The 72,089-nt window shown below is 33.8% G+C and overlaps 1 protein-coding gene and 1 long non-coding RNA gene across 3 annotated transcripts; both read right to left on the minus strand.

Moving 5' to 3' along the window:
- Positions 1–7,971: 7,971 nt before the first annotated feature.
- On the minus strand, positions 7,972–14,738 carry LOC138698874 (uncharacterized). Its single transcript, XM_069825078.1, has 2 exons — positions 14,601–14,738; positions 7,972–10,379 (listed from the first exon to the last, which is right to left on the minus strand). Exons 1-2 carry the CDS (start codon positions 14,658–14,660, stop codon positions 9,963–9,965), a joined length of 477 nt encoding a protein of 158 aa, XP_069681179.1. The 5' UTR covers positions 14,661–14,738; the 3' UTR covers positions 7,972–9,962.
- A 10,522-nt stretch (positions 14,739–25,260) lies between these two features.
- On the minus strand, positions 25,261–57,151 carry LOC138698232 (uncharacterized). 2 transcript variants are annotated; one of them, XR_011331778.1, is made up of 4 exons: positions 57,078–57,151; positions 38,264–38,395; positions 37,485–38,170; positions 25,261–27,922 (listed from the first exon to the last, which is right to left on the minus strand). It is a non-coding gene; the product is annotated as an uncharacterized lncRNA (long non-coding RNA). The 2 variants fall into 2 exon arrangements; XR_011331777.1 differs by lacking the exon at positions 25,261–27,922 and having other exon boundaries at positions 30,033–38,170.
- Positions 57,152–72,089: the final 14,938 nt, after the last annotated feature.

The raw sequence follows: 72,089 nt of genomic DNA on the forward strand, positions 1-72,089 counted from the left end.
ATACTGTTTCACTCATAACGAGCTGCTGCTTACTGATGACTCGAGCGAACTTTTGTACGTCTTGCAAGATCCGCGTACAGACTGCAGCTAGAACAGAGTTCGTTCTGCCTGACTGAGGTTATGTGACAATTTGAGAGCACGATTTGCCCATCCATGCACAATACGTTCTTCCATTCTGTGACTTTCTTAAAAATATTTTGCAAGATTAATGCAAGCATTGATACTATTATCTGTGCATTTCGAACTGCCGGCTCAACATCAAGCAATGGTCTGCATTTGCGAATGTGCTTACCCCAATCCTGGACATTCTCTTCAACTAAAGTCAGCTGGGGCGGCTATCCTTCAGTTCACAGTTTAAAGTTCAATGATACGTTTGAATGTGACCTTGATCCGCCAGTTCTAAATGCACAGATAATAGTTTTCTAGCAACTTAACATAATTTATAGTTCACAACATTGTCATGTTCAGGATAATTTTCGGAGTAACATACATATTTTACTCATTCATAATTTTATGCCCAAGGACAAGTTCTTCACTACAAACCCAGCATTCTCCAATCTTCCCTCTTTTCCGCCTTCCTCTTAGTTCCTACGTACGATCCATATATCTTAATATTGTTCATCATCTGATTTCTTCTGCTCCAAAATTTTCTCCAGTTCACAGTTTCTTCCAGTGGATCCTTCAGTAGGCGGTTTCTTCTTAGCCAGTTACCCAGCAAACTACTAAATGCTTAACAGACAAACTGCTTCGCATGTAGTTAATTTTGCTGGAGAAAAATTACTGTTCAATAGGTAAACCCTAGTGGAATCAAACGTAGCAACTATACTGTTTCAAGGAAGTTGTTTTGCGGACACGCAATGCAAAAAAAGCGTTAAGCATTTGACCGCTATTCAGCCATGCTACTTGACAATAATGTCACAATAATCACTAGGGCCGTGACATCGATTTATTTGTATTAGTTTGAAGGTGAACATAAGACGCCGGACAGAATGTAGTCGACGTTTCAAGTACAGGTAGCGACAGCGAATTTGACACACGCCTAAGCAAGCACGTTCCGTGTTTTGAATACGATTATTGCGTATTATGAAATCAAGACAATACAATCATTCTGTATCATTTTATATAAGAGTTAATATCGGAACGGTCTAAAATGCTGGTGAGGTTGAAAAATCATACTTAAATTGTCACAAATGTGGTAAAACATAAGTCTGAAAAGATTTTTTTTTTTTTTTTTTTAAGAGTTTTGCATTACAGTTTTAGAATGCCGAAAACGTAGGCTATATGGAGTACAATTTTGTTTTCCCTATATTTAACTGTTACATTAATTTATTTATCACACCAATTCCGTACCTTACTTTCCTTGCATGTCGTTCTCCTGGTTTCTGTATCTGCTGCAATAAACAACAACATTCATTTCCAAAGTTTCAAATGACAATGACCGCCGAGTGTCGGATAGTATAACCTTGTATGCGGGAAAACTGCGTTCAACATCGGCCGAAACCAAGGGCGCATATGTAAAATATTTCACATCATCCATTTCTACATCAAGTTTATAACAATCGCACTTGTCATCTGACAAAACTCTTGCAATTTTGCATAATGAATTGAAACCACTGGTTATCGTATTACTGTGTTTATTTTCGCACACACTTTTTGGGTTATATCATATGCCATGTACGTTCTCGGCATTCCAAAACTGTAATGCAAAACTCTAAATATAAAAAAAAAAAACCTCTTATCAAACTCATTTTTTTTACCACATTGTGACAATTTAAGTATTATTTCCAACAATTATTCTCAACCTCAACAGCATTTTAGATCTTCCGAATAATAACCCTTATATACAATGACTGTATTGTCTTGATTTTATAATACGCAATAATCGTATAAAAAACACGGAACGTGCTTGCTTAGGTATGTGTCAAATTCGCTTCCGCTGCCTGTAGGCCTACTTGAAACACGTCGATTACATTCTGTTCGGCGTCGTATATTCACCTTCAAACTCATACAAATATACCGACGTCACTGTCCTAATAATCACAATTCACTTCTTTAAAATGTTTCAGTTGTCTATGGCTTAATGCATATGATTTAAGCATGATACTGCAACTAACTGCACAATCACAAGAATTACATGTTAGTGAGGCTACAAGCGTTGTAGCTCATAATGCCTCAGCATGGAAAAGGCATTGGAGGTTGAGGAATTGATCAGATTTTGAACTACTCGTATATTATTGTTATTGTCCAGAGAATTGCCTCAGTGACTTAGTTTACCAATAAAACTATTCCGGAAAGCTATCATTATTTTGAGCTCAGTCTATTAACACACACTATCACTTTTTACATTCAATCCCAAACTTTACTGCAGTTCTGACTGCAACTTCTTACATATTCTCTTCAGTAGTAGACTATAGATGAGGAAGCGAGACCTGGCATGTGAGCTGATCGCTAGGAGAAAGAATGAGCTATCAGAAGAAGAGTTTGTTTCATGTTGATTAATATTATACGACTCTACTGACACGAAAGTTCATCTCAGACTAAAATCTATCTTCCCCCTCCAGGAGCTGTAGTAGTAGTAGTAGTAGTAGTAGTAGTAGTAGTAGTAGTAGTAGTAGTAGCAGCAGCAGCAGCAGTAGTAGTAGTAGCAGCAGTAGCACTAGTATCATTAGCAGGAGCAGCAGCAGAAGTAGTAGTAGTATTGGTAGCAGTAGTAGTAGTAGTAGTAGTAGCAGGGGCAGCAGTAGCAGTAGTAGTAGTAGTAGTAGTAGGGGCAGCGGTAGCAGTAGCAGTAGTAGCAGTAATACTAGTATCATTAGCAGCAGCAGAAGTAGTAGTAGTAGTAGTAGTAGTAGTAGTAGCAGCAGTAGGGGCAGCAGTAGTAGTAGGGGCAACGGTAGCAGTAACAGCAGTAGTACTAGTATCATTAGCAGGAACAGCAGCAGCAGTAGTAGTAGTAGTAGCAGCAGGGGCAGTAGTAGTAGTAGTAGTAGCAGTAGTAGCAGCAGTAGTAGTAGTAGTAGGGGCAGCGGTAGCTGTAGTAGCAGTAGCAGCAGTAGTAGTCTACTAGTATCATTAGCAGGAGCAACAGCAGCAGAACTAGTAGTAGTAGTAGTAGTAGCAGTAGTAGTAGTAGTAGTAGTAGTACTAGTAGCAGGGGCAGCAGTAGCAGTAGTAGTAGTAGTAGTAGCAGGGGCAGCAGTAGCAGCAGTAGCAGCAGTAGTAGTGGCATCGGTAGCAGTAGTAGCAATAACAGCAGTAGTACTAGTATCATTAGCAGGAGCAGCAGTAGTAGTAGTAGTAGCAGCAGCAGTAGTAGTACTAGTATCATTAGCAGGGGCAGCAGTAGCAGCAGTAGTACTAATATCATTAGCAAGAGCAGCAGCAGTAGTAATAGTAGTAGTAGCAGCAGGGGCAGCAGTAGTAGCAGTAGCAGCACTAGTATCATTAGCAGCAGCAGCAGTGGCAGCAGTAGTAGCAGTAGCAGCAGTAGTACTAGTATCATTAGCAGGAGCAGCAGCAGTAGTAGTGGCAGCAGTAGCAGCAGCAGCAGCAGTAGTAGTAGTAGTAGTAGTAGGGGCAGCGGCAGTAGTAGCAGTAACAGCAGTAATACTAGTATCATTAGCAGGAGCAGCAGCAGTAATAGTAGTAGTAGTAGTAGTAGTAGAAGTAGTAGTAGCAGCAGGTGCAGCAGTAATAGTAGTAGGCCTAGTAGTAGTAATAGTAGGCCTAGTAGTAGTAGTAGTAGGGGCAGCGGTAGCAGTAGCAGTAGTAGCAGTAACAGCAGTAGTACTAGTATCATTAGCAGGAGCAGCAGCAGCAGTAGTAGTAGTAGTAGTAGTAGTAGTAGTAGTAGTAGGGGCAGCGGTAGTAGTAGCAGTAACAGCAGTAATACTAGTATCATTAGCAGGAGCAGCAGCAGTAATAGTAGTAGTAGTAGTAGTAGTAGTAGTAGAAGTAGTAGTAGCAGCAGGTGCAGCAGTAGTAGTAGTAGTAATAGTAGGACTAGTAGTAGTAGTAGGGGCAGCGGTAGCAGTAGCAGTAGTAGCAGTAACAGCAGTAGTACTAGTATCATTAGCAGGAGCAGCAGCAGTAGTAGTAGTAGTAATAGTAGTAGCAGCAGCACCAGGAGCAGCAGCAGTAATAGCAGCAGCACCACTAGTGCTAAGGGTAATGGTGGTGGTAGTTGTAATAGTACGGGTAGTAGTAGCAGCAGCAGCAGTGGTGGTAGTGATACTGGTAAGGTGGTAGTAGTAGTAATAGCAGCAACAATAGCAGTAGTAGAAGCAGCAGTAGCAACAGCAGTAGTAATAGTAGTAGTAGTAATAGTAGTTATTTCTTATATTTGTTATTAACTAATTATTTTTGTCTATTTTGTCTATTATTTATGTACGTAAGTCCGAGCACGAATGTTTGCTCATTCGGGTAACTTAGTTTGTATCATAATATGTAAACTAAAATTTTGAATAAACTTTGAATTCTTTTGTAACATTTTTCGTCAAAACTTTAATACATTTGTAACTGTACAACGCGACAATCTAACACACTTAAAATAAGGTATTAAATCAGGGCAAATTTTTTCACTATCTACTGTTCATTACACACTATTTAATGAGCTTGACCTCAGAAAATATCTAGAATGTTCTACTATCACTTTTTAAATCTTAAAACTGGCATAAACTATGGCTGCTCTACTCCCAGCTCTCATTATGAGAAGACCCGCCGCTGGGTGTTTTTGTTTTTAAACAGCACACGGAACTAAGTTTGTTGATGGTGATACGCAAAGCGACAGAAAGCAAGTCAGCTTTCAATGAGCTGTCCAAGTCTGGAGTATAATTATTGCAGAAGGAGAACTATGTTTTAGTTAAACTCGTATAAATTTTATTTCATGTACACATGTTCAATACATTTTATTCAGATTTGCATGCATTAATCAATACCCGATGTTCATGCGTTTATCCGGTTTGTACCAGTAAGAGTTAATGAAAAATATTGTCTAAATAATAGAACTATCAGTAATATAAACCTAATAATTCTTAAATGAAAATATATTTCCTTTAAATTTTTGCAGTCATTCAACCATAGCCTACACACTCAAAAAAGATTTGTATGTTATTGACATAATTAATAATTATTATATTGGTTAAAATCTCTTATTACTAGAGCCCGGATGTTTGGCAAAATGCCTTTTTTTACTGGGTGGAAATAAATATGAATGCCTTTTTTTTTTGTCATTTTAAAGCAATTATTCTTGTTTATTTGCAATTTTCTAATTAATTATAATGTAGGCCTAATGTGTATGAAATTTAAATATTTGAAACAATGACTAACTTTACTAACAATAGTAAATAATAGGAATTTATTTCGGTGCTTAATCTGTTAATAATCGTGCTTTAATACTATTGGTGTAATATGAATAATGATGACAATCCAGAGTTACAAATATATTGTCATGTCTTCACGATACCAGCAATCAGCTTAATAATTTTAATTATTAAGCTCGTTCGCATAGAAGTTGTAACGTAGTGTTTTCAATTGTTTGCATTCATATTTTCAAATATTACTGTTACAATTTTGTGCTACACGTGTTTATTATTGTAGGAGAAAGAAATTTGAGTGAGGAACAATCAGTTTTTGTCGGGTGACAGAAGGTATAAGATCGGTTAGCTAAAATGCCTAAATTCAATAAACCATTGAAAAGTAAACTTCATGCTTACGTTAGTGAATTTGGTGCTCATGTGTTTTCAACCGATGGAACAGTTTTGTTATATAAGATTTTGTGAAAAGACAGTCACGAAAAAAGTATTTTTAGAAGTCAACATACGTCATCTACAAAGTAAATATGAGAGTTATGTCGATATAATTTAAATTTATTGCTAAAATATATTATGCCTTTTTAAAATTTATAATGCGTTTTTTAAAGATTATTGTGCCTTTTTTACGTTTTATTGCCATTTTTGACTGCCTATTTTAACTGTTATAAATGACTAAACATCCCGGCTCTACTTATTACGTTATTTGCGACATCTTTAACTTAAATATTTTTTTAGCTTTATGGTTTTCACATTTTTACAATTTTGAAGCATTTTAAGTAAAATATATTCCTAACTCGAAGCAGACATGTAGGCCTAAGCAGGCAGCGAAAATTGTTGACCGACGAAACAGGTTTGCTGTTCCTTTTCTTACGAGTTTGTTTACTTGCACGTGAGTAGTCATGGTCAGTAGTGGAGAGGGATAGATAGAGACCACAGATTTTCGCATAATGACCTGAAGTATTAATTTCTAGTAATATGCAAATTGCAAATTTGAGCAAATTAATTAACAGTTTCAGTTTGGACTTAAAGACTAAAGTATAACATTTATTTAAGCATGTCAGTAAACTAATGATTTAAAAAATTGAAAAAATACTAGTTACATGATAGATATTCATTATTTGTAAATTTAAATGAATTATTCAATCCAGCAAACATTGTACAGATAAATGTTGATAATGCCAATGTACACAGAAAAGGTTAAAACAATGAGTTATTGAAGGATATGAAAAGTACTGATTACGGTGTGGCATTTGTTACTTTGAAAGAATTACTTTTGAAACAATCTTCCAACACTTTCCGTGTTAATTTAATTTTGGTTTATTTAACAACACTCGCAACTGCCGGTGTGCCGGAATTTTGTCCCGCAGGAGTTCTTTTACATGCCAGTAAATCTACTGACATGAGCCTGCCGCATTTATGCACACTTAAATGCCATCGACCTGGGCCGGGATCGAACCCGCAATCTCGAGCACAGAAGGCCAGCGCTATACCGACTACGCTACCTAGGCCGAACTTTCAATCTTAAAGTTGATTGAAGTTGATGTGATTGAGGCATTACGAAGTCTCATGTTGAATTACCTTGAATTTACATCTGCTATGGTGAAATGTGTCTGTGCGCCTTGTGCATCTGTTGACGCAGAAAGATTTTTCTTAAAGTATAATTTTTGTTAGTGACAGTAGGCGCAGAATGAAAGAAAATAATATTGTGCTATGCTTTCGTTCCAAACATAGAAACAGCACATGTTACATTATACAAATAACGGTTTTTCTCTCAGCTTTATGAAGTTGTGTTTCATTTTAATATATGTAATAAATTGATGTATGTAATCATCATTATTTTGACGCCTAATATGTAATATAGTGTTATTTTTTCAAGTAAAAGTCCTTTTCCAATTTACACGAAATTATTTAATTAGGGATAAAAAGCGATATATAATATTTTTATCACAATTTTTTCGAAATTGAATGCGAAATTTTGTGGTCTATAGCACATGATGTAAGTTGCTCGTCGACTGCAACACAAAGCAAGTAAACAATGAACAACTCCGGTGAGTGACGTCGTCGTAGGAATAACTAAGGCACATATTTCAACGGGGCACGACCGACACCGCCTTCTATTGTACATAGTAGAGGAACTCTAGAACACAGTTAACCTGACATCACCTTCTTCTCTCCCATCGGGCACTATGTTTCGCTACCTGTTAATGAGATACAGTGGGGAAAAATGGCGACCGCAACTGGTCTATATCCTCATAAAATTTTTACTGTGCGCTCGGGGAAATTTATTTCGTATTGACAACACTTAGCCATTACAAGATCTGAGATAAGAAACACATGATTTCCCAATTTTCAGATGTTTGTTTAGTGGTGAGTTAACTACTCTTGTTACACTTTTCACTTGCAACTCTGGTAAATAAAGAAACAAACGTTATAGAAATACTCAGATTAGAGGGCTAGATAAATTAACAATTCTGTGGTTCAGTTACCTGATAAAAAGTAATACATACAAATACACGGAGAATGAAAGGAAAAATTCTGGAGAATTAGGTCATTAAGGTATTGTAAAGAAAAAAAAATTAAATAAGACAGAAATTTATAGTTATGTGGTTTGTATCTGGAGGTGACATTTTTTGTCCATTTATAACCTACCTTACTCAAAACAAATTCATAAAACATATATTTTTTTTTAATCATAATCCAGTTATCCTAACTAAAATAAAATATTTACTACACTAAATTCATTTGATTCAGTTATTGACAGTTAGTAGAGTCAAAATTAGACTTGCTGTATATAAGTAAGCTTTATATTAAGTAATTAAACCAATATTGGAAACTCACTATGAAAATAAGGTTTTCTTAAATGACAGCTTTCATCATATTTATAAGTTACTTCTGTTATTTTTTTCTGTTAGAATTAAATTATGTTTTCTAAATAATCGTTCAAAATGTAGGCCTACACTATTGGTTGGAGCCTCAATACATTTTGACTCATTGTAACATATTGGTCATCACACATTCACCGTTAATTTTTTTTATTATTAATGTTGCAAACGTATCTGAAAAGTCTGTATTCATATTAAGAATAGTTTTGACTTTTATAAAGTAACTATGCATTAAATTGTTATTTAAATAATAAAAAAATATTTTAAATGTTACCTTGACAGTGAGAGTACAGTTAGGGAGTGGAGAAAATAGTCTTATTCATGTAGTTAAACAGTGATAAAAGGTAAATTTTATTCAAGAATTATTTGAAATGTTTAAAATGTTCTCGAGTAAATTCCATCCATCTGCGGCTTAGCATTATGCTGCATTGATTGAGGTCTTCATTTAAATGCTGCTCAGAAATTATGTTCTGTTTGTGTAATAGTACCGTTATAGTGCTGGCCTTAATCTTCTGAAAGTTTGCAGCAATGTAGATAAGAAAATGTATTCAAAATTGCATAAAGAACAACTATTTAAATTATTTAAGCCTAATTATAAAAGCTAAATTTTTAATGTGCATAAAGGTTTCTTTTAAAGTTTATATCGTATTATATGTAAAAAAAAAATAATTTTTAGATCATCGATCCTACATACGCTTTGAACAGTCCAAAGCACAACCTTTGTATGTTGATAAAGAAAAAAAATATATATACGAGTCAACAATACCTTACTTCCGTAACAAATACAACGTCCAGAGTATCACAGTGACAGGTCTGCTGTTGGGGTTCCGAGGAACAGTCCCTAAATTTTTTGTCACGTGGAAAAGGAAATATAAACTAGGCAAAGATATTCAAGACGAAATTTCCCAAAACATAATTAAATACTCAGTTGCCATCTTAAAAAATCATCTATATGGTAAACACTCCACATAAATGTTTAATTATTTTGTGATTGAAAATCTGTAGGCCTATTTTTATCTTAAATTTGTATCTATATATTTTTTTCATGTCCCCATTCATGTACAACCATTATTGTAAATTATGTGTTATTCTGTATTTATAGGCAAGTCTTGGAAGGTCAGATAGTAAATAAATATTTAATTTTTAGCTGATGGCGCACTTTGTAGCAGATTCTAAACTAATAAAAATAAACGTACTTAAATACAGTAGAGCATCGATTATCCGAATACCAATTAACCGAAAATCGGCTAAGTTAACCGAAAGCGTTCCAGTCGGCAAATTCAAATTTGGGCGCGCGTCATGTAGAAATTTCGCTAGCGCTGTTTGCGAGATTTAGCGGCAGACAGAGTCTCAACTCTGGGGGGGAAAAAAAACTTCTTTTCCTAAACTGTAGGCTTACTTTAATGGCCATTTTGAACTTGTCAAACTAAGCTAGTTAGTTCTCTGTTATCTGTAAGACGTGTGATACAAAATATATACTGTATTACAATTTTGTGTTTAATATCAGCGTTTCTTTGCTTCATACTGCTCCTATGATCGGTTATCCGAAAAATCAGTTATCCGAACACCGCCCGTCCCCAATTGTTTCGGATAATCGATGCTCTACTGTACAGATATTTTGAAAGGGCTTCGCCTTTATTTATATTTCTATCCATAATATAACATCTGTGAACTTATCTGTGTCATATTTTGACATATGAGTATCGCTAAGTCATTGTGATTGCATAATTTAATAACAATTTCATGCAATTTGGGAATCTGTTACGCATTAAACATCGAGATTTTCCACCTGACAAATAACATCCTTGACTGCGCTCTTGAGAAGGTTCATAGCGACCAGCAACTGGCGGTGAGCCGCCTCTTGTGGCAGGGAGCATTTCACTATCTGTTGGATAACTTCCTGCATGTTGGCGACATCGGCTCTCGTCTGATGGGGCATGTCTTGCACGGACACTGCCATCACAGAGAGGATCCTGTATGCCTTTTCGAGGTCCTCTGATGACTGTTGCAAGTTCCTGCCCGCATTGTTGAGCTGCGAATAGGTAGTCTTGAACTGAGTTAGAAGGGGCTGGATCTGTCTTCTAGCGGCATCCCCTTCGTCTGCTGGGGAAATTAGTTGCGGAGACCAAGACAGACGCTCAAAAGTATCTCCGATCTCGCGTTGTTGGTTCTCGTTCCGATCAACCTGTTAGTGAAAGACGTTTATGACTCAATCCTACGAGTACACCTGCATCATTTTACGCCCAGCTAATAAATGGAGCAAGAGTAACACCGAGCAGTGGTAAGGTCTGGTGGACGTCAAGTAGGACTTACTCACACAGAGTTCCACCGAATATTAAATTAAACAATTATTGAAGCGTTGGCCCGAATAACGCTCTATGTTACAGTACGTTTTTTTAGTCCTGACAGTCGCCGACAATTTGTGCTTGTTTCAGGCGAGTCCATTAAGTTACGCGAAGGGATGTTCAGGTTAGTCTGTCGCCTGCATTCGAAGCGATCGGATGTCACGCAAGCGTTATAGCGTTGTGTTTCCAGTACAGTTATGCTGCACTTCATTTCTTTACCGAGCGCTCGCCCTTATCTCTACTCCTTAGCTCTCCCCACTACTCCTATTACTTCCCCTTTTCGCGTCGCTGAACTGTCTGGACTAAATAATCAGTCTGTACAATCTGCTAACTGTGCAGGAGGAACAAAAATGTAACATCGTAATTCCGCTCATAAATTCACTATCGGACGGGCAACATAGACCGTTATTCCATCAATAAGTTTTGTACACTGAGCGAAGTATACGATTGTATGTTATTGAAAGTCATATTACACATAAGTTAATAGAAGTTTGTAGCATTTTAACTCCACAGAAATGCTACTTGGGAATAAAGATAATAAACAGTTTTATACGATCAGAATATTATGAAATATATAAAATCAATAAAAAGGTTAAACTACACTATTATTAGAAAATAACTGCAGTATTGAGATGTAGGGACACCATTAAATTAATGAAAGTTGTAACAAATGAATAAAGAATATACTGCAAAAATAACAGACAGGAACTTACATTATTTTGGGGACCTTTCGCACTAACGTTGTATACTCAAGACCACTATCTGTCAGCAACTTTTGTGACACATCTTTCCACTTATTAATATTAATTTATTTGAGTACTTTTTTGTTTTTAGATTTATTTAACCCGTCAATATCTACTGTAGAAATCGTCATTGTCTTGCAGTCGTCCATTTTACGTAATAGATCAACCGAAACATGACACACAGAGTTCAAGATGCCAGTATTCGTAAAGAGTACAAATTCCCGTGCAATAACTCCCAATACGATGTAAGCAATTGGATACCGTACGCTAGACGTGACTAGTGACATAGACCGTTGTTCCAACCAAGAAATTGATGGTTGTAACTCGTGTAGAAGCGCCTCTGATAGATACTGAAAAACAATTTTTGTGACAGCTGTGTAAGACTATACAGGACATTATTCCATTAAAAACTCGATTTTGAAAAGTAACATAGACCGTTATTCGGCCCAACGCTTCAATTCTTCATGCATATGTTACGTCGAATGTATGAGAGTGCCTATTTCGTAAAACAGGCAAAAAGAAATGTTCATTTCAAGAAATCAACACAACAATTGCCCAATTTATGAAATTGCCAATTTGTAAGTTTTTTTTGTCTATTTTATGAAACAGGCAAACTGAAAAACGAATGATTCTCCCTAATGTTGGATTGAGTGCTAAGAATAAGATAACATGAGGTAAATAATTACAAAATAAAAGTTATTATATGAAATTAACTAATAATATTGTTTAATTAAGAACACAGTATGAAAAAATGTTAAGAGTGAGGTAATTTATGTCACAATATAGGATTTGAACATAGAAAATTATAAACTAATAATTTCCCGAGAGTTTCAAAAACATAGAAGTTTCAAACAAAATTTGAAGAATACCTTATGAATATTGTATGTTAAACTATTATTATTATTATTATTATTATTATTATTATTATTATTATTTATTATTACCATTACTACTATGTTTTATTGTTATTTTTATGAAATCATGAATTAAGAAAATTAATTCCCATCACTACAACTCGAAGGAAGTTCCGAAAGTATGGTTTCATACTATTTGAACTTTTAAAGTGATATGACATGCTGAATTGCAAATGGAAGTTAACCATGTTTGAAACACTAGCATTTCTTGGTTTTACAGTCCTTTTTGCAGGAACATCTCATTCTTGGCCACTGCCAACAGAAGATAACCCCACAAAATGTCTCAGTTTCTATATTTTCTGGGATGTCTTTTTCTGTCAGTTTTGAACAAAAATAAGCTCTTTGGTTTATTCAGGCGTGATCATATCGTGTCTGCTGCAATTTTGAGGTTTTTTGAGTTATTTAGATAGGCTACTTTTTTTCTTGTGTGTGTCGTGCATAACGGGATCAAAGATTTACTATAAACGATACACAGAAACGCAATTCTTTCATAAGTAGCTGTAAAACTGTAGCACAAATATTATCCGCTAGAACGAGACTTTGTGCCAGTCGTACAGTTGCTTATTTCATGAAATATGTAAGAACAAAAATGCTAGATTCATTAATTCACCAATGACTATGTTTCTTTCAAATATCTGGAACACAGTTACATTATTCATGAAAAAATCCAATATTTTGCCCATTACGTGAAATAGGTATTTTAAAGATTTCGGTGTACCACAACCCCTATTAACATTTCAATTGATCACTTGATTGTTGCTACTCTTGGAAAGGCATTAATACAAAGTGAATGAAAAGTGATGTTCAATAATTTTATATAAAGGTAGAAAGTACAAAGGAAAAAACTTCCAGTACACATTGATCCGCAAATGAACCGTTCTCGAGATAATGCATATTTTCTATTAATTGTACACTACTGACTGTGCGAGCACTAGTACCGAAGAAGGCTGTGATCAGACGCTACCACTAATATGTGCCAAATACAGTAAACCCACGGTGCCATAAATAATTACGAATATGAATATTAAAATGATTATTTGTAGAAGACTGTATTTTGTCAAACTATCTCCTCAGAAAACCCTACCTAATCTTCTTGTTAACAGTAGGGTCCTATCTTTCACTCACCTATATTCTCATCAAATCCTACTCAATTTTGTTATTAACATTGGGTCCTATCTTGTCACTAATCTACACCTTAATCAATCCCTACCTAACTTTGTGATAACAGTGGGTCCTATTTTGTCACTAATCTATGCCCTCATATAATCCTAACTTTGTCATTAATAGTGAGATCTTAACTTTCACTAATCTGTTTTCTCATCAAACTATAGCTAACTTAGTGGTTAACAGTGGGATCTTGTCACTAATCTGTGTTCTCATAAAGCCCTAGCTAACTTTCTGATTAACAGTGGGGTCTTACCTTGTCACTAATCTATGTCCTCATCTAACCCTACCTAATTTTTTGTTTCACAGTAGGTCATATTTTGTCACTAATCTATATCCTCAAAAACTAAGTCACTAATCTATGTCATGAAAACTTAGATAACTTTATGATTATAACGGTTGGTCCTATTTTGTCACTAATCTATGTCCCCATATAACCCTAACTTTGTCATTAACAGCGAGGTTCTAGCTCTCACTAATCCACGTCCTCATCAAACCATAGCTAACTTAGTGGTTAATAGTGTGATCCTATCTTGTCACTAATCTGTCTTCTCATCAAACCCTAGCTAATTGTGTGATTAACAATGGCGTCCTACCTTATCACTAATCTATTTCCTAATCTAATCCTACCTAACTTTGTGATTAACAGTAGGTCATAATGTTTTGTCACTAATCTATGTCATCAAAACCTAGGTCACTATTCTATGTCATCAAAACTTAGCTAACTTTATGATTAACAGTGGGGTCCTAACTTGGCATTAATCTATGTCCTCATCAAACCCTACCTAAACTTGTTATTAACAGGAGAGTATTATCTTTCACTAATCTGTTTTCTCGCAGCTTGATATTGACATTTTGTAGATGTTGTATGATAATCAATAATGTAGAAATTATAATTCACGAAAGCATTTATAATAAACAAAATGGGAATGTAAAAAAAATTATTCATATATAAACCTGAAAAGGTGAATGTTACTTATGTCCCACCCACTATAGGAGACATAGGCCAGTTTTACACTAATCCTAAACATCTTGACTGGATAATAAAAGCCTAAACTAACCTAACCTAAGTGCATCGATGTCTATTCCAAAATCGGCGGAAGTCGCTCAACGCTCGTTTAACCACTATTCGTTCAGTGGGCGGTGGATACTCTACATTAACCAAAACCTTTTCTCGTAATATGGAAATTAAAATGAAATCCTACTGCTTACACCTTTTATCTATACTCTTATCACGCACCTCATTTTCTTGATGTAAATTGCTTTTCACTGCTCCCATTTCTCTGCTGTACTCCGGCATTGCCTAGTAGGCCTACTTCTTTCGAATAATGAATTCGTTTACAAAGTAAAACATTTCCTCTGTCGCAGGAGATCACGGCTGCCAACATTGTAACATTAATTAAATGTAAAAAGAAATGTCCTTTTGTTTAAAGGAAAGGATCAAGTAGATAAATAAATTTGAATAAAATATGATTTAATGGAACATGTGAAAATACTTTTAACTATTTCGGATTATAAATATGTGATAGAAAAATAAACTTTATACTTATTTACAGACAGCTTCTTATGCCACAATAAAATAAAAATTTAAAAGGTAACAGAGAATTTGAAGAAAAAGCCCTAAGATTTTGTGCAACGTCCATACAGGAACTAGAGTAATGAAATTACATAGAATAAGTACATATATTTTGCTAGTTCTTTATTACAGGTTGTACAGTACCTCATTGTTTTCGTTCGTTATTATTAGAGAGTGAAATTTTAGATGTAAAACATGGGAATCATACTAACATACGTACACCGACGTTCAGAGATATCTGACCCTGTTAATCGATAATTTGTTGGTGTAATGTGGATTCTTTAGTTATTACTTCTATGAATAGATGGCGAAGATAATAGTCACTGTTGCCAATCCTACATTTAATGTACTCGCATTATAGAATTCAAGTTTTCACCCGATTGTAAAACAACACTAGGTTTAGCTTGAAACCGTTGATATTGGCAATTATGATAATAATTTATGCTTAATCTACATAATCATTTTCTCTGACACTTTTTTAACCGCCTCAATAATGGTGGCACCTATTGAGAATTAACTTAGTAGAATTCTTTCAAAGTTTGTCAATTTTTTTATATCTTTGGTTCTGACTTATTTCGTGGTTGGAAAGTTCGCTTACACAATTATAAAATCGTAGGTCGGATACCTTTGAACGTCAGTGTACAGCGATGTGAATAATATTCAAGTTAGGCTTATCATTTATATTCTGTTATCGTTTTTAGTAGGTTATTTTACGACGCTTTATCAACATCTTAGATTATTTAGCGTCTAAATGATACGAAGGTAATAATGCCGGTAAATTGAGTCCGAAAGTTACCCAACATTTGCTCATATTGGGTTGAGGGAAAAACTCGGGAAAAAACCTCAACCAGGTAACTTTCCCCGACCGGGAATCAAACCCGGGCCACCTGGTTTCGCGGCAAGACTCGCTAACCGTTACTCCACAGGTGTGGACTTCTGTTACAGTTCTTTAGAGATATAATATTCAAGTTATCATTTATATTCTATTACCGTTCTTTAGCGTTATAAATAATATTTCAGGTATCATTTATATTCTGTTCTCGTTCTTTAGCGATATAAATAATAGGCCTGCCTATTCAAGTTACCGTTCTTATCCTGTTATCGTTCTTTAGCGATATAAATAATATTCAAATTATCATTTTCAAGTTATCATTTATTGTATTCTGTCATAGTTCTTTTGTCATATAAATAATATTGAAGTTTAATTTATATTCTGTTATCGTTCTTTAGCAATTTAAATAATAGAAATTTAATCTTAGGTTTTGAACAATAGGTCTACAGCTGCATAACACAAGTGTTAGTTTTTTCCTTCTTGTTTTATTATGTTATACTATCCTGTAACACAATAAAATGAAAAGGGTTGACGAGGATTTAAACCTGAGATGTTGACGTCCAAATTTCGACGTCCTTCCGACTGAGCTACGGGGTCACAAGTAAAAATGCATATACGAAAAAATTGGTCCATTCCCCCTCCAAGACATCCTGATGATTTGTGGAAGCTCATTTAGATTGTCTGGGATACCGTGACTGAGAACAGTTGCTATTTGGAAACATTAGTCGATTCCATGCCCATTCGACTGCAAGATGTAATCAAGATGGGAGGAAGATGGAGTAAATATTGACTCGTGGCTTTTTTGTTTGTTTGTTTGTTTTTTTTTTTAACTTTTAATTGTTTGAATTTTCTAATGCAGACGCCAGTAAGTTTTTTTTTTTTTTATACAACGAAAGATATTTTTGTTGAGAAAACAGTATAATCTTTCTTTCTTTCTTTCTTTCTTTCTTTCTTTCTTTCTTTCTTTCTTTCTTTCTTTCAATTTGCAGCCATAATGTCATAATAAATAATGATGAAGTCATGGCATAGGCTAATACATTCATGAACCTGATGTTAAGTACTACAACATTCATAAAAGAGACAAGACAGGAGCAATTATATTTTCTCTCTCTCTCTTAAAAAAAAAAAAAAAAAAAAAAAAAAAACATAAAAGTCTATAGGTTGTGTTCGAAAGCACAATCTCATGAATACCAGCTACCACTACGCTAGAATAGTAAAATGCAGAACACTTCAATTATAACTGTAACTATCAGGCCACGTGGTCCAACAATATGTAACATAGCCTGTCTCCGAATTGTAGCGGAGATACTCGAAGGCATTTTAGCTTCTAGAGAGCGGTCACTTTTTCTTTTGACAGCTGTATGTATAATATTTGGGCTTATGTTTATCGTTACTTGTTTTGTACAATTAAACTTCAGAACTTTTATCATGCTTTGTACTTAAAATCGAACTGCTTCATAGAAACTAACCTCTCCATTCTGTATAAAACTTCAGTTCTCAAAGCGTTTGTAAGATGAATCAATAACTGATGTAGGCTTAATCTTACTTCTTCTTTCATCGATCTTGTTGGACCGCCGGAAGGTCATGTATGATACCCTCTGTTAATAACAGTTGTTTTAGAAGGTAAAGTCATCCTCATTACAGGGCATGGAGATTCACAAGGTAGCAGAAGGATAAGGTTCCAACCTTTATATACAATCGATATTAATGGCATTATGGATGTCAGCTTTACGTGCCTGTCGCTTTACCCCCAAAAGGAAATTTGCTGATTTCTATTAGAGACGGGATCGTATTGCGCCAGGAAGAATTAGATCAATGGAGGAAATCCAAATACCCCATCGGGAATTGGACCTGCGATATTTCGGCTAAAACAGCTCAGTATGATGTTAAACTATGAAGAAATGTGGAGAATTCTCAGTCTGAGTCGCCGTGATGAGGCGTTTTTAGGTGAGCTGTTTTAGTCAACATTTTCTGAACAATCTTAAACGATTGACTACATATTTTAAACACATCATATGTGATTAATATTGTATCACAATTATGGTCAATGAAGACTTAACCTATACGTCAATTAACATTATGTATGTCACTTCAATATTTTATGTCAAGCACACAAGGTTATTATAGTGCTAAATGTAGGTATTTTAAACATTCATCTAGCTTTAATTAATGTTTGTTAAATTACAACTGAAGATTTCGCTATACAGGTCGAGGATATTCCATAGTCTTCCAACATCGTACTGAACAGTACATTGAACAATTTTTTAAACGAATTCAATTGAATTTATATTTCAAACACATTCCATGTGCTTTAATGTTCGTATCGCAAAATGATCTATGGAAGATTTAATCTATACGTCACTTTATGTCAAGCACACATGGTTATAAGTGTTCAAATGCGTTTAAAACTCACCTAGTTTTTAAATATTGTATGCTAAAAATATCACCTGAAGATAACCTCTATGCAGGTCGAAAATATTTGTGATAACTTTTACCAATTGTACTTTTCAATGTAACAGAATTTGCTGTCATTGATAACTGATAAGTGATTGACTGAATAAAATCTTGATTTTAATATAATTACAGATATTATTCTGTAGGACAAATTAATAAAATCTTTAATCTTCTCATAGCTAGCAGTTCATATTTCTGTACAGATTACTGTGCACGTAACTGCGGAATCCCGGCCAAACAAGGCACTCATCTGATTGCGCCCCTTGTATAATGGCAGTTGACTTGGATATAAAACTCAACATAAGTTTATATGCCTAGCTTGGAGTCAGGCCACAAAGGGAAACGTTGAAGGAGGAGAGTTCGGTCCGGTGCTGTGGATTGAATTCGGCGTAGCTCAGTGGTCAGAGCGCTTGGCACGTAGGGCCAATGCCCCAGGTTCGATCCCCGGCGCCGGAACGAATTTTTCTCCTCAAATATTAATTGTCAATATTATTCTCTAGGATAAATTAATAAAATCTTTAAAATTCGTGAATATTTTAGGCATTTTAAGAACATAAAGTAGAATAATGTGGGCAACAAAAATGTTAAAATTATAAAGGATTGTATGAAAGAAACGAATATATATAAAGTATAAAAGACAACTATTTTTTTCATGCAGTTATTACAAACAGTCTAAAACAGGGATGCTCAACATTATGAATACTGCGGGCCATTATTAAATTTTTTTTTTTTTTGGAGAGCCGCAGACATCCTCAAATAATAAATACAATTTACATTAATGTCTTACTAATTAGTGATTACTGTAATTTATAGTAATTAATAATACAAGTCTATTCCAATATATATATTTTTTTAAATTTTAAGTTTTAAACTTTACTATCAGACCGCAGCAAACATAGTGGCGGGCCGCGGGTTGTGTACCGCTGGTCTAAAAGAAGATTAATTGAAATGTTTATAGATGTATGCTTAGTCAATAGTCCGAAAACTGATTGGAACCTCATAAGTGACGCCAATAAAGAATCACGCATGAGGCAACTAAGCTAGGAGATAATAGGCCTATAATAGGGTGGCCACTTCCTTTCCCCCTCTATTACATACATCGTGGACTAGTAACATATTTCGCTAATCAAACTTAAGACGTAAGTTACAACAATCGAGTCGCCAAGAATCAAACTGCACTCTCTCCAAATTATGAAATATGGGATTAAGATAAATGTTTCAGTGCAGAATTTTGCAGGGAATGTTATAAACTATTCGTTTGGAGTCAAACTGGAATTTATTTACCTTAACTTTAGTAGTAAAATCACCGTTCGGAGTCTAACTGCACTAGCTTTTCGTCTTTTCTAACAAATCATATTTTTAGATGAAGTAGTTTGATTCCAGGCAACTCAATTGTTCTTCCTCTGATACATATCATCAGGGAACGGATTTATATGGACTAAAAATATATGAAATATGTAAATATATATGTAGTTATTTTTACCAAAATATGGAATTAAATATGGATTTTTACCAAAATATGGAATTAAATATGGACTTAAAATTATAAAAAAATGACTATGTACGTTAAATATTGGTACATTTTAATCAAACTAAACAAAAAATATAATGGACGTACCTTATCTTCCAATGTAGTTTCAACAAAACACAATTTTTATTGTCTGTTACCATAACAATAGGTTACAAACATTTCTTTCAAGTGCTGAAAAGTGAATCTTCTTCTATTGTCTCTGAGGATAGATTTATACTGACTAAAAGAGCGTTCGACGTCACAAGAAGTAACTGGTACATAATTCAATTTCACAATGTCTGCTGGGGATAAGTCCAAGTTAATCTTCACTGTTGATTCACCACTCATCACAGCAACAACCTTTTGTAGTTCTTCATATCCAGGGTTTTTTGAAAGTACAGTGTCCACCTTAGCTCTTACTGCATCTGCAACTTTACCTCTACCACGATTCAGTTGTTCCACAGTACTATTTATAATTTCAAAACTTTCAGATAGTGAAAGGTGCCTATTTTGGAGACTTTTGAGCGTTTTTATGATTCATGAAAATGTATGCTGAATGTGAGCTAAGTCATTCTTCACACTTATGTCACAGGTAACTGTTTTCGCAGTATCAATTGAGACTGCATCTTCAGAGTCCAATGCAAGGAGAACATTGTTAATAGAGTCTATATGTTCGGCATAATATTCAACTGCTTCTAGCCATGTACCCCATCTAGTTAAAATTGGCTTTGGTGGCAATGGAATTTCAGGGTACATTTCTTTCAACACGTTAACTCTACTGGGAGCTTTGAGAAATACTTTTTTCACTGATGAAATCAACAAATCTACTTTAGGGAAATTGTCTCTGACCACTTCTGCCACACGATGAAATGCATGCGCCACACAAGTAAAATGAGTCAATTTAGGATATACAACAGATAATGCTTGTCCAGCTTTGACCATATAAGGGGCAGCATCGCTAATAAAGAATAACACATTATCGTACATAATACCCTTTGGCCACAGGATACCCATAGCTTCGTTGAACAGTTTAACTATAGTTTTGTTATTGCACTTTTCTAGAACATCACAATGTAAAAGAATTCGTTCAGAATATTGTTCACTTAACAAACCGATAACTACATTACCAACAAGTCTACCTTCTTTGTCGGGAGTCTCATCAATGGAAACCCAAATTGAACTATCTTTAATTTCATCTCTTATCTTCTGTATTGTCTCATCGTAGATGGATGGAGCATACGTCTTCCTAAGTGTTGACTCATCCGGGATTGTATGTTGAGTATATTTTTCAAGGAATTCCCTGAAGACCTTATTCTTTAGTTTGTAGAGAGGAATATCAGCAGAGATGAGAGAACGGCACAGGTCGATGTTAAACTCAGATCTTACATTCGATGTTGTTGGTTGTGTTAAAAACAATTGTCTCTGCTTGGAATTTAGTTGTTTGTTGGCCTGATGTTTACTAGTTGTAATGTGTTGTTGCACCAGGAACTTTTGTGTAGATGATACTGCACACTGACACAAATTACAAAATAATATTTTATTGTCAGTTGATAAACCATCTTCTTTAAATTCTGAAATGTAACTTGTTAGTTTTGATTTTAAATTGACTGAATGACGTACTTTTGGCATATTTACCGTCTTTATAGTATGATTTACAAAACTGAACCTATGTGTACTCTGACTGGCATTTAACTGTTGAGCTGCACAACTGAAGTCTGTTAAAAATTTTAAATTAAATTAATACAGTTTTGTAACTTACTTTCCCATTGTTGATAGGACTGCTAATTTTCAAATAACTCTGATGTTAAAGGGATTACTGAACATGTGTTTAAATCTCTATTGTTGAAATGTATTTTTAAAAGTTAATGGAATTTTGTTTTGTTTTATTGTTAAACCTAATATAATATGGACTGTTTTATATGAAATATGGAAAATATATGGAAATTAACGAAAATATGTACTAAACTCTAAAATATGGAAAAATATGGAAAATAAAAGTAGGATTTTTCAACCCTACACATTGTGAAACATAAAGATAATGCAAAATATAAATTATATTAGCTTTATAAGTAAATATGTATTTACATATAAATCCTTTCCCTGCATATCATTAAGTGAAATGTACTGCCTGATAATATATGTATCAGCCAAAACCTCAATCAGAGATATATCCATAGATTTATGGGCAGTATCAGGGAAATGCATGATTGCATAATTTTAATAAAAAATTTTGAAAATTGTTGTTTATTTAGTTAACTATCCGAAGACAGGTTTGTACCTCATAAGTGACGCCAACAGGGCAACACGAGGCAACTAGGGTGACCAGTTCGTTTCTCCCTCCACTGCATACGTCGTTGACTGGTGACATTATACGAATCAGACATACAAACAACAAATTAATTAATTACTGTTAATTAAAATCAATTCTTTAGAAATATTAAAAAGCAGACTCAAGCAGATATAATGTAATTTACAATTCATTTTGATATGATCAGCTAAGCCCAATACTAATGTTACTATATGTCAATATATTAAAATTTATTATCAATCTTATGGCTTAACACAATATACAAAACAAATTATCCATTGTTTAGTATATTTACATTTCAAGGGTTCAGAACCATAGTGGACCAAGCGCCATTTACTAAAACCGTAGAAAACAAGGGTTAAAATGAAGTTATTACCATAATTCAATGGAAACATATAGCAAGTAATATGAAGTATACACATTAAAACTAAATGATATATCAGTCTTCATTAAACTATGGTATTCACGTAACTTTAACCCTTGCTTTCTCCGTTTTTAATAAATGGCGCTTGGCCCCCTATGGCTCTGAACCTTCATTTGTTGTATTATTCTATGAACGTTTTCGCCCTCCAAGGGGCATCATCAGGCACAATAGTATTACAATATCAATTATCTAAAATCAATTATAAACGATATGAACACATGTTCGAAAGTGTGCATCATAATGAAGTACAATGTGTATAGAATGTCAAATGTAGTATACACTTGGATAAAATATTAGAATGAATATACAAATTTATATATTAGCAAGACATGAGTCAAAGCATACTGAATTCACTGGCTTAAATGGCTATTAATTGTGTGTTATATTCATAGACTACAATATGTTGAAATATAACGTATGTATACTTTAGTATTAAAAACATGTCATATGTCATATGAAATCTAATTAAATCTTAATGTAGCATTAATAAAATATCGTAGAGGACTGTTAATTACCTCATTTTTATGAGCATATTGTGCTTAAAACAAATGATCTTTCATTATATATGCGTAAGCGTCTACATTAATATGTCACTTTTGAACATGTGTTCATATCTTTTATCACTGATTTTAGATATTTGATATTGTAACATTATTGTACCTGATGATGGCTCTTGGAGGGCAAAAACGTTCGTAGAATAATACAACAAATGTAACTATACTAAACATTGAATAATTTGTTTTCTATATTGTGTTAAGCCATAAGATTGATAATAAATTTTAATATATTGAGATATGCAACATTAGATATATTGTAGGTGTAGTTACAAAATGTAATTTCACCTGGACTGAAAGATACTGAGATGTAAAATATTAAATTATACTTAATTTAAACAATTAGAAATGGTACAATTCCCCTTACTACATCGGCTATTGTTTAGTCAACTGACCAGAGACAGATCTGAACCCCACAATTGATACCAACAAGGCCGGCAGATAATGGGATAGGGTGGCCAATTAATTTTCCCCTCCATTGCATACATTGCCGATTAGCTATATATTACACTAATCAGAACTGTAAATACACGCCAGAAGTAGAAATACTAAGAGAGTACCATCCATTCACCCAATTTATAAAAATGATCGTGAGGCATAAAATATCTCATTGATTAAAGAAATATAAGGAAAACTATTTTTTTACAGTAACCAGCCGGTTCTGCTGTCTTCCTCCACGGAAAGCGAACATGCAACGCTGCCTCTGTAGTACTGTCGGAGAATCTTCGTCATTTACTATAGTGTCCGGAGCTGATCGCTTGTCGAAATTGACTGCTGGTGACATTTAGCAGTATGGGGAACCGAGTTAGCACACTTCTACAGGTAGGTTTATATACCGTATAAATTAGTTAGATTGTTTCAAAACATATTGTAATACTTACAAATTAAGACTAACTTGATAAATTTCCATTATATTCAAGATTCCGACTAACAACATACAATCTTGATGTCTATTGACATACTTTTAATTTTTTCAGTAACATTTATACGTATTGTTAGGCTACGTGATACAAGCTTCTTATCAGGCTTCGAGACTTCGGACCCAATAGAGCAGTTCAGTGGGAAATCGCATAACAGCGTATTGAGTATAGTGGTAAAGCGTACAGTGGGTGGGGGTACTGTAGAATGGATGCCAACAAATACGCAAAGGAAAACGCTCTGGATTTGAAGATTCTGACAAATAATTTGGTTTTCATACAAACCTATTTTCAAACTTTGTCTGAAACTATTATACGGTTAGAAAAGTCAGAGCAAGAGATGCCGGAAGCCCTCAAATTAATTTAGAAAATGATGCAGAGAATTAATAAGACATCAAGTACACCGGTTACTGAACGTGTAAAACAGAAGTGGAAATCAATTTTATGTAAAAATAACGGATATGGAACATTGTGTAATATAAACAGCAAATTAGTGGACATAGAGTCACCCGAGAATAAAGGACTGTCTCTTAGAGACTGCAATGATGTTAGGTTTCTTCGTTTTGCTCCTATCACGCCATGCGACGCAGAGCACAGCTTTTCACAGTAGAAACTGTTTTTTGGCAGATAACCGAAAAAGACTTACGTTTGAGACACTGAGAATGTATCTTGTAGTAGGTGCATTGCAATTCGGTACTGTAACTGCACTTCCTAAAGACGACCAATAGGATAAATGAAAAAATTTAAATTTGCTGCATGCTTATTTCCACCTTTAACACTGTGTATAATTAAACACAAATACTTATAAAAGACATGAGAATTAATGGTTTTCACATTCTTTTGACATTATCATTGTGTAATGTATATTTACTTTCAGAATGTACATATGTGTGTTTCCCCATACTACCGTACTCTACTCTAAATAACAACGTTGTTACCTCAACACACCTCTATCTACCTCCAGCGAGTCAACAAACTGTAGTGCATCCACAGTAAACTTATTGTATCGGGTCCAAAGTCTCGAAGCCTGCTTCTTACCTTTATAACTTGTAATATAAACTACTAGAACTTATTTTAATTCCGTATGCAAGGTCTTGAACGATGTTACAAGTAATTTAATGAGATAATAGTAAAAATCTTTACTTACTCGTACAACGGAAAATAGCTACTTTATTAAGCTTCAATATAATATTTAGACCTTGTTTTATTCTAATTAATTTTATTTATCTATACAGAGTTCAAGGAAACTTATTACATTAAATCACACAAATAAGAGAAGATGGATCAAATTTTGTGAAATGATGTTTTTTATATATCCAATGATATTGGTCAAGAATGATTGTTAAATTAATCATGTTTGTTGCCTTGTGTACTTTCATTCACTAATTCCAAAAATGAAGTCAAAATCTTTGTTGTCACTCACTATTTTGTTTACTATATTTATATTTATTGACATAGCATTCTGTCGTCATTATCATGTAATAGCAAGAAAAACTCTTGAATTATTATTGGTTTTATTTGTGGCTTAATTGTTTACTTTTAACTCTAATCACTGTTTTCTCTAAATCAGAATCCATAACACTCGACTTCCTCACATAACGGTGTTAATTTATTTCCCATTTATCAATTCAATTGAAACTATCTTTGATAATAAATCAACCTTCATTACATACGTTGTGCAGTGTTAATACATTTTTGTGTGTTTTCTTCAGTATTAATTCATTTTTCTGTGTTTTCTACAGTATTAATTCACTTTTGTGTGTTTTCTACAGTATTAATTCATTTTTGTGCGTTTCGTACAGTATTAATTCATTTTTGTTTTGTGCGTTTCGTACAGTATTAATTCATTTTTGTGCGTTTCGTACAGTATTAATTCATTTTTGTGCGTTTCGTACAGTAGTAATTCATTTTTTGCGTAACAGTAAAATTGTGTTGCATTTGGGGAGCTTCAGTGAGTAGTGAAATCCGGTTTGTAAAACCAGCTATAACGGTTGGGGAGATCATCGTGCTTATCATAAGTTATCCTCACACTAGTTGGATGTTCATTTAGCTACCTCTTATGAAGTATATGGATATGAGACCAGCAGTTGGTGCTCATCCTTGATCCTTCATGGGCTGTCGCACCACGAATTTTTAATACTAGAGTGTGTCTTTTTCAGATTTGATAGTTCTGTAGTGCATTATACTTAATTAACTGAATTTCTAAGGAGCATGCAGGAGTTATACATATTTTAGTTTAATATAGTACGCAACATAAACACTTGCAGAAATAATTTTATTGTACATTTCGATATAACTCATTTCAAAATTGTCTTTAGAAAATGTTCTGCGATATATTAAATAATATTGACATGTTTGATGTTTTAATTAGAATCTTTACATTCAAAGCCATTATTTTAAGTCACATCTCACATCTAGTATCCCAAGCTGTAAAACAGATACCGTACACTAAAATTTGAATAAAAATCAGTTATTGTAAAATAATAAAAATAAAAATAAGATAAATGAATAATTTTGCTTTAATTTGGTAAGTATGTATTTAAAAATTACCTTTAGAAAGTGTTCTGCGAAATATTAGATAGTTTTGCCATGTTAGATTTTTTAATTATGAACTTTATATTCAAAGTCAGTATTTGAAATCACATCTCACATGTAGTATTTTAAGCTACAAAACATACACATTAAAATTTGAGTAAATATCAGTTATGGTAAAATAATTAAAATGAAAAATAAGATAAATGAATCATATTGCTTTAATTTTGGTATGCATAAAAAGTTTGAAATATCGTACTACATTTATATACATAGTACTGTAGTCAAACGACTTCCCAATTTGTCAATACAAAATAGCAATTTATAAAAATTCCGGACTGAAATTACCCTTGTAAGTTACATTCAAGTTACGGTATAAGAAAAAATACTGTCTCAATAGGTTTGAGACTTGGCATCCCTATTCGAAAAATATTTAAAGAATTGTGGCATTTTCCTGCTCTTTATGCTACTAAAAGAAATATTAAACTAAAAACATGTATAATATTAACATAAGCCCATTCCGAAGGATTGGTTTTGTCAAGAATTTCATCTACTAAAATATCATGTAAGCAATATTTCATTCATGAGGAACTTACTTCCTTAATGTAAATCGTTATGTGCACACGATCGTCTCTGATAAAACTCTTCATAATATTTGGTGTCAGCCTCAGGCATTTTCCTTCCGAAAACACGTGATTCAAAATATCATCGAATTCTACTACAGGCCAAGTCATACGTATCCTATCAATTCCATTTTTACCTTCCAGATCAAGCGTATACTCGAATTTCTTGCGAGTTGTTTTCGCGTTCTGTACAACACAGAACCATCGATCCAAATAAAAACATCTGTGATACAAAAAAACATCATCATTCAGGAAGATGAACCAGCAAATCACTGTTTGAGGTGAACTGTTACATGTGTCCCTTAAAAAGAAGCTTTGGGCTATGACAAAGTGGTGATTCTTCTTGATGTGTTTTATGAGTTTCTTCCTAACTCCCGTCCACTTACAGTTGAGACCCACCACAGCTCTCGCTGGGCAGGAAATTACGATATAATCGCATAAATCCTCGTGTTCCGCTATTTTGGTGAATGGCATCTTGAATTTACACCCCCTCGCAGCTGAGGAGCATTCATAAGCCGACCATAAAGAGATGCCCTCCAAGTTCTTGTTGCGGGTTTCTGTAATGGGCTGGAAGCACTTGATGCACAAAGACATGCAGTCCGTGCACTTGACGCAGAAGGTATGGCCACCACCGCACATTCGCATAGGTGGCCTCATGAGCTCCTCACAGTTGGCACAGTTCAATTTCTTGAAGATATCTTTGTAGCCATCTCCAAATATTTTGATTTCTCGTCGTTTTGCTTTCGAAACTTTAGGTGGATCTTGTAATGTACCATTTGGTTGCAAGCTCTGTGGGGAGTTCATTGGTGTTTTATCGGTATCATTTTCCATTCTGTGGAGGATAAAAGTAGGCCTATCATTAGTATAAATGTATTTTGGAGTATTGCGAAATGTATTTCTTAGAGAGTAAAATGCCTTTCCAGGTCAATAAAATTACGTAAATTGCCTCCTCTTTACCTAAGAGTGTGAATGAGCTTCCTGTCTGTAAATTCGCCACTGTAATCAACATTTCCGTTCCCATTTGCAGACTTACGACTGTCAGACTTACGTGAATAAATCGCACAAATTACTGGTATGGCTAAACATGGTTCAATATGATTAAAATATTTGTCACTGTATACGTTAACAGAAAACCACAATTTCAAGTCACACAGAGTTTGTGTGCACTCGATGTGGGTCTCTGGCGTTTCGTCAACCCACGCGAGTTGTGTGGATATAAAGGGAAAAGTTGAGACGGTGTCGGGTAGAGTTCCCGGGTAGCTCAGTTGGCAGAGCGCTGGTACGTTCAACGAGAGGTCCCGGGATCGATACCCGGCCCCGGAACAATTTTTCCCTTGAAATTATTCAAATCTGCTTTACAGGAAGCTTTACCTGAAAGATTAGATTTGCAAAATATTTATCAGCTTCAATTAGAAAAACTTCTTCAAAAACTTAAAATGTGTTAAAAACATTAATTACCGACTTCTTGAAACAGGAATTTAAAACAAGCAGCCCTTACAAACTCAAATCTAATAATCTGTTCTTGTCGATGTGCAAATGTTTTATTTTATAAAAATAATTATTTGCGCAAAACAATTTATCCATTTTGCCAAGGTGTCGCTCTGTATTTCTTTAAGAACTTATAAATATTTAGCTGGCGTTGAAAAGACTTTAGTTTTCTATTGAATGACGTAATTTCTGCGGATGAACAAGTAGTACAGTGCGAGATGCACTCAGTGGCGGATTTGAAGATTCGGTGTCTTGGGCAATTTACGTACAATATCTCTTGTAAACAGGAGGAAATTTACGTAGCCTACTTATAAAAGGTAGGTACTATATGGTTGTAAGGTTTTAGAGCAGTGTTTTCTTGGGATAATTTTTCATTTGTGGAAAAATCTACTACCACTACCACTACCACTACCACTACCACCACTACTAACAATAATAATAATAATTATTATTATGAATTATTTATTATTATTATTATTATTATTATTATTATTATTATTATTATTATTATTATTATTTACATAGGGGTACGGAAACTTTTTGGTCATTCTGTGCTTTAAAAACGATAGTGCTGCCATAGGACCCAAGAAAGGCTGGGCGGAGTAGCCTGTATGTTTAATTACGCAGGCCCTATACGAATTAGTCTACGTTATGTATAAATAATGTAGTGCGTAAAATTGACCGTTACAAATATACTGGCGGACAAAAAATTTGGGACACTTTAATTTTACTTTGTAAATGTATTTAATAGGTCACCAATATGTTTTAAATAGTGATTAATAAGATTATAAACTTATTATACAAAAAATGAACATGACTTCATAAGACCAACAATAATGCCCATTGTTGTCACACACTTCATAAGCAAAATTTTGTTCTAATTTAGATTGTGATGTTATGGGTAATATTGTTGGTGGTATGAAGTCATATTCACTTTCGTTTTCTGTCTATGTTACGTTTATATTGATATAATTAAATTAATCACAATGTAAAACATATTGGTGACTTATTAAATACCAAGTAAAAATTTTTTGTCCGCCATTATGTAATCCTCATTGAAGAAAAAGACACCACAGATTTATTTTTGTATTTATAACTACGTAACCGAAGCAAAAAACAGCATAGATATCGGTCGGGGTGATTCATAGACAAAATAGAGACACTGCATCTTTCAATGTACTCACATCATAGTCTCTTTTCTTTAGTTCAGCATCCTCCTACTCACAGATTGTAATGATGCTCTCGTCAGGTAACATGTACTTCTACATAGAATTCACTCAGAGCAGTACTTCACAAACAAAATCTTTTTTGATGTTGAAATTATTAACTTTACTCTCTGCTACATTTTTCTCAGATGTTCGAAAGTTTTACAGTGCAGATGATTTACTAGGAATAATTTATCACAATGCGTGCCAACTTTACAAGTGGCAAACATTTAAATTAAGAATATTAAATGAGATATAAGCAAGTTCTGTTTTAATTAATATATATTATTACATTGCATAATACACACTAAGATTATAAATATTTACAATAGTACAACCATACCACTACCGTAGTTCTTGCGTTACACTTCTGTACAGGTGAATTACATAGGTACAGTACTCACAGGAATGAACGAATAGTCTTATGTCTAAATTAAATTTATTCTAATGAAGATATACATTTTAAAATCTTCCTACATTTATTTACAAAATATAGGCCTCGTATACCTCATAGCACTTTCTGTATATGAATAAAACTTCGCTATACCACCACATCGTAATTTTTTATCCGCAGGGGCATCAACAACTAAAACGTACAATAATAACTTACGTTTTGTTTGTTCACTCCGACAACATTACTCTGTGGCCTTAGTTGTATAATTTCTGACCTTGTAAGCGTGCCAGTGGATAACAAAGATGTCGCACAGCGGTAAAGCGAAGCTTTACTCATCCTGCAGTATAGAATACATCAATGAGTATCATGTAGTGAACAATATTTAGTATAACTTATAACAGAAATTGTATGAGAGTAATAATATGGGTATAGACTTATTTCTGACGGCACATATCTACTAGTTCAGCACCTAATTGTTTATGCCAATTGATTCATAGTTAAGTATAATATATTGAAGATTGTGCTAGAAAGTAATTGCAAAATTACAGCTCATTCTATGCAAATAGTTTGCTTACAGATAACTTATATTATTGTGAACACTATAGGCCTAATGAAATGAAAACTATTTAACAGTCTTATAAACAAAGACATGTGCCGCGTCTTCTGTAGGAGAAAGTATTTGTGATGTTTACTTTAAATTAATTAGGGCAAGTGCTGAAATCTGGTCTGCTTTGCATCCATATTCTGAAATTAGATGGAATTTTATTGAATATAAAATGTATAAATCTAATACAAAATAATTGGCCTACGTTCATGTATTTTTAAATGCATTGTTTGAATAATTATAGCTTTCAGAAACTAATCACAATTAAAGAAAACTTTCTTAAGAAACCGCATGCTTTACGTATAGTTCTGTCCTAGCTCTTGGTTCGTGTCGCAGACATCTACAGAGAGTGTTCCAATGCAGATCTATGTTTAATCAACTTATGAACTTATAGGCCTATGCGTATATTTTATATCTTAAAATTTCTTTTCGTTTTGTTGTTGATTTTAATACTTTTTTCTTCCATGTTCATGGATAGATGCCGAGGGTAAAAACAGAATCTAAAATGCAGGCGAAAGTGGGAGGCATCGGTGATGAACACTGCAATTAAAAGCGTCAGGGAAGGGTATTTGTCTATCTGTGGAACTTCCAAGTTGTATCAACTTCCTTTTACTACACTCCATAGAAAACTGAAGTTTGAAGAACAGAGAGCTGCTGGGTGAAAGCTTCGTGTAGGAGACGCAATGCTCTTGGTCTAACACCTCTTCAAATGAGGCAAGCCGCATTTAACTTTGCAGAGGCAGGTCAGGTGAAACCCCCATGGAATAGGGAGGACACAGTTGCAGGGATTGATTGGTTTCGCGCATTCCTAAGGAGGCATTCAAACTTGGGTGTAAGGGAACTCGGGTTTCTGTCACCTGCCAGAGCTCACGGATTAAATAGGCTATCAGTTGCGCATTTTTCGGCAAATTGAAAGAAATCATAGACCAATTTGAATTGTGTGACAAGTCTTATAATGTGTACTATATGGATGAGTGTGCCTTTCCACTTAATAACACCTTTTCTAAAATAGTATATCAAAAGGGGAAACGAGAAGTTGTTGCTATTACCGACGCAGAAATGGGAAAAATGTAACCATCGTTTCATGTTGTAACGCATCCGGTGGATTCATGCCTCCAATGATCATTTTTGAAAGTGTTAGGAAACACCCAGAATTTCAGGACAGCTTGCCTCCAGGCTCGATAGTGACAATGAACGAGTCAGGGTATATAAATGAAAATCTCTTCTTGGTATGATTGAATCACTTCAATATATATAAAACCCCAGCAGAGTCTTGTTAGTTCTGGACAACCACATAGCACTCATGTCTTACAACTATTAGACAGAATATTGTTTAAATCACTGAAGACCAAATACCATAAGAATGCAACGGAATGGTTTCATTGTCATCCAAATGAAACTCTGTCGAAAATAAGAAAAAAAAAAAGTGTTATGTTTTATTTAACGACGCTCGCAACTGCAGAGGTTATATCAGCGTCGCCGGATGTGCCGGAATTTTGTCCCGCAGGAGTTCTTTTACATGCCAGTAAATCTAATAACATGAGCCTATCGCATTTAAGCACACTTAAATGCCATCGACCTGGCCCGGGATCGAACCCGCAACCTTGGGCATAGAAGGCCAGCGCTATACCAACTCGCCAACCAGGTCGACTCGAAAATAAGATTCTGTCCCATATTCAGCATGGTTTGGGCTACCACAGCTTTCGTAGTTGCAGTTGTAAAAGGTTTTCAATGTACTGGGATATTCCTATTCAACGATGACATTGTTCCAGAAGAAAAATTTGAACTTGCAGTCACGTTTATATAATCAAATAATGATGCCGGAAATAAAGCTGGTCATGCAGCCGCTAGCACTAGTAGACCCCAAACCACTGGAGAGCCCTCAAACAGGGCACAAATGGGGTCAAGTCTATAGTTTCAGAAACTGAAACACCCACCAAAACTAGTGGCTACTTCTGAAGTCTTAAAAGCTGTTCTTCGTCATTAGAGGATACCATAAAAAATTTGTTTCCTTCTCCAGCTAAAAAGGAGTCTTGCCGAAAACGGAAACTGCAGACCTCTGTCCACATTACTTCCCCACACAAATTGATGATACTCGTGTTAAGAGATATTGCAATGAAATCACAAATAAAACCAAAATCCAAGGCAAGAAGCGCAACAGTGTTAAAATGAAGTGTGTTGGTGTCATGAAGGAATCCTCCCCCCCCCCAAAAGTATGTGGATTCTGTTTGCTGAATTATTAGTCCAGAATCCATAAGGAAAGGGGGCTGGATTTGTTGTCAAGGGTGCCAAATGTGGTATCACGAAATCTGTGTAGGTGGAAAAGGTAAAAAAACAGTTTATTTGTGGCAAATGCCAGTGATTCTATATGTACCATGTAAAGATCCGAATTGTACCCGCTGAGGTACATTATGAATCATTTTTTGTTAGATGTAATTTATTTTCCAGTGCTGAATTTAAGTGAAGTAATTTTGTTCAAACACTTGTATCATATCATAAAATGTCCAAAGATTATATAAACATAAAAATGATAATGCACAGTTATATATGTTGGTGGGAACAATGAAATCTGTCTTTAATTATCCATAATGTACCACCTTACCCTATATTTAATTTCAGAATCCTCATCTTGACTGTCTCTTAACTAAACTAAACAAAATTTGTTATGCTGAAAAATGTTAAAAAAAACTCTTAATCGTACGAACTTGTTAAATATACTCGTACAGTATATTTTGCATATGCTTATACTTTATCTTATAATATAATTCTCTGGGGCAAAGCGAACTGTATTCATAGGGTTGTTATAATTCAGAAACGAATTTTAAGAATTATTTTTTAATTTAAAACCAAGGGAATCTCTTAGAGACATTTTTAGAAATTTTAAAATTTTAACCATTATTCTTTATTTATTTATAAATCAGCTCTCTTTTATCAAAACAATAGCGAAATGTTAAAATTAAATGAAGATATGCGTATGTATTTTTCAAGGAAAAGAAATTAAATATTTGTTGAAAACTACAGTACATATTATTATTGAAAGTCCCCGTTGTTTCTATCAATTACATTTCAAATAAATTAAGACATGACATAATGCAAATTTGTAATACGAAGAAGTTTAGGATGGTGATAAAGGACTATTTTCTTTCGAAATGTTTTTACTCACTGGAAGAATTTTATTGAATGACGTATCCATTTATACATTGTATAGGAGCTGACATTAATAAATGATATGATATATAATGTTTTTTTCTTTAGAATTTATGCAAGGAAACAATTATTTTGCTTCTACAAATGCGAATTGGCCTTATTCAGTGTTACTTTGAACATAATAATGAGTCTTATTAGTATTAGTAGTATTTATTTGTTTAACCTGGTAGAGATAAGGCCGTTAGGCCTTCTTTGCCCCTCTACCAGGAGATTCGAACTATAATATGAACAATAAAATTACAATTAGTATTAAATTTACAATTACAATTGCAAATAAAATTATAATTATTATTAAATCTACAATTACAATTGCAAATAAAATTACAATTAGTATTAAATCTACAATTACAATTATAATAAAAATCAAATTACGAAAAGATTACCCGACTAATTAAAGCTAGATAATTTATCATAGAAAAACAAAGAATATTTTATATTTACTGAATTGCAAATTAAACCTAGAATAACAAAATTGTATAGCGATTAAATTACTGGATATTGAAATATTTTGTGATAGATTAAAGAAACTATTTACAAGAAATCAATTACTGACCAAGTGCCTAGTAACTTTGCGTTTGAATTCAATTTTATTTCGACAGTCCCTGATGCTAGCAGGTAGCGAATTCCAGAGTCTTGGCAGGGCTATTGTGAAAGAGGATGAGTATGAGGAGGTGCGATGGAATGGTATTGTTAGTATTGTTTCATGACGAGAGCGTGTGTTCAGATTATGGTGGGAAGAAAGGTAAGTGAAGCGAGACGACAGGTACGAAGGAATAGAAGATTTCAAGATTTCGAAGAGAAAGAGAAGTGAATGTAAATTTCTTTTCTTATCTAGTTTAAGCCAGTCTTCAGAGCACTGAGAAGATTCGGAATTCTAAATGGATTGAAGTATGGACCATGCAATTAGTCGTCGTGTGTCGTGTGGAAGTCTATAAAATAGTAGAGAGATCGGTTCTCTAGCATATACAGACATGGACAAATTATTAGACTAAAACTTTTTCTTGGGAACATAATATAATTAGTCATATCAACTAACAGTATAATTCAAAGAGTCTCTATTGTTGTAAATATGATTGTTTACATCTTTTGGTATATTTTTCCAATGTTTAAGTATATTTTTTTCTGGCTATGTTGGTACTACTAAGTTTTAATTATACCTATACTGCAGAAGATATTCTCTCATGGCCTGCAAGAAGACCGGACATGAACTAAATTGAAAATCTGTGATCTGTCCTGAAGAAGAAAGTGAACAAAAAGAAGACTTACAACAAAACATGGACTCATTTAAGCACTATCTGATATCTGGCTAAATGATGCTGATATTCAAAGAAAGTGTCAAACTTTGGTTTCCAGCATCCCTGACAAAATCAACGTGTTAATAAAGAATAAGAGAATGTTCACAAAATATTAGTAACCTCAAGATTCAATTTTCTGTTCATTATTTCTGTGCAAAATACATTTTTGTTCATTATTTTTACTGATAAATACAGCTTCGTTGCACATATTTAGTCTAATAAATTTGTCCACGTCTGTAAAATGAATTGTACACCAAACTCAGTACAAAGCGACACGAATGCTGCGGGGGTTTTGCAATGAGTCCAGGAAATTAGACAAATTCATAATATGGAACATTTAGGGTGCTATTCATAGATATTTCGCAGCACGCGCTACGAGCGTACTAAGCTAGCCCCGGCTATCCACTGGTTACTAGTACAGAATTCAAATCATATCCTATCGCTAACACTGATTTATGAATACGAAAAACGCTGATCATCCACCGGAAACCCGCGCTAAAAATGTCTATGAATACTGCTCACAGTGTGAAGCGACAGCAGATGAGCTAGTCAGCAGTGTGGCATATTATCAGAAATTGATTTATACCTGGATAAACTCGACACTCTTATGAATATAACTAATATTGTTTATAAACTTACTTCTTAACAAAGTTTGATTGTCAGATCTGTCGTGATTTGTGAATAACCCTAAACATAGGCTAAATTAATAGACCTACAAGAATTTTCCATATTTTCTCGAATACCCGGCGCACTCGAACAAGTCGCGCACCCCTTTTTTTAAAAGGGGGACACATGCATTGCTATCCATATACCATTTAGCGATACTAACAATTTGAAACACACGCGCTGGAAGATAGTGGCGTTAGCAATGAAGCAGTTGAGTTTCAGATATTGCTGGGGATATCTTGACTTAATGGGGCTCATACACAATCCTGAGCTGCGAGTATGTATTTTCATTAGTTGAGACTATCTCCTAGTATTATTAATCAGTTCTCAAATTTCATAAATTTGAATATTTTTGTTTAGTCAACTGTCCGAAGACAGGTTGGAACCTCAAAACTGAAGCCAATAAGGCAACACTCATGAGGCAACTAAGCCTGGAGATAATGGGTTAGAATGACCTTTCCCCCCTCCATCATATACATCGCTTATTAACATATTTCACTCATCAAACAGATTCATACAAACCATTGTTCTTCCTCTAACACATATTAAGTGAGATGTACTGTACGATAATAGATGTACATATCAGCCAGAATCTCAATCAGAGTATTATTATAACTATTTGTTGCTAACAATATAACACACATTGTGAACCAATATAAAGTAGGGTAAAGTTACCTAATGCCGTGATATCCCTAATTCCGTGATACGTGTTTTTCACTGATTATCACGAGATTGGGTATCTTGCTTGAAAGTTCACCAATGTCTCAAAAGTAGCTGAAAGATGCACTCTTTCGAGAAAGATGTCTGGCGCTATGGTCGAACGGCAAAGCTTTGACTGATATTCAGTTTTATAAAAATTATCACGGGATTAGGGGTATTACGGAAATAGGCAACTTTACCCTACACAACAGCAATAGTTGCATTTACATTTATGTTTTTTTTAATGTTAATAGTAAGGAACAACTTTTAACGCAAGATATTTTTCCATGCATAACGATTATTTTTCGTAGTACCCGAATTATCGTGGTTCAACTTCTACAAACTGCAGAGAAAAATGTGCGTGCAAAACTTCATACAAATTTAACTATTGATCTTTGAGAAATTGTGCTTTATTTCTGTGAAATGCTAGGAAATGAAATTTTATTTCCCTCTTTCACATTAACCTCAAATAATAATCAATTTACATACTTAAAGTCCGTGGAATGTTCTAATTTTTCTTATCTGTGTCTAATAGTTCTATACATAATGTTAATCTAAAAAAACCATGCTTGCAACTTAGACTGGTGTATGAACCACCATAAATATAATGCTACTCTCCTCTAATGGATATTTTTAAGTGCGCAGTTCATAATAAACAAAAGATTAAAAAACACAATCATAATATTTACAGCAAGATTGCAACAAACGTTTACCATTATAGACTATTAAAGTAGCCTTCCTACTGAAATTCTGGGAATGTTTCATGTAAAAATGATGTAGTTCATAGTGACAGGCTATAAATTAAAGTACACAGGCCTATTTATAAATAGACTTACCACAAATTGTAGGGTTTCGTTAAATCTCGTCTACACACACCATCATGTCCAGTCGATTGTTCCTAATGTAACGCCTGATCATCACTTCTTGTAACTTGAGACACTTCCTAGATGCGAACTTATCTTGGCAAGGCACTGTCGCTGGTCCCACTGGAAAGGTCATCACGACCCTTTCTTTCTTAGCATTGTGCAATAAAATCACGAATTCACTCCTGAAAGACTTCTTTGTTAGCCCCACACGCCGAAGAGATGCACACAACAGTCCATCGTTAATTTGCTTGCAATATATGAACAACTCTCCTTTATAAAAGATGAATCGATGGACATTACCAACCGCACAGCATGTATAGCAACGTTTATGTCTGAGAATCTGATAATGAGCTTCTTTCACGTGCTCCAGAAGGTCGTCCATCTTCCCCATCCATTGGCAGTAATGTCCTGGAAGTAACCTCGTTGGACACAAACACGTTCGAAATTTACTACAAGTTGCTTTATGTTCATGAAGTTCTTCTTCCGCAATCATGACTTCACAACCGTATGGACATCGTTTTTCCCTCCTCGACATATTTTCGACTTTTCCCTGGATACCAAGTCCCAAATTATTCCCCATGGCGACTTCAAGATTTTCCAAAGTTGTCCTTGATGTACACTGGTCTCGTTTCTTCCACAATCAGACGCTAAACTTTCTGCAAAAGCAAAACAAAGTGACTTTAGTTACAAATTCGCATTATTCCACACTGAAATTTCAAACTGCTAACGGAAATTGAGAGTCTGCTTACCGAAATACGGGAATCCACGATTCGACTTTTGTAAAGAATCGATTCTGGTTCAGCCACTTTCACCTCTGCTTTTAAACTTCATCCGTCCGCCTCAGATCCCACGCCACAAATGCTGCTGCAGTGTCTGTGTGCCTGTGTATCATTCGATGAGCAATATATGAGCCTCTCCCCTACTTTCGTCATCAAAAAATTTGTTTGTCTCTCCTATGCTGACATTATGACGTTGTGATGTTATCGCGATCGGACTTACAACTTTCGGTTATTGAGCAATGTTGGGTTTCATTGTAGTGAAATAGACTTACAGGGAAATGTTCAGAAATTAACGTAACAGAATGTAGTAATGTAACGTAACTAATTAAAATATTCTGAAATTATTTTTATTGAAGATCAATTAGCATATTATTAATCAAGAATAATTTATCTCATACTTTAGTTTACACAGGGCGTAATTAATTGAATTTTACAAATTAAGAAGCTTCTTAAGGTAATCATAAATGTATAAATTATAGTTGTACGTTATGTTGTGTGAAACATTTTCAGACAGTAATATTTTATTGCTACACTAATCATAACAAATCGTTTACATTCACTGAAATATTTCCAATGCCGTTAAGGGGTTAGGTACAGTATACAGCAGTAAAATTGTGGAAATATTCAACATTTTTTTCCTCCATTACTGTATCTTGTACAATAATGAAAATTAGTATGTGTAAAACACTGTCCTGCTATATGACAAGAATATTTTTACGATTTAAAAAAAATTGTATATATATATATTTTTTTTTTTTTTTTCAAAATTAAAAATGGTGGCAGTTAGTATGTGTAAAACACTGTCCTGCTATATGACAAGAATATTTTTACGATCTAAAAAAAATTGTATATATATATATATATATATATATATATATTTTTTTTTTTTTTCAAAATTAAAAATGGTGGCAGTTCACTGTGCAGTGACTATGTGATGAAATTTTTTATGTGTATTTATGCATGTCATATTTACAATATGATACAAAATCACTTCTCTATCTTTGATGGATTGTTTTTTATCAGACAAATTCCTTTTAAAAATGGTCAAATATCAGTATTTTCTTCCAAGACAAGATAAAAACAATATTATTTATTAAGAAATGTAGTTGAAAGAGCATGATATTGTAAACATGAACTTCAGCAATAAAATAAAAAAGAGAACATGAGAAAGTTAACAAGTTTATGAGTTGTGAGGGAAACGCTGCATCACTGCACAGTGAACAGCCACAGTTTTGAAAAAAAAAATATATATATTTTTTTTTTAAATGTAATTTTTTTTCATATAGCAGAAGGACAGTATTTTACACGTACCAATTTTCATTATTGTATAATATACAGTAATGGAGGAAAAAAAATTTTTTAATATTTTCAAAAATTTTACTGCTGTAACTGTACCTAAACTCTAGTTAAAGGGAGTGAGCCGTGTTGGTGTCAAATTATCGGTTATGGATTTCGTATTAAATTTTGTTAAGTCTTCTAAGAAAATTACGAATATTTTATTGGGTATGTAGTAATTTCAAGATATGAAAAAAAAAAATCAATGCGTATGTTAACATGGTTTTTTTTCATAAGAAAACCAAGAAATTAGTTTCAAGTGTTTGTTTTTAAATCCGATTTATGAATTTATTCACATGTTTATCCCGTTTTCTCTTAATTATTTTAACATATATTGTTTCAGTGTTCACCATTTGTTTATAATATTAGACCATGCCTATTATGTGGCAATATTAATTACGATATTAATTACGGTACATGCCATGTGTTCATTTCAAAATTCCCCACCGCGAATAATGTTAGATGTGCAGGGGGTACGATTTTGGAAAAGACATCGTCGATTTAATTTTAGAAGGGAGAGTTCAAAACCACTGTAGATTGAAATTTCTGATCCACTTTTTCATCCCCATTAACCTTGCAGTTTTGGATTTCAAATTGCAACCCTATCTTCGGACACATTATTTTGAAGAGAATGGTATAGCAGAAAAACATGATTTAATGAATTATAGTACATTATGCAACGAGCCTATAATGAAGGTAATTAAGAAGTGAGTATGGATATTTATGAAACGAGCGCTTGCGCTCGTTTCATAATTTTCATACGAGCTTCTTAATTACCATTATAGGCGAGTTTCATACGACTTTTAATGCTCGACCATATTTCTAACTTGATATTATTAATTTTAATTGTATCTGACCTTTAGCAATGTTCCGTATGTTGTGAGATGTGCGCAGACGCGAAAGTATTGATTTTTTCCGAGGAACAGAGGTCCACATTGACCTTGCAAGGCCATAAGAACCTACAGAGATAACATCGAAATTAAATTAGACATTGAAAAACGAGATGACAAATTGAATTTATTTCAATATTATTTACAATTAACGCTAATTATTATAGTAACAGAACATAACCTTCTGCGACAGTATTGGATTTCCAGCCTCCGTGACTTTTCGCTAATTCTCTTTCGATTGCATATCCGAGAATAATCGATACTTGCGGTTTTATAACGGTAGAAAGCTGACCTGTCATTGGCTGAACAGTTGTAACCCGAGTCGTCATTGGCTGAAAGACCTGCCCTTTAATGAGTAGGTGTACTTTAATGACATGCATTAAGGGTCTGCTACCAGGTGTATAATTACTACAGGTGTATTAGCTCACATTATGAAGTTATTGTGCTATTACTGTGTTTAGTAGAAACCAAAAATATAGTTTCGCTGGTATGACTAAAGTTACTGTTGTGGAATTGTTTGGTAGGTTTTTTTTATGTTTACTTATATATACGCTTTAACACCTTTGGTCATATCGCATGTGCATAATCTTTGGATATTTATCAGTTGGCCGTGAAATATTGTTGTGATTGTTGCTATTGTCATTTGTTACAATCCCTGTAATCTTATTATTGTTAGTCATTAAATCATACATTTCTGGCTGTATCTCAAAAAGGAATGAACAGAATACTACTACTATTGCTGCTGATGCTAATAATAATAATAATAATAATAATAATAATAATAATAATAATAATAATAATAATAATAATAATAATAATAATAATCCTCGAAAAATAAATTATTGAGGTGTTTTTCCTCAAAATCGTGTCCCCTGCACATTTAATTATTCAAGGTGGGAAGTTCTGAAATAAACACACTATATGAAACAGAAATTTAAAATATGGGTAAGATTAAAGCTATTTTAATAATAATAATAATAATAATAATAATAATCTTTATTAACCATTAAACAATACAATTATAATATGCTTCGTCATTATTGAATTACATCAAACAATCATTAAGTGTTAAAAAAACTCATCTGTGCTATAAAAACTTCTTTCTATTAGAGAAGTCCTAATAACTTTTTTAAGTGTTTTGGTAATTTGTTATAAAATTTAACACTAAAAAAACAAAACTATCAAGTGTTTTAGCTAATCTTCAAGCAGGAATTGCCAAGTTAATTCTAGTTCTTGTGTTATAATTATGTATATCTTCAGTTCTTTGGTACATCAAATTATTCAAATGTACAGTTTCCCTGGAAAAGGATGAGACGATTGAATATTCCTAAGTCTCAGATGTAAGACACTGCGCATGATCAGAGACCAGAGCACCGATACACAAGATAACGAATATTGAGTTACTTAAATTCAGGCTATTTGGTTTGTTACTAGCATCGTTCCGAAATTCAATTAAAAAACTGCAAAAAATATGATAATATTACGTAAATAAAAGATAAATATATACATAAATCGTGTAGTTAAATCGACAATGGACCTTCATGACTAGATCGACACTCCGCACAGAAAGGAAAGCTGTCATGTCGTTTCCATAGCTCAGACGGTAAGACTTCTGCGTGTTGTGTAGAAGAGTGCGAGTTCGATTCTTAATCTACACAACAATTTTTTTTTGTCTAAATAACGTTGAAATAGCTAAGTCACGTTGAAATATAGTTTTACAAAGTCCTGAGATTAAGTGTTAATGATCGCAAACAATACAAAATTACAAGTTATAATATTATAAACGTTAATCTAATGAATGCATTTATACACACACATATATACAATGTAAATGCATATATATTAAAAACTAACAATTAAAATGAAATTAAAAAAATATATAATAATAGACAAACTTTTACAAAGGTTTAGAGTCCTTAGGCTATGTCATTTGTTGAGTAATTATTACAATAATTTATTAATAGCTTTCCCATATGTGTAAGAAATGCACTCGCAAAAAAACAATTTTTGTTAAAAGTATGGCTTTGGATTATTTCATTCTCACCCCTGCAGTTAATTTTAACTATTTTATCTACGTGTTTGCATTCAATTTTATTCATGTTATGATTGAATGTATAAGCACTGTTGCAGTTATTGACTAAATTACATATATTAATAATTATTATTAAATACATCTGTTAAGTAACCAATTGCAGTATCTTTTGCAAAATCTTGAATGTTTAAGTTGTCAATAATATTTCTGTACTATATACTATAATACGTTAAAAGAATTTGCAATAGATTTGGGATCCTCTACTTTATAATCATTGGTTTTAATGAAAAAATATTTTCTTTCTTAGGATATCTACAAGTTTAAATTTAATAATATTACGAATAGGTTTAATTGCATTATCTGAATTTTGTACTTTTCTACTCAAATATATTCTATTTCCCTCTTTCATAATTTTTTATAAATTACACTATACTTCTTGCAGTATTTAAAAACATGAAGATCATTACATTGCAACTCATTACATATAGATTCTTCTTTTTAATACAGGAGATTTTGAAGTCCCTGCGTTATCTACATGTTTTAACTTTTGAATTTTTTCACAACATTGAGTGGAGAACATCCACTGAAGTGATTATGAAATTAAGTGAAAAATTCAATATATTTACTCTTAATATCAGTAGTACCAGCATCATATATGTTTTTCCAAGATTCATTTTGTAGACATAAATGTAAATAATCACTATATACAGCAATTACGATCCTTTCTTAGTTTTTAAATTAATATTTTGAAATTCTTCAGTGACATTGGAAACACATAGGATTTGTTTATCATGGTCAGACAAGCCATTGATTATAGGTTGTGTCGAATAGGAATTCAGTCTAATTCTGTGTACAAAACGTTTATCAATGGCTGTGTTACTTCAGCTTGTATGCTATGGGAAAATGACCCTACGAATAAGGTTTCCAGTTTCAAGGAGTGAATTTAATTTACTTTTACGGAAAAGTTCCGAGAGATAATCTATGTTTATGTCACTACAGATCACAAATTCCATATGAGATTTCTAAAGTCTTTTCTTTACAAATTCAATGTTGGCTATAAATATTAATAAATAATGTAAGAAATATGAATGATTGTAGTTATAAGTCTGATTTACATTATAAAAAGCAAGAAGTTACATTCCTCGGCAAGATTCGAACTTTCGATGTTTGGTTTTGTCGTCCAACGCACAACCACGGACCTATTCAATGCTTATGTTAATAACATACAATTTAGCTGTAGCAATGTGGTGTCATAACTTGGGGTTTGTTTATTTAATGTAATTAGATTTAATTTGATTAGTTTCGTAACAATTGGATTTCCTCTTATATCCTGTTATTTAGATATTTAATTTAGGCTTGATTTATTAACTCTTACTATGCAAGATGCCTCTTATTTCAATAATTCTATATCATGTTAAATAGTCATTGTCTACACTAAAGTATTATCGTCATCTCTCATTTCTCATCGTAATGGCGAACCGACGTGACATGAGACAGCGAGTTATAGCTCTAGTTGAGGCTGGATATGGGGCTAGATCTGCTGGCCGTTTGGTCGGTGTTCCTGGAAGTACAGCCGCGAGATGGGTTCATCGTTACCAAAATTTTGGGGAGGTCGAAAATCGCCCTATTCCTGGGCGTCCGCGGATTTCTTCATTGGAAGAGGATGCTCTTTTATTCGAGACAGTTCGACAGGACCCCTTTCTGACTGCTAACGAAATAAGAGCAGCATCTAACTTTCCCGGCTCTTCACAGACTGATCAGCAGGTTGAGGAACCGCGGTATTAGGAGCCGGAGGGCTGCGCAAATGGAAATATTGGGGGAAGCACAAGCTGTCGACCGTCTTGCCTTCGCTACCAATCGAGTGGATTTCAATTGGAGAAATGTAATTTTCTCCGACGAAACAACCATCTCGAGTGATTACGAAGGTCCTGTCCGTGTCTATCGTGAGGATGGTCTCCGACATGATCAGCGCTATGTGCACCGACGTGAAAGATCGGGGCGCTTTAGCATATCGTGTTGGGGGTGGATGTCTTACGATGGACCTGGCGTTATAGAACGCATCGATGGCCGGTTTAATGCGGAAACTTACGAGCACATTCTGGAAAATATATTCCTTCCCTCCGCCCGAGAACGTTTTCCCGAAGGAACATTGCTGTTCCAGCAGGATAACCATCCCGTGCACTATGCTGCAAGCATTCAAAGATGGTTTCAAAGGAGACCCGAGATCGAAATCATTAATTGGCCTCCGAAGTCACCTGATTTGAATGTCATCGAAAATTTATGGGCGGAATTGAAAAAGAGAAGGATAGCCACCTATGCCCAACGACGCCCTCGAAATCGAGACGAATTGTGGGATCAAGTTGTTGACACCTGGGAAGATCTCGCCGGGGATCAGAACTTATTCCACAATCTCGTGACATCCATGCCGGATCGACTTAGAGCTGTAATAGAAGCTGATGGCATGTGGACAAGATTTTAAGTTAACAGGTCTCTTTTTGTTTCTTATGATTTTTGTTTGAGGAAGAATACTTTTAACTTCCAAGTAAGATTTATTTTTTTTGACGAGGTTCAGCCCACTTGTAAGACCCAGAAATTGGGCATAAATTATTCCATATTTTTCGACAAATTAGACAGTCGAGGAACTCTGAACAAATTAATTACACCTCAATAAAAAAAAAAGTTTTACCTGGGATCGAACACGAGACGTTTCGGTTATACAATGGAACCGGCACGCTACTATATGAGCTACCGAGACAAGACAGTGATAGCAGCAGTCCAGAATGTAGATCCCTTAGCAGGCATTTGCCATTCGGTACAGTGAAGCAATGATATTTTGGGACTCGAGCTATGTTGTGAAATCCTGGCCTTAAATGGCAGTCTTCTTCGTGTTCCTTATTCTGGTCCTTGTCCTTGTTGTGGTCCTTGTAACAATTCTTGTACTATCTGTCATGTTATGTATCCCTACGTCGATATCGAGTGAACCGCGCTGTAGAACTTTAACTTCCGACGACCAAGAATAGTCTCATTCTTTTTCAGGGTAACTGTACATATTTTACACATTCAAATATATACAAACTAGGATGATTTCATATGGATAATTGTTTAAATAAGGGTTTACAAGACTCCCATGGAGAACATCCAAGAGTAATGCGAATAGCCCATTTTTGTAGAATAAAAATATATTTAGCACCACTACTGTTTCCCCATAACATAATCCCATAATTTATAATACTGTGAAAAAAGCATAACATGCACTTAATACAGTTTTCATTGTGGTACAATGTTTAAGTTTCCTTAATATAAAAATGACCTTACTTAACTTTTTAGAAATATCATTAGTATGATTAGTATTTTTCAAAATGGAAAGGAATACCTTATTTCAAATATATTTTTGTTATTATTTCTAGGGTAATTATTTTTGTATGATAACCAGAAATAGGTATAAAAATCAGCTTTAGAAATTAGAAGATTATGGAAGTTAATTATATAAAATTTAGGCCTACGCACACAAGAGTAATGTATAACATTTAACGGCTTACCTATCTAAAGGAAGAAATTACTGTTAATGAAAATAACTTCAGATATTTTAGTATTTGGAGGAAGCAATTCCTGTTTGATCTTACGAATGTTTAGAATGTTGAACTTCATCCCTTCTGCTGACGTGGAAAGACGAATAGGAAAAATACGGCGACGAAAAGTAAAGATACGGAGTACACAAGACAGGTGGTGGACTACAGACCGTCAAAATGTCATACTCATTGTGACGTAAACACTTGGAGTTCGTAATTATGTTTATCCGGTCTTAGACGTGACAGACTTCAGTCAGTTCCCTGAATAAACAAACCCCTCTTTTCATTCATCAGATGTTTCTACAGCACCGAACTTTGAGAAGTGTTAGTAAATATTCATCATCAACATCATCTGCATTACGGTATGGACCTAAGATCCGTTCTTTATTATTTTTGTAATAGTTATAAAAAATGTCTTCAGCTCACTAAACCTTTTATTTTTATTTATAAACTAAGACACAAATAAGCTCAATATGTGTTGGGCGTTCATTTGAAAACTTCCCAATCTAAATGACTATTAATTTCAGTTAAATTTAACTTAAACTAAGAGACATCAATTGAAATAATAAGGGGGAAGTTTAAAACCTGCGTTAATTGCATTCTAGGTTTCATCCCCTCATCCCTTTGAAATTTCAAATTGCACCCCTAAGCTTATAGGTCTATTATGATACTTGAATTTGAAAGTGTGTTCAGTTGTTTGTACATCTAATTCATTTCTTTCGCATCTTTTATTTTCTACCGTCACCTAGCAACCAGGGGCTCGTTTTACAATCCTAACAAGTTACAAATTAATAATTTACAAATAACAAGTAAAAGATTACAAATGCTTGTAAACTGTGCTTCACAGTGCAATCTTATTCATTTGTAAAGTTTAACGGACTTTACAAAATCAGCGAAAGAAATTTACAAATCTGCATTATTGGTTAAACAATATCGCCAACGACAGTTTACAAAAATCGCTAAGAATCAGAGCTAAAGTAGCTATATTTTAACAACTATCGACAGACATGTTTATATTTTATCCTAAAATAGATTATTATGAGCTTGCTGAATCATTTTTCACTGACAGAAAATCTAAAATATTGTAAAGAAAAATTTTAATGTGTCTAGATTTTTTTATATTGGCGAAAACGAAGTTTCGTATGATGTGAGTGATCGAGTATAACTTACCAATGCGTTAATTGGCCTACGATTTGAATGACGAAAGTTAGCGCGAAATTCAATCAAATAAGTAAATAACGGATTTGATCCACGTACAAATATGCATTGATAGAATAGTTAACATGTCTATCCATAAAATCAACTTCGTTTTGTGTTTGTCCGTCAGTAGGCTATTTATTGTTTCATCCATAACCTCACAAACATTAGGGAAACCAGTAAGAGCATAAAAATCCTTTGCCCCAGTAAGTACATTTGGTGATCAATAACCTGCCTCGAATTTCACTCAGTTAACAATATCAACTAGACAACTACCAAGTGGGAAATTTTGCACACTGAAATCTTTGAAATTCCGTACTTATCTGCGAACGCACGGAACTGACAGCTAGTATGCAACCAATGCAAAACAATACAGTTCCCGCTTTGAGGTTATGGTACCTCTTTTCCCTTTTAGATAGATGTTGGATGTGATGTCCCATATCTTGTAGGAGAGATTACAGCGAAATGGGATTCGGAACGACTTCAGAATACTTAAGTAATGCCGTTATTACATTATTGAGTTAGGTCTATTTGTTTTTGGTTGAAAGAACTTCTTTAAATGCGAGTAATTATTAAATACAGTCTTCGTATATAAATACTTACGCGGTATTCTGAAGTATAGCGCGGGATTCATTCGAAACCTTTCTTTAAATTCATACAATGATACAAACGTCCGGAAAATTTTACATATACATCTTCATTCATTAGGCCTTCGTCTGAGTCACTAGAGCTACTTAATAACATCAGAACTGTTTAGTTTAATTCTTAATGGTATCCAGTTACTAAAAAATTAATTTCATAAATATATCTTTATTTTGTTTATTCACAATTTGTTGCAATATCAAACTTTACACATCTCAGAGATATTGTAGAAAATGTGCTAACTTTACGAGTATAAAGTTTACACGTATGTAAATTTTTCCTTCATTGTGAAACAAAACACTTGTAAAGAGCGCAAAATTTCATTTGTAAAGATTTAATTTCCTTTGTAAAGTTCAACATTACAAACAAAGATTGTGAAACAGAAGTTTACAATTTACAAAGATTATAAACATTGTGAAATAGGCCCCTGGATTGTTATTGTTGATTAGAGTTGAAGAGAATAAAACTACAAGACTTCTGTTGATTACAGGTTATTTCGGGTAGCAACACAAATATTAAAAACAAATTGTATTATAAGCCTATTCTTTAAAAAATGAAAATAGGATCGATGAAACAAAAGCCGAAAATTGGATTTGTTTAATTTATGTGTGGTTTTGATACCATGACAATACTATGTAAAGAATTTCAAATAGGTTGTATTACTGTCTAGTCAACAATGGAGCACATCTTTAACACTTAATCTAGTAAATTTAATTTACCCAAAATAAGTTGTTTTGATCCTACAACCAAGTGACAACAACAACCCACGTTGCCAGGCGACGATAGAAAACAAAAGACGCGAAAGAAATAGGTGAGATGTACCTACTTAAATAAACAATTTAATAGTATTTCATATTTAAGTACTATAATATAGGCGTGTCATTTAAAATTACAGTGTTGCAATGAATAAATTTAGAGATATATGCAGAAATATGAGCTTTCAGCACCGCAAAAAATTGGTTACGACATGCCGTTTATCAGATATTTCAATTTATCATGAAATGAAGCACATAAAATATATTAATTTTTATTAAAATCAAATTATTTTTATTATGAGTACCGATATCTAGTATTATATGAGCCGTTCAGAGCAGAAGTGATGTAAGTCAAAAATGGGTAATGAGGGTTAAAGTAAACATTCTGTAAAATACAGCGCAATGTAGCAATTAATATTCAATTTATTTAAATTATTAGTAGTCAGTGGATAGCAAGAAGGCCATATTAACTGGTACTTTGCGCTGTATTTTACAGAATTTTTACTTGAAGCCTCATTACCCAATTTTGACTTACACCACCTTTGCTCTGAAAGGCTCATATTTAACATCTCCTTCAATTGCATAGGGTTTTTCAATGAGCGATAATGTCCGACAAATTTTGCCTGAAGTCTTTCAGCAGCAGTAGCATTATTTCGCATGCCGTAAATCTACGACACGGCCTTCTCTCTCGGAGATGCATCATAATTTAAATTCTCTTCTGGAGATTCATTATAATTTAAAATCCATCGTTCTCAACCTTCAGCAGAGTAATAGCTTGACTACAAAGGACGACATGGATATAATTTATTTAAAATAAATACCCCAAAATATCATCCTAAAAATCGGCCCAAGGCCCTGACTATTCTCTTTCATATGATTTTACATAGAGTGAATAAATAAATGAAAATGTATAGTCCGTGTGTGTCTGTAAATATTTGTTTCATAGAAAATAAATATTGTCCAACTACTTAGGAAAGAGAGGAAGCAGTGACGAAGTACAAGTTCAAAATGTGGGTTATCTTCCTGGTAAAGTGAACTATATTAAATTCGAAGTAGAGAATAGTCAGTGAATTCTTAAGGGCTGTTACTTTCTTGAGACGTACTCAATTTTTACGCAAGTCTTATTGAAATAAAGTACAGTACTACATATAAAATAAATAAATAAATTGTTAACCGCCTCCCGTTGGAGGTAACCCTGAAGGACTCGGTATACTCTCCTACATGAATTTTAAAATATTAAATGTTTACATAAATTTGTTGACAGAAAATTAAAATAAACATACATGAATTATAAAGTGAAGAAAGAGAAATTAAACAGAGTGAATATGATGACTCAGAATTTGGCAAGAGCGTTTCAAAACTGAAGTTATGATGTCAGTAGTAAGTGTCTGTGGTAGTTCAAAAGTCTTCCTGAAGCTTTCAAAGAACTTGGGAATCACACCACGAGCTCCAATAAGAAGACCAATCACCTCAATGTTTTCAAGCTGGTATTTTGCTTTGAAGTGATCAACTGTTGCCAGATAAATGTTGATCTTTTCTTCATTGACATCCTCCGGCTGGCTACTCCCCGTTTCAATCCTTATGGCAGGATCAATTAAGTTATATAACCTTTCTTGGTAGCCTGGAAATACGCTATGATGTCAATGCGTCTGGAGGAGCCATTAGTAGCAAGGCAAGAAAACTTCCTCCTGTTCAAGACTTTTTTTTTTTCAAAGCATTTGCAATTAAGGATCGAACATGATGTCTGGCATTTCGGAGGAGTAAACCTCTGTTACACTGACCTTGGACGTGGGCAAGGTTTCAGTCTCCGGGCATCCATGTCTGCACCGGGATCCGTCCAAAGAGCGACCAGGTACTAGTACTCGCAGTAAAATATTATCGTATGTCGGAACTCACATATTACTTTCGTAAATAATTTCCCATATTGTTTTACTAGTTGGAGGTATGAAATTCTAATAACAAAATAGTAAATTATCAATAAATAGCAAATTATCAAAGGTTTTGGTATCTATTTATTAAAATATTTTACAGTAGTATTTTACTAGGGAATATAGCATATCTTTACAAATCACAATTTTCGGGTTACGACAGTATTTTACTGGGAGTGAGACATGTAAGGTTTAACTGGAAAATACAAAATGTTAAAATTATATTCGTTAACAAGCCTAAAATTATTTCTTATTCGAGATGGATATACACTAAAGAGAACGGTCTAACAGCCAATACAGAATAGTATAAAAGTACAATGTGCTTCAAATTATCCGGACTAATGACCGATAGAATGAGTATGGCTAATCCGGAAGCACAGATAATCGAATAATCCTTTTACTGTTGAATATTTGCTAGGATTATGTTTTCTATTAAAAGCAGATTCAGTTTGTGGTCCCCAGAAACGTTTCCACATTGTACAATAATACAGGTGTTATCATGATTGTGACTAAATGGCAAATTTTCGCGAAAATTGATTGTTTCTGCAAAAAAAAAAATCATAATTTCTGCAGTAAAAACGAAAAAGGACATTTTTAAAATTATTTTAAAAGAAAACAGTATATTAGCTATATAAAAAAAGAGGAGACAAATTATTTTGGGATTATTCTGTTCTCTTTAATGGCATACACCACCATTAATGACTGGGGTTTTTAATAAAAGTGAGTTAAGTAACATCAGGCTAATTTACAAAGGATATTATTATTATTATTATTATTATTATTATTATTATTATTATTATTATTATTATTACCATTATCATCAGACATCGGATTCTAGGGCAAATGCCTATTTTGTTTCTTTAGGAGAAAAGTAAAAATAATTATTAATATTTGTGTTTCATGGAAATTGAAAGGTATTCAAAGAGTTTTATAGTGCCCTAAAATGCCCTAAAACGGTTATTAGAGCCTAATTTGTTAATATTCGCCTAAAAATGCCTAACTCACTGTAAAGTTTCGCATTTTACTGTTACTTTTTATAATTTATACATGCATTCACTGCGAAATTTAAGGCATTTAAAAAGTGGAAAGTCTGCTTCACACCGGCCATGAAACCATTGATAAAGGAAACAAAATGTTTTGAATCTCACGACACTCGCAATAGATTTCACCGAATTTAACATGTTCGGAGGCATAAATGCCGACAAAGAACCAACCTTAGTTTTGAAGCAGGCTACAATCACAACATGTGCTGCTACCGATTCAGAGATATACTATACTATAAAAATGACTGTTTTCGGTCTGAAACCGATTAGCTGTGTCATAAAATCACAATTTTTGGAGAAAGAGTGTTTTTGAAATATTTGTGAAAAGTCGTAAAACTGCGAATTAGTAGGGTAAACCGTTACAAAATATTTAAAATAATGGCCCTCCTAGTGTTAACACTACCAGGAAATGCAACAATAAGTGGAACTTTGTATTTTTGTCCAATTGAATCTCAATAACAACGGTTCATTTGAATGCTCGTTAACAGTTGCTCTTTCCCTCACCTTATTTGTGTTGAGAAGTTTTGAGCGGTAGGACGTTTTCCTGTGAAGTTTAACGCGATAATGCCGAAAAATATAAGTGCAAAATCTACATTGATCCGGGAATGGCTAACAGAATATTCAGAATTCACTTATGATGGAAAAATAATATTCTGCAAGATTTGTAGCAAACAGGTATGTAACAATAGTTGAAATATATAAATTCTATTAATTTTAATGAGTAGGCCTATAATATTTATAGATTGACTGAGCTATCCTGAGGTATAATTCTTTTTAAGACCACTACACTTTAACCTTTTAAATTCCGATAGTTAAAGTATTTGCAGGTCATTAAAATTTTGATTGTTCGAACCCACTAACTTTGTGATAGAAGTACGGCAATACAACAATTAGGATTTTATTTTAATTCAGTTTACTTTACATTTTTAGATTTCGCAAGAAAAGAAGTGCCACCTAAAGCAGCATGTGCAAGGAGCGGCTCATAAGGCTAAAGCTCAGCAGAAAAATCAACTGCAACAAACTTTACTACCACAGCCTACTTCATCCAATCTCAGCAGCAATTTCTATGCTGATTTAACCAGAGCGTTTGTTGCTGCTAACATTCCCTGGAATGCAATTGAAAATCCTGTTTTAAGACAGTTTTTACAAAAATACTGCAAACAAAATATCCCATCTGAGTCGACCCTAAGAAAAAATTACTTAGACAGAATATACAATGAAACTTTAGCTTCCATTCGGGAGGATATAGGTGATTCTTACATATGGGCTGTCTGTGTGAATGAAACCTCAGATCCTATGAATAGGTATATAGCAAATATGGTAGTAGGAAAACTTAGTCCTAATGGACCTTCGATTCCACACCTCGTATGTGTTAAGGAACTTTCGAAAGTGAATAGCCAAGCCATTGCTTATTTTGTAAATAAAGGCCTACAGTCTTTATACTCAGGTAATATAGACGATTCTAAAGGTTTGTTGTTTTGTACTGATGCTGCCTCATACATGGTTGCTGCAGCTCCACTTTTTAAAACATTTTATCCTAACCTCACGCATGTAACCTGTCTAGCTTCACAGGGTTTCTGAAACAATCCGGAATGAATTTCCTCTTGTCAATTCGTTTATTTCTAACACACAAAAATTTTTTGTAAAGCCCCATCCAGGATTTCAATATTCAGAGAGAACTTTCCAGATATCCCACTCCCACCTCAGCCGGTTGTTACACGATGGGGAACCTGGATTCAGTCAGTGGTGTATTATTCTAAGAATTTTAAAGAAGTGGTCACAGTTATTGATAAATTACCTGAAACTGATAGTGCAGCGTGTGTGAAAGCAGTGAAAGATTGTCTGAATGACTCACGAGTGAAAAACGATATTGCCTACATAACATCAAACTTTTCTTTCATACCTGCAAGCATTGAACAATTAGAACGTGAAAAACAATCTCTTTGTAGCCAAATAGCAATAGTAAAGGAAGCTCAAGTGAACATACATTCTGCTTTGGGCGAAACTGGGAAAAAAGTTAAAAATAAGTGGGACAACGTATTAAATGAGAATGTAGGATTTTCATTGTTGAAAAAAGTATCAAGAGTGATATCGGGGGAAAGTGTAAATGTTCCAGTAAGTATTGATGTTTCTATTGTACCTAATTTAAAATTTGCGCCTCTCACATCAGTTTCGGTTGAAAGAAGTTTTTCTGCTTTCAAAATGATTCTCAGTGACAAAAGGCAGATGTTAACTGTGGAGAATTTAGAAAAAATTCTGGTGGTGTACTGTGCAGATAATTATAATAAAGTCTGAGCATGGAACTGAATTTCAATAACTTAAAATGAGTAATCTTGATATCAATAATCATTATTTCATTAGTTTCAATATATTAAATTTGTGCAGCTCTGTTTATAAATATAATATAGTATTCTTTTTTAATGTTTAAACATAGTCTACTTTTTTGTGCGTATTTTAGTGTATAACTAAAAATTTCAGTGAAAGAAATAAGTATGATACCTTGATGTGCCTAAAATGCCTATTTTCATTAAAATAGAGCCTAATTTTACAAATTTTGAGCTTATTTTAGGCGCCTAAAACTGAAATTTTTAGTGCCTAAAAATCCGATGTCTAATTATCATTAAGTTATTATTATCTACATTTTGTCATGAATATGAACTATAATGTTTTATATAACATTATTGCTAATTATGGCTGTGCATTACTGTAGCTATAACAGTACATGATGGGAAAAATAATCACGAAATGCTTAATAAATTCTCATTATTAACCATAAGTACGAAATTTATTTTTATGTTTTATTTATTTATTTATTTTTGCACGCAACGCTGAAGCGTCCAATTTGAATTTTTCTAAGTTCTTCTGCGTGGGAATCTGTGACAGGTTAGGTTAGATTAGATTAGTTTAGGCTTTCCGCATGTCTTGTATATACGAATATGTGACAAGTTAAGTAAGATTAGTTTAGATTTTTGGTATGCCTTGCATATACGAATCTGTGGCAGATTAGGTTCGGTTAGTTTATGATTTTTGTATGCTTGGGATTTACTAAGTGAAGTGAAATGTGCGTTTCGCGTTATATTTTGAAGTGTTCTACCTCTTTATTTCACGTGTTAAATAATCATTTTTAGGTTATCTTCACCGATCAACTCTTTCCCATTTTTACCTATGTTCTCGTATGTATTCAAGTCAACTGGCGTCCTAAACGAATTTTTCACATTCAAAACCACCTTCCGCCTGAAAATCAGACCATTTGGTCAATGTAGACTATCCACCGCCCACTGAAAGAATATTGGTTAAACGAGCGTTGAGCGACTTCCGCCGATTTTGGAATAGACACCGACGCACTTAGGTTAGGTTAGGTTAGGTTAGTTTAAGCTTTTATTATCCCGTCAAGATGAAGGTGAAAGCGATTGAGTGTGATTTTTTGTTTTCTGTTGGCAGTTCAAGTGCGTCGGTGTCTATTGTAAAATCGGCGAAAGTCGCTCAACGCTCGTTTCACCCGAATATTTTACACTTTTATCACTGCCCATGTTGCGCTATAAACCAATTTTCGCAAATCTAATGTAAAAGACTGCCTACACAAGCCACAAGGGTAATTTCCTAGAAGACGGGCAAAATCCAACATGGCTGATGAAAACTACCAAATACGTTCTGCCAACTATGAAGTCCAAATGTCACCAAACATCGCAAAATCAAAGATGAAAAATCAAATATATATTCGTATTTTTAAAGAAGAACAAGCCCTCCAAAAAATGAAAATATATTTAATTTTTTTTCCTTTGATTTTTTTTGGCGTTTCGTGGCATTCGAACTTCATAGTTGGTAGTACTTTTCTGGTAGTTTTCGTCCGCACTTTACCCCCAAAAATCACAAAAACACAGAACAAAACATAATAATTTATCACCTTATCAAATAAAATTCAATTCTCATTGACGTCTTCATCGACAACCACTTCACTTCCAGTATAAATGACACAGGCTTTAAAGCAATCTAAACTTAAACCATGCAAGCAACAAAGAACTAAAGCAACACTTTGTCGTACAGTCAACTTTGCATAAATAAACCACGTCTTTACACTAAATGAAATTCTCTTCGAACACTTATTACACCATAACATCTACAGAAAATTCAATAAGTAATTTCTTTAAACCACAGAAAAAACAGTTTTCTCCTCAACATTCAACACAATCCTTAATCACCAGCGAAAGAACTAAACCAAAATCGACACAAAATTTAATCAATAATTTCAGAACACGGATTCCTTCCTTTCCCTCTTACTTCAAAATTCCAACCTTGTGCACACAAAATAAATTATTGGCACTGAAAAGTGCCTTTTCGTAAGCATGATGATGCGCATTCGACAAATGCAGACAAATCTACAATGTAACATCACTCACGCCAAACAACCAGGAACAACTGACGTCATTATCCATTCAAAATTAATGAAAATTCTACAATAAATTACAACTATAACCAATCAAATCTAAAGAAAATCATAAAATGACAAACTTTCAATAGCTTTAGCCATATGACACAACATAACACCACTCACGTCAAACAACCAAGAACAACTGATAACGTCATTATCCATTCAAAATTAACGAAAATTCTAGAACAAATGAAAACTATAACCAATCAAATTAAAAGAAAATCACGGCGACACCTAGTATAAAAAACCTAGAACTAACATGTAAAAGTCGCTAAAAGATCACTAACATTTAACTCTGAAATAAAAAAGTTGGTAATACGTACTATATTCAACCAAGTGCCCGTCTTCTATGAAATTACCGCAACAAGTTATACTAAATGTTTAGAATTAGTGTAAAACTGGCCTATGTCTCCTATAGTGGGCGGGACATAAGTAAGATTCACCAAAAATTGAAAAATATTTGGCAAAGAACAAGACCAGAACACTCAATCTAATTTTTGTTGCCTATATTAGCCTTTGTTCTACAGCGTCTAGAGTTTTACATAGTACTTATCATTATCATTATTATTATTATTATTATTATTATTATTATTATTATTATTATTATTATTATTATTATTATTATTATTACCTATTATTATTATAGCCTATACTTTCTATTTTGCTCTTTCAGTAATATACATTTTAATTTACCTAACATTTTTACGAATTTGATTAGCGTTATGATTTTTATCTTTGGTTCGGAATATGTTAGTGTTTTAAACTAATGTATCCATTATTGATTTGCAATCCTCAAATCCAAGAACTTATTTTCTTAGTTGGTATTATTAAAAATGATATATAACTATTTTGAACGAACTATAACCATTTTCTCAATTAAATTCCAATCAAAAAATCGTTTGCGAGCACAGAAGTGGGTACACATTCATTAGCCCCATTCGTAACCTTACGACATCCCACTCACCTGTAGGTATGTACTTGGAAAGACGAGTCTTGAACGCTTACGTGATCTGCTAAGACTGGTTGTAACGAACTCCGTGCTCGGCGCTGAGGTAATTGAGAGTTCTTTCGTTGTGGTGAAATTACTCACTTCCTTTTCGTTTGTTCTTTTGTTTGTAGAAATTTCCCTACTCGTTATATACTTTGTGATGTATATTTTTTTTCCATGTAGTGAAAATATTTATATTTAGAATAATAATAATAATAATAATAATAATAATAATAATAGTAATAATAATAATAATAATAATAATAATGATAATAATAAAAAATAAAAATAATTAAAAAACAAGTGAAGCATATAGAGTAACTCATGGCAACAACGACCTATCGCTATGGAAAATAAACAATCATGGCAGTTGAATATTAAAAATAATGATAATAACTTCGATACACAAAATGAATATTGAGCCACATTCTAGTTAAAATGAAATTTTGTTTTCTTTAAGGGATATTTTATTGATAATCGAAAAATATTATCTTTTATCGAGATTTGGTAAAGGTTTGCTAGTCCATTAATTCCAAACATCTCGAATTTTTTTTAACTTTACTTAGATATACATACATAATTATTCGAAGCAAGAATGCATTTTGAAGTTGATATGGTGTTCAAATAATTTTCATTTAATGAAATATGGTGTTGAATTAAGAAAAATAAACTTACGGAAAATGGATTTGAAAGTGAAATGAATATTTATGTAACACATACCTATTAAAATTCTCCTCCGTTACATTCATCTTCAGGGAGCCAACTTTAGAACAAAAGTTACTAGATTTGCAATCAGAAATTTGTAAAAAGGGATTCTTTGATGAAAAAAAAATAATTTTGTCAGCTCTTTAAATGCCAAACCCCCTAAAAGCCTTAATTAAAAATAAACATTTGTAATCGGAGTTGCATTTGGTGTATGAAAATATACATTCTAAAGAACTGAAATAGCATATATATATATATATATACATATATATATATATACTGTACAGTGTATATATACATATATATATATACTGTACAGTGTATATATATATATTATATATGTATTATATATAATTTTCCATGATTTTCAGTGGAGTCTCCCCGTTAATATATTGGATCTTGTACTTAGTTTTTTATGAAAGGTGAATAGATTTAAAACACACTGATTCTTATACTCCTTGAAGACATTGTAATTATCTTGGTATTTGAATACGTCATAAAAATTCCAAAAGCTTAGGCTATCTATAAAATGACGTTAAACTGTTGAATATACTGTAACTTACAATACGCATAAATTATACCTGAAATAAAACAAATACGTTATTTATCTGTACAAGACACATAGATTTCGGATATTTTCATAACAATTCATCTCTCTCTTTTTATTTCTTGACAGTGTATCTCATTATTCAGATTCACTTAATATAACAGCTGCGCTCCATGTTTGAACATTTATATTATTCTGACCAAAAGTATTACACAGCTGTGATACCCATAACAATTGCTAGCACGCTAGAGCAGTTTCAAATTAAATACGTATATCCCCTTATATTTACAGCCACCCTGAGAATTTGTACGAAATATTTTTGTATTATTTTTCAATGCTATGACGAAATATTAGAGCAGTGGTCGTCAGCACTCGCTGAAATGGGTAGAGGGTAAGCGGAGCCGTCCCGTGTGCCCCGTCGTGCAGCAGGAAGAGGTAGAGAGCATACCCGCTAGGAGCTACGAGTGCACCATAGTGCTCCGCGGGTAAGGGACGCTAGCCCCAGGGTTTTCTGTGCTGATGACCGCTATATTAGAGTGATAGCATTAGTATCCGCTTCGTTACAAATTTCTTCTGAAAAATTTACGCAAAAAATATACTGCAGCAAAATTTTAAAGCCATAAATGATGAATATTAAGAAAATAGTTTTTAAATTATAAAAATGATACAGTAATAACACTGAAAGGATACCATGTCATTAAATTCGGGCTCCAGTAATGTCACAAGAGTGCTGTTTAGGAGACAAGACTGTACAGGTTTACACAGATTTGTTATGTTCATCAAGGCGAGAAACTTACAGTATAAGGACAGTATAATCAAACTTAAAAATAAATACAGAGAGACTGTGAGGAGCACAAAGTAGCCTTCTTTGTAGAAAAGTAAAAGCGAGGGAATTTATAAAGGATTTGTTAATTGAAACAACAAATTTATCTTGACGAAGTTTATTGATATTAGAGGAGAAAAATTCGCTCCAGCGACGGAGATCGAACCCGGGTCCTTGGTTCCACGTACCAAGCGCTCTAATTATTGTGTTACGCCGAAGTTGAATCCACCCGGGTTCGATCCCCGATGCCAGAGCGAATTTTTCTCCTCTAATATCAATTGTTATCATAACAGATGTATTCTGTAGTACCAAAAAATTAATCTTTACATAGATTATGAAGTTTATTTTATCTTAATGTAGTTAAATCACTAAACAAACTGTTTTCTTCGAATTGATGTTATGAAAATCCTACATAGCCTGAGATATTTATGCAGTTGTACTTTTCTGGACACTTGTTGCCACTTCGCATTGCATAGAAATAGCCTATGCTATTTTTTTTTTTTACCTGTCAGATGAATCAAATAAGTCAAGTTTATTCTGTTTCGGCTTCTTCATCATGATATATACTTTCCTGAACTCTACTGTTTCCTTGGATAATTTACATTACATGTCCAGCGAATCAAATAAATCAAAATAAATGGCGAGTGTCAACACAAATTGAATCTCTCAATATATTCCTTACCGTTGAGTTGCTATTTTCCTGGTAATTTTTATAATGGCGTCGTGGTTCGTGGGTGTATAATTTAATAGGCTAAAGGTACAGTGTTGTAAATATAACAAACTATTCATATCTATTAATATTGGTAAATAGTTCCGTAAGTAGAGCCCGGAACTTTAGATGCTAAAAGTTAATAGGCCTATAGTTTATAAATATAGAAGCCATGCCCCCATTCTTTTTAGATGTCATTCTTGTCATTCAGTATTTTCCCTTTGTTACTGTTAAAGGTATTTAATCCTCTTAACCACCATTTACAAATTAGCACACGGTTTACAAGATCTATTTTCCAGTCCTTGTGACTCCGTTGTCTATTATTATATATCGGACTCCTGTGAATTAGGCTCAAAACTCTCCTCACGGACACCACATTTATTCAGCTACACTCAGAGTCATTCTTAACTTTTAGCACCTAAAGATCGGGCTTTATTTATAAGGACATTTCATCATCACCACGTGAATTATCAGACAATTTTTTTTTATATTTATGTTATAATAACGAAATTTTAATGTGAGTCTAATAGTTATTCCAATAATATTAATTGCGTGTTGCTTATTTATATTTTTTTTCCATAAAATACCATGGATTCCCAATAGAATATTTAAAACCCTACAAGTTCCTAAAACATGGCTTGAAAAGACCTAATTTTAGAGTTTTAAATCCTAATAATCCGAGACTTCATTATAATCAACTTTATTTGTCAATTTTCATAACTTGCACAATAATTTTCTCGCATCATACGTAAATTAGTAGAGAAACTGAATTATTGTATTCATACAATTCAAATACCTACTCTTATTTTATCAGGATAGAATATTATTTGTGCAATAATTCAATTTATTTACAATGTGTTTTTCTTTGCCCGGGTGGCATGGGTCGTACAATAAGAACCTAAAAGGGAGAGGTTAAACTAAGGGAAAGAAGAAGAAGTGTTTTCTTTTATTGCAAGAGAAACGATAAGTTTTTGGCTGTAGAAAAAGAAGTGTTGTAGCATAATAGTCAGTGGTGTAATCTAACCTTGCTGTAATAATTAAATATTCTTATGTATCATGGAGTTTATTAGTCAGGAACACTATGAATCAAATTGGATTGGATGGACGAATTACGGAAGGCATATTAACGCGCTCTACATCAATAAACGTATGCTGATAATAGAAGAGTGTGATCCAAAAACGCGCTGCCCATTTCGCAATTTATATATATATATATATATATATATATATATATATATATATATATATATATATATATATATATATATATACACACAGTATACGCTTATGTTTGAGCCCTCTATCATTATATTTTAAGCATTTATGTTCCAGAATAACGCCAATCCTTGTCTAAAAGATTGTGTTATTGTGCATGTCACTTGAAAACTCGCTCATTCCGTAGAACGGTGGATACAAAAACTAACCCAGTCCTTTCATAAAAATGGACTGAACGCGTTTTGGGATAACACTCTTCATGACCAAGTGCTTTCCACGTGGTACCTCCCTGGTTCCCTGATTACTCCCCTTAAGTCGCTATTTCAGTTTAATACATTTGGAACAACTATTATCCATCTCAAATTTATACCGCTCGCAACATCAACAATAGGACTGGCAACGCGGTTATTTTCATATCTTCCAGCTATTTCGCAAATCTTTAAAAAATATAGTCAGTACGCACTAAACTAGCATCCCCCTTTTCAGCCGTATTACGTGATAATTCTGTGTGTGGTTATCAATAAGTGACAATGGATTTTATGCCGTTCCAAATCATAATGGCCACCGTAGCTGTAGAAGATATAGATTGTTTTCATTCTCTTTATTTATTTTTGGGAATTTTTTTAAAGGACGTACAGCATTGACGTGCAAAAATTTAGTGAAATTAATTTTTTTACTGTATATCTCAGCTACTATAAAAGCTAAATGAACAAAACGTTTAATGCTTCATATACATACATTACTCTTTGTAAAACACTATTTAGAATATTAAAGTAGCTAATAACACTACCCGGCATGAAATTTAGGCTACCTCCGTGAAGATAATAATCTTTTTAGCCCATTTTCACGGGTAGGTCCTGAAAACAATGCTTAAAATGTCACATCACGTCATAGTTTTTAGGTATTTTAGATATCCTCTCATCGGAAACGAGTTCGCATGTCACCTGGTAACACGCGTGTCATATGTTGGCTACTCCTGTCCTACACGATTACTTACATACTTACAAAATGTAAAGTTGAAAATGTGTTATTTGTTATACCATCTAACTAAGCTTTTGTCAGATATCAGGATACCGGTAATAAATTTGTATTTTCGTCTAGAAGTAGACACTGCAAAGAGATAAACCCAGGTACAGACCGGTCTGTCACTTCTAATGGGGTTGTAAAGTAATAGGCCTGCGTGATGTAACTTATGTTATTCAATTTCTGTTTACTAAAAACAGAACCGGAAATTTGTCGGTAAACAAAAATATTTGAAGAAATAGCTTATCTTATTCCTTTCAGGACAACGCATTATGTTAGCCGGAGGTTGAATATACTATCTGGGTGGTGATGTCACCTACCAATTTAAAATATGCGTATTCTACCTGAGAAACGAATCGTCAGTCCCATTGTAGTAGTAGTATATTGTGAAGTTTTTTTTTTTACTTAGAGTATTTTTTTCAGAAGTAATTGAGTGTTTTAGTGATGCAATGCAAAGGGCTACTCACATCGGAAGTGCAGAAATAATCCGGATAATATTTGTTACGTTTGTAGACGGTTTACTCCCAAAAATCAGAGGAAAAAATGTATAGGCTTCGAGACTTCGGACCCAATAGAGCAGTTCAGTGGGAAATTCGCATAACCGCATACTGAGTATAGTGGTAAAGCGTACAGTGGGTGGGGGTACTTCAGAATGAATGCCAACAAATACGCAAAGGAAAACGCTCTGGGTCCACACCTGTGGAGTAACGGTCAGCGCGTCTGGCCGCGAAACCAGGTGGCCCGGATTCGATTCCCGGTCGGGACAAGTTATCTGTTTGAGGTTTTTCCCGGGGTTTTCCCTCAACCCAATACGAGCAAATGCTAGGTAACTATCGGTGTTGGACCCCGGACTAACTTCACCGGGATCATCACCTTCATATCATTCAGAAGCTAAATAACCTTGATGTTGATACAGCGTTGTAAAATAACCAAAACGCTCTGGATTTGAAGGTTCTGACGAATAATTTGGTTTTCATACAAACTGTGTCTGAAACTATTATACGGTTAGAAAAGTCAAAGCAAGAGATGCCGGAAGCCCTCAAATTAATTTAGAAAATGATGCAGAGAATTAATGAGACATCAAGTACACCGGTTACTGAACGTGTAAAACAGAAGTGGAAATCAATTTTCTGTAAAAATAACAGATATGGAACATTGTGTAACATAAACAACAAATTAGTGGACATAGAGTCACCCGAGAATAAAGGACTGTCTCTTAGAGACTGCAATGATGTTAGGTTTTTTTTTTTTCGTTTTGATCCTATCACGTCATGCGACGTAGAGCGCAGCTTTCTACAGTACAAACTTTGGCAGATAACCGAAAAATATTTACGTTTGAGACACTGAGAATGTATCCTGTAGTAGGTACATTGCAATTCGGTACTGTAACTGCACTTCCTAAAGACGACCAATAGGATAAATGAAAAAATTAAAATTGATACATGCTTATTTCCACCATTAGCACTGTGTATAATTAAACACAAATACTTATAAAAGACAGGAGAATAAATGCGTTTCACACTATCATTGTGTAATGTATATTTACTTTCAGAATGTACATATGTATGTTTCCCCATACTAGCGTACTCTACTCTAAATAGCAACGTTGTTACCTCAACACATCTCTATCTACCTGCAGCGAGTCAACAACCTATAGTGCATGCACAGTAAACTTATTGTATCGGGTCCAAAGTCTCGAAGCCTGAGCATTACTAAACGTGCATATTCTTCATACTTCGGGAGTCAAATTGGTGACCAGGAAAAAAATGGTCATCAATTGTACTTGTACGACAAATCTTAGATTGTGGTTACATAAAACGTTACCATATGCTGTAACTATGGTGTGGCAAGAACCAACAAATCATATTAATGATTGTTACTTCTGCATGACAAATACAGAAAAAGTTATTCAGTATCCAAATATATCTTTTGCCATGCGACCTGTTTCGCATAGCGAATAATTGTCTGTACCTGTACCCCCTAAGGCAAGGGAGTAGTGATAGTAGTGGTGAAGGAAATAATGATCCCCGGTCTGAGTTGTCCTCGGAGCCAGAGCCTCTACTTCAATAGATCCTACTTTCAACCAGATAATTCTGAAAGTGAAATACATTGTAGAGCAAGTACACTTGAATGATTTGGCACGTGACTTAAATTTGTCGAAAGAAAAATCTGAAATTCTAGGTTCTAGGCTACAACAATGGAAATTACTTGCACCTGGTACAAAAATTACAGAGTTTCGAAATAGACATCAGACATTTGAAAAATATTTTCCTATGGAGAAGAATACGTGTTTCTGTGTAGACGTTAATGGTTTAGTGATATTGTTGTTTTTTGTGTTTGTGGGACAGCCTTGCTACAGAAAAGCATTGTATGGTACAATAGTGGGACAAGCGGCAGGAATATGTCCGGGGGAATGTAATGTAAAAAAGTACCATTAGTTTGAATGATAAGATTCTTCTTCCTTCCTTATACAGGGACATCACTTTATTTTTACCAACATTTTTAACATTAACCTGGCTATACTCGGAAACGCTGCTATCCCCCTTCCATTACAGGAGTTTGGTTTTACAAGTGCAATATGTAAACAAATCATTTTACTAGCTATAGGAGGAGAGAAAAGTAGTGTATCCATTTAAGTTATAGGGAAATACAGTATTACGATTTTCAGTTTGATCATTACTTTTACGGTATTTTATAAAAAAATAGTGGAGTAGTAACAATTTTTTTTTTCACAAACTCAACTCTTCAGGCGGTTATATTCATTATGTAATGTATACTTTATTCAGCATATTACTAACCTAATTTATTCCTGAGAATTTTGTGAGCACTTCCGTAAGAAACCCCAATTTCTACAGCTAGCTTCTTGACCGACTTATTAGGACTTCGCTGCACCCTTTCTCTAGCATCTTCTGTCACCTTTGTCGGCCATCTTACACTTTGTTTTCCTTTCTGTACACCCTGTTGCTTTAAATTTATCTACCAGATTAATGACACTTCTACGAAAATATTTCGTAATTATATAATCAGGAAAGCGTAAAAAAACTGTTGTTCGCATTAGGTTATATTGTAATTCCAGTTTCCATCATTGTCCGTCATATCTACAAACAGTAAAACAAAACTCTTGTTTAAATAATACTGTTAAGTACCGTACCATATTATAGGGCACTGTACTTTCGGTAACTCTAATCTTCACTTCTGCTCAGTTCACACAGATAAATTCTGTTACACTACACACCATACCTGTGTGAAAATAAACAATAATAATATAAGCTGTTTCTTCTATAGAAAATGCAACATGTTTCTGAAACACACTGTACTCTGTACTGTTTATTTCACTGCTAGCAACAGCGGCCGTAAGTTTGTGTGGCGACTTTAGCAAGGACATTAGCGGAAGGGATGGGAATCAAGTACATTCAGAAACGCAGGTACAATAAAAATGCAAGGAAAAATAAAGTGATGTCTCGGTACATAAAACTTGGGCTGTTTAAGAATTTTGTTAAGGCACTCAACAAGGACGGTAGTAGGTGAATTTGCCTATTTACAATGCAAGTTTCCACAGTTAACATAAGCAAAATTGAAAGAAGAAATTTTTATTGGACCTCAAATCAGAAAACTCATGGAGGACGGAATGTTTGAGAAAAATTTACAAACGGTTGAATTAGCAGCTTGACAACAATTTAAAAGGATTGTGCGTGGTTTTCTCCGAAACACAAAATAAGAAGACTATGAAACTTTGGTGTCAAATCTGTTGAAATGCTACAAAAACATGGGTTGTCGAATGTATCTGAAAATCCATTTCCTTCATTCACATCTAAAAAATTTTTTCCGCAAAATGTGGGTGATATTAGTGATGAACAAGGAGAACGGTTTCATCAAGACATTTCCATCATGGAGAATAGGTACCAAGGTCGTAAGGATCCAGTAATTTTATTTATTTATTTATTTATTTATTTATTTATTTATTTATTTATTTATTTAAATAGTAGGCAAAGTGAGTACAAATTCAAAATTATACAACAAAAATGTTTCTAGTCACTACCCTAAGAGCTGTACGGTGTGGTCTTAGCCAATAATACAACATAAAATTTACAGAGACAGTTTACTAAATACACTAATTAATCTCGTTTTAACCTAACGTTAAATCAAATAAAATCTAAAATTAATTAAATATCTGCATGATTTTTACAGAAATATTTTAAAGACCTACATCAAAAACATAGTCTAGGAACTTTGACTTATTCCTTCAGGAAATATTTTTAATCAAAAATTTTAGAAAATTTAATATTGAAGGTACCTAACGATGAAAAAAAAATTCTTGAAGAAATATATAAAATATCCTAGACTATGTTGTTGCTGTAGGTCTTTAAAATAATTCAGTAAAAGAATCATGCAAATATTTAATTAATTGTATATTGTATTATGTAAATGCTTTACGCTTGTAAGAAAGATTATACAAATTTGATATTATTTTTATTTTAGCTATTTTAATATTCTGAAATAAAGTGCAATGTATATTCAGCATGAAAGTGACTGTATTTCATACCTTGTAGATCTTAATGTTCAATATGAGTGGAAAATCTGTGCAATTCATGAAATTAATACCAAAAAATTGCAACCAATTTGGAGAAGGAGACAGGACAGTATGAGTGATAGTCTCGTCTCCCAGTTTAAAAGCATAAACACATCTGAATTTCAGTGCATCCTTCGGAGTGTGTACGAGGTTCAGTCTGTAGATGATTGCGTCCCTTTCTTTGGCAACAGAAATCACGAACATTTTATTCAGTGCAAATACGACTGCATTCGAAGTGTACATTACATTAATGTTTATTATTGTACCTTCAAATACAGCACATCCGATGTGGGCATTTTTCAAATGAAACTTAAGGTCTTCAGTAAGTCCACAGAAGTTACATTTAGTCTTTTCATAATCTGACAAAGGGCAAGTTATGGGTTTGAACTGACAGATATCCAGATGTTGAAATTGTGACAAAGTTAAAATAGCAGCACATCCCAATCTCTTGTAGTGGCAAGGGAATTCAATGCTGTTAGCTATGGTCTCAAACGCGAAATTCCTTCCCGTTGTCACCATGCCGTTACATCAAGAGCATGTACGATATGTGACGCACACATTATGTCCATTAACACAGAAATATATTGGCGAGATTAAATATTTCTTGCATAATTGGCACTGTATCTCAGAGAGGACGATTTGACTGATTTCTTCAGCGATTGCATTCTTGGTGTGATATTCGTCGAGAAGGTCCAACGGTGACCGACAATGCTCAATTTGAGGGGAACATCTGCGTAATGAAATAATCTTTTCTGAAATTTTTAAAAGAGGTTTGTTGTTAGTGACGAACTTCTCCTTACATGAAGGACAGGAAGGGAAATCATTCTGACAAGATGAGCAAATGTTGTGTCCAGTTTTGCACATCATGATGGGGGATGACATGTGCTCCATGCATACTTGGCATTCTACTTCTCTCAAGGCTACTTCTTCTGTCTTCGCCATGTTGAATCACTCTTTCAGCTGCTTCATAGAATACCTAGGAAGAAAATTGTCAGGCTGGAGATTACATTATAATTTTACTAAAGTTTATGTTTAAAAATGTGATAAAATTTCATATATAATTTAGCCAATATAGAATTAGTCTGAAATCAAAAGAACACATTAGGAAAAATAATATAGGCTGCAGTAATTTCACATTTAATCTATACTAATAGGCCTAATAAAATTGTAACCTAAATTTTTCTTGTAATTTTCGTTTTCACAAAAATAGTTGGTGCTAACATGTATATTAAATTGTCCTGAGACCAAACTTTTGTTTGTGTGTCTGGATGTTTTTTTTTTCCTTTTCACGCGATAATGGCTGAACCAATTTATGCAAAAATTGGTATGTAAAATAAGTTAGGTCCCACTTAGATTTTAGGCTATATGGTATTCAAAATACTTTCTTTAAAAGAGGGGTTATAAGGGAGACTGAAGTAAATAAATCTAAATATATCGCTTATTATTGATTTTTTAGAATAATATTACGTAACAGAAATTTCTTTAAAAAAATTTTCCAACGAGTTTTATTCTAAGGGATTTTTTTTTATAGAATTGACTTTAAGAGATATACGACCTTTAAAATAACAATGTGCTTTGTATCAGGGCCGCCTCAATTCGTGGCTAACGAGAAAGACAGGCTATGGCGCGACGTCACATTCTTAGTCTTAACGTGGCCAACATTGAATAAGTTTATATACAAATGCACGTTTAATATAGCAATTCTTTTGTTTTTTAGAACTCTGAACATGTATTTATGTTAGGCGATTGTCAAGATGGCCATGGTTAGACCATGATAATCACGTGTCTCCTATTCGTTCCGTAGCCTGTCTTTCTCGTTAGCCACGGTCTCAATCAGACTGACGTAATAAAATTAAAATACATGACTGCGATTATTTAAGGTGGCCTTGTATAAAAAGCGGAAGATATTCATTTAACACTCGTTTTCAATTTATTGAGTATGCCTGAACCTGTAAAACTCATATTTAGGGGCTATATAAGAACAGATACATAATATGTTGTACAACATAATAGGCCTATAACAAGTTGATTAAATAGCATGAACCAGTGTCCAATGTTGGACATGCAGTATAATGCACTATGTTATTTGCATACAGGCTAAAAACATCTTCTTGCATTTCTTCTACAAATGATAAACGAGATTGTTACAGAAAAGGGTAAGTAAACTTAATCCTGACGTCTGTATATTTTTGTAAATTATATTCTTTTCGTAAAAATATGTACATTGTGCAACGCTGCTGAGCGATGAGTTCTTTTGAGTTAGTGTTGGACACATGGGAGAGGGCCCACACTAACCAATCGGAACGCGAGAATGTTTATGGGTTGGGAAGAGAGCTTAAAGTTACCACAGGTTACCTTTATCTGAAGCTAGGGACAGAAAATACGTGTACTCTGTAGTGCAGGCATGTCAATTGATGCCCATAGGAGCAAGCGCGCGCTTTAGAGCTCAAGAGAGCCTGAGCGCTTTACAACGGAAAGGAAAGAGATAAAGGGAAGAGAACTTATTAAAACTGTATCCATGTTAATTTTTAGATTTGCCTGAGAAGTATAAGTGCATTATAAGAATGTAAGTTTTAATTTTAATGCTCACTTTTTACAAGTTTGATTTTTTTTATTCAAAAGAAATATTTTCTCAGCTTTTCGTATAAAAAAGTGAAATTTTCAGATATAGGCCTATTTATTTAGTAGCCTTACAGAATGTTTTCGTAAATCTAATATACCGTATATACGTATTACTGAAGATAGTGTATTGAAAATTTTGAAAATATTCGTATGGAAAAATTGTTTGTAAGGAAATGAATTAACAAAGCAACTACTTTTACATCATAAGCAAAAGATACGTGCCCATATGTTGTAAAAATGTCAGCTTTATAGCTTCAGCAGATTTCGAGAAAATAATTTAATATTCTGATGATAGTAAGTTGCTCACAAATATCACCTTAAAAGCATAATGCGATAAGAGTTTTGTTATGTAATATTAGTTACACTTAAAACAGATACAGTACTTAGGTAACTTTGCTTTGTACTGTAATATTGTTTTGATTAGTTTATTGATTACTTTTGTAAGGCTAAAGATACCATCAATATAAATTCCAACTTATCGTGTCATAGGCCTACTCAAACTCTTTCTTTGGAATAGCACTTTCTTTATGAATGATGTGTTTCATCCACTTAATACAGTATAATATTATACTACTATGGAATTTAAGTGAATATTCCTTCTTAACTCTCTATTATGTTATTAAGATTTAAAGCACAAGTGCAATATTAAGAAATCAGTGTCAGTACTTTTGTTTTACAGACAATATAGATAATATTAAACAGAAAGAAGCCATATAAAAATAACGACATAAAATTTCATGTTCTGTTTGAAGTTTGTGCACCACTGTTTTCTTAATCCAACAGGTTGCTTGTTCATATACACAACCCTTCCTCTTTCCATACTTAGCGCTTGCTGCCCGCGCACTACGTCAAGGTGAGAAAAATGCGCTTGCTTTGACATCACTGCTGTAGTGTATTGTAAGCTAATTTTACGCATTGAAATCAGAGCGTCAAATGACCTACGCTATGTGGGAACCATATTTACTTCGTATTTCATCCCGATATCCCCACGCGTAGAATTAATTTGGCGAGCTGTGGTTTTGAAAAGACAGATTACGTTGACGTATGTCTAGTCGGCTGTTTACTTCTGCTGCATAAACATCTTGGGTTGATAATAATTAGGGCTCGGAAGTTGATGAAATATAATCTTTTTTCTGAGACATCACAGACAATGCAGGGTCCAATACAAACTCGTTCCACTTCAACACGAACCAATATAGCCTAATTTTATTTTGCATTTTCCTGCATTTTTCGATCTTTTATTGTATGTTGGTCATTTCTAAGGAAATATATTATTTTTTGTTGCATTTTTTGCCTTTGTCTGCTTTTAATGCACTTTCGTTTACGTTGTGGTCGTAGTTAATATTCGGGAACCTACTGCAAATTGCTTACGCAGTTTTATTGCGTCATGCAGGAATTTTCCTTATGATTGCATCAGCCTTAACTCCTGATCACGTGTGTAAAGTGCTTCCCACTATTGAACGCAACAGAACAAATACTGCAGCCGCAGTGCCCACAATCAGCATTTTATTGTACCTCACAAGTGAAGATGTACAAATGCCGAATGTGAAGTAAAACAAAGTTTTTTGATTCAGTTAGTGACTGAGTTTGGTGACAATGTATTTTCCACAGATGGAAGTAGGCTGTACTATTTTATGAGTTGTATGAAAGTAAAGAAAGTGCAGATGCAACCAGATAAGTTGTATGGTGAAAGCAGGCACGGCAATTAAATCATTTTACACAAAATGGTTCACATAAAATGCATGGCTCTTGTTCTTCATAGAATGTATAGAGTTAACAATGTGCGAAAACATGTAGGAAAAAATGGACAAGAAGTTAGAAAATGGAAAAGGTATTGTAAAACAACGTTGGGTACCAGTCAATGTGTAAAATCCAGAAAGTTCTGCAAAGTGAAAATTTTGACTTCAATGCTTTTGATTAAGACTTTTCACCAGGGGACCATGATCGTTTCAAGTATGCGCCCATGACGTCAGTTGAAGTAAAAAGGAGTTACTATTATTATTATTTATTTTTTTATTTTATTGGGTTATTTTACGACGCTGTATCAACATCTAGGTTATTTAGCGTCTGAATGATATGAAGGTGATAATGCCGGTGAAATGAGTCCGGGGTCCAGCACCGAAAGTTACCCAACATTTGCTCGTGTTGGGTTGAGGGAAAACTCCGGAAAAAACCTCAACCAGGTAACTTGCCCCGACAGGGATTCGAACCCGGGCCACCTGGTTTCGCAGCCAGACGCGCTGACCGTTACTCCACAGGTCTTGACTATTATTATTATTATAATTATTATTATTATTATTATTATTATTATTATTATTATTATTATTATTATTATTAAAATCTTGATCAATTTTTCAATTTCAGAAATTTAAGGTCATTTTATAGGTAATATTTTTTGTGATTTTTAGGTCATCAACTTCCGAGCCCTAATAATAATTCTACTTCTGTCTTTCAATAGATCTACAGTTAAGCAAAAGTACTGTAACTTTAGTATAGGCCTAAATCTACACAATGGAAGCCCATAATTTCAATGGTATGGGAAAGAACGTTGGGTTGCCCTGAACATAATTCTTTTAGAGCAACTACAAATCAAACGACTGGCCTCGATACCGAGATATTGCTGATAGAGTCCGTGCGGCACGACTAATATTATATGCAACTCCGGCGCCCTCTTACCCGTAGCGAGAAGAGGTTTCATTGGGAGTGGTCACACAGTTTACATTTGTTCATGGCCTAAATACTAATAACATTGGTATTCGCCTGTGGCTAACAGT

The sequence above is a fragment of the Periplaneta americana genome, chromosome 4 (genome assembly GCF_040183065.1).
Source record: "Periplaneta americana isolate PAMFEO1 chromosome 4, P.americana_PAMFEO1_priV1, whole genome shotgun sequence".
NCBI lineage: Eukaryota > Metazoa > Arthropoda > Insecta > Blattodea > Blattidae > Periplaneta > Periplaneta americana.

Excerpts from the sequence above, each read along its gene's own strand:
- LOC138698874 (XM_069825078.1), bottom strand. The coding sequence starts at position 14,660 with ATGCCGGAGTACAGCAGAGAAATGGGAGCAGTGAAAAGCAATTTACAT. Across the intron at positions 10,380-14,600 it reads ATTTACATCAAGAAAATGAG|GTTGATCGGAACGAGAACCA; the intron begins GTGCGTGATAAG and ends TTTCACTAACAG.